The 72,089-nt window shown below is 36.0% G+C and overlaps 1 protein-coding gene across 3 annotated transcripts; it reads left to right on the top strand.

Moving 5' to 3' along the window:
• The first annotated feature begins 17,436 nt into the window (after nucleotides 1–17,436).
• MDFIC (MyoD family inhibitor domain containing) lies at nucleotides 17,437–67,331 on the top strand. 3 transcript variants are annotated; one of them, XM_035334306.1, is made up of 5 exons: nucleotides 17,464–17,569; nucleotides 19,612–19,767; nucleotides 30,642–30,773; nucleotides 52,974–53,249; nucleotides 63,780–67,331. In XM_035334306.1, exons 2-5 carry the CDS (start codon nucleotides 19,677–19,679, stop codon nucleotides 64,025–64,027), a joined length of 747 nt encoding a protein of 248 aa, XP_035190197.1. In that variant the 5' UTR covers nucleotides 17,464–17,569; nucleotides 19,612–19,676; the 3' UTR covers nucleotides 64,028–67,331. The 3 variants fall into 3 exon arrangements, with proteins under 3 accessions (XP_035190217.1, XP_035190197.1, XP_035190208.1); XM_035334317.1 differs by lacking the exon at nucleotides 17,464–17,569 and adding an exon at nucleotides 19,042–19,195; XM_035334326.1 differs by lacking the exon at nucleotides 30,642–30,773 and having other exon boundaries at nucleotides 17,437–17,569.
• Nucleotides 67,332–72,089: the final 4,758 nt, after the last annotated feature.

Below are 72,089 nucleotides of genomic sequence, written 5' to 3'. Positions count from 1 at the left end.
ACAACAACAAAAAATCTCTGCCTCAACAACATCCTTTCTTCAAGGATCTCAAAGTACTTCATATACACTGGTGAAGCAGGTTTTTACTACTGTATTTTACAGACATGAAAAATGAGTCTTGGAAGGACTGATGGTTAGATCAACATATCTAGGTGCCTAACTACATTTCTTGTTTGAAAGCCCTCTCTGGTCAAAGGCTCATGTATGAAGGACGTGGCAATAGTTATCCTCCTATGTGGGACAAGCCTGACTTGTCCCCACTGCCACTGCAATAGTGGAGATAGGCATGACAACTGCTCATGTTGGTGTCGCCTCTCAAGACTTTTTGTCATTAAACCATTCCCTCCTCTGCCATCAAATCAGGGTGGTACATATATTATTTTTAATAGGAATTTCCACAATCTAAGTTACCTAGTCACCTATGACTGCTTTCAAATATGTCCAGACATGCTCAGGTCTCAATATTGCTGACCTCATGGACACATGTTTGCTGCAGTATCACAATTGATGAGGTATATTCAAGCACAATGTTAATATAGAACTGATGCAAAATGTACTTTTAAGCTTGCACAGCATCTTATGTCATAACCGAGAAAATGCAGAACTCTCGAAGCCAGTACTAAAACTTGAGAACTGTTTTTCTTCATATTTTGTTGCTGATGTCTTTTAGGAACTCAAAGACTATTTTCATTTTGGAGCTATGAAGCCTATATGAAATGCTGCTTATTCAGTGCTGTGTGAATATCAGTGATTACCTTTTAACATAAGTGCGACTTAAAAGATTATTACACTCTGATTAGTGCTTGCTGTTATTGTTTGTTTCTCTGCTCCCATTTTTCTGCAGCCCCTCATCTGATGCCTACAGAGAATGCTGGAAAGCATATGAAATAGAAATGAGCTTTAAGTGACATTCACACCTCCTAATCTGAGCTATTTGCAATTATTTTATAATCTTACAAGAGAAGCATTAACAGCTGATTGAGACTACAAATGCTCCAGGTAACAGCCACAATGATAAGCCACTGAGAGCCTGCTGTTGCAGGTCTGGCTGGGATCCTTCAAACTCTAAGCCAAATGTTAAACACACTTTACATGACTGACTAAATTCTGGACTGTTCTTTGGCAGCTCTCCTAAATATGGAGTGACTTTGCAGCACTGAGTAAAGCTATCACAAACTTCTGTGTCCAAACTCTGTCTTATTAAATGAAAACGATTTATCATTAAGTCATCTACTGACCATACTGTAGCATCGCTTTCTTTTCTTTAACTATCCTGGAAATGGTGGTGTCACCGTCCATGGGGGTGTACAAGGAAAAGTTGGACCTGGGGCTTAGGGACATGGTTTAGTGGGTGGTATTGCTGGTAGGGTGATGGTTGGACCAGATGATCTTGAATGTCTCTTCCAACCTTAATGATTCTATGATTCTGTGATTCTATGTATAAAAATCAGTTGCCATCTCTGTCCATTTCAAATGTCATTTTTGACAGTCTTATCCAAATTTTATCTTTCTGTCTACTGTTGCCTGTTGTGTTTGATTTATTTATTTTTTCTTTTTTCCCTTCAGGTAGTCTAGTGCCACATCTGTGGGGCTCAGAGGCCCTGTACAGAATGTTCTAGGTTGGAGGATCCTCTTGACATCTGGTCTGCAGGTTGGCTGCCATCAGTTGCTCATGAAAAGCCTGATATAAAAGCTTTGGCCCGAACCTGTTGCCCTGTTTCTCTTTTTAATTACCATCTCTTCTGCACCAGGGTCCAGGGTCCATCACCTCAGCAAGCAGCTCTGTACAAGGGCTTTTCCTACCACAGCCCTTCACCACCACGCAATGGGACTACACAATAACCTCACTGGTCATACTGCAGCAAGACAATACAAATCAGAGGAAGGTTTCAAAAAGAAGGAATCTCTGGGCAAGAGGTGAATGTGTAGCCATGTGAGGTAGTATCCCAGTGCTTGCTGTGGGACCAGTCATCTGTTCTGTCTGGGCCTAAGGACGTCAAACTGGTGCTGACAGTGGTCTTCAGACTAGAAATAGGCATGGAACAGGGTCCAGCTTCTGCAGGTTGCAGCCGTTGTGTAGCTGGGTCATAATGGTTTTTGGCTACTGTAATTGTCTAGCTATGGGATGACCAAGAAAAACATTTAATTCCAGATTGCTATCCTTATGCTCTGTACTGTGCACTTTTCTACAGACATCAAGAGTTCATTTCATTTCCCCTGCATTAATATAAAAGGTCTTAATGTAAAATTTATTGCAGGAAGAGCTATACCAGGCTTTAATTTTTTAATTTTGGTTTGCAATCCATATAGGAAGCTTAGCATCATCATCATATATTTAATTTAAAAATAATTGTCAGAAAAACAAAGCCCAAAATCCCATTAATTTTGAAAACTGAACTACAGCAGAATGAAGAAACTCCTTAAAGAAAAAAAAAAAAAAACTGCAAAGGACAGCCAAAAGGGGAAAACATGAAACACGAATTAATGAAAAACTTTCAAAAGGCAGAAAGAGATTTTTTTTTTTTTTTTTTTTTTTCCCACCCAAACACACAAACCGCAAGAAGTTTGCAAGAAGGAAACAAGAGTTTGTAGAGACAGATAATCAATGCATGCATAAAACTTTTAGGGAAGATGAAGTGTCAGGGGAAACTACAAGCATTTTTCTGTACCAGTATTTACTGTGGAGAAACTTGGGTCCATTTCCCAAGGGGTTCTGACATCTGTTTCAACATAATAATAATAAAAAAAAAGTTACAAAATTTATGAAATCAAGAACTTTAGAGTACCTTATGTATGAGGAAGTCCGATAATTTACTATAGCATGTACATCTTTTGCTTTAAACTGTTTTTATACTTCAGGAATGGAAGGTGCATATGTGATGCTGATTTAAAAAAATAATAATAATCCAAGGAGGATCAAAGAAAGTACCTGTTCCCATGTGAACTGGGCAAATACAAACAGAATAGAACATAATTAGCAGACATGTAAATATATGTTTTATAAGGGAAAGCAATGTGTTTTTTTGTAAGAAGTCACACACAAAAAATTTAGAATGGATGAAGTGTGAGCATTCAGATAGGCAAGAGTAACCTAGCTGCCAAAGCAGTTCCAAAAGGCTTTCTACAATATACCTTATTAAGGGCCTATAAAACAGAAGATAGTGCCACTGAGTAAGAGGGAAGATCTTTAAATGGATGAATTATTGCTCAAAACAAAAAGAAAAAATGTAAGCTCATACAGTCTTTTTATTATTATTATTATTATTATTGTTGTTATTTTTTCTCTCAGTTGAGGGAGGCTACTTGCAGAGACTTACAAAAGCATGTGCTAAACCTGTCCTCCTCAACATAGTAAAAAATGAGGTGGAAAGGTGGGTCAAGACAACAACATTTTTTGGTATTATAAGGTTATTCAGGACAGGAGAGATGAGGACCAGCTGGGAAGAGTTGTAGAACATAAAATTTGGTAATAAAAAAAAAAAAAAAAAAAAAGTGAAAAGAAATGTAAATAAATGTGATGTCTGGGGGGGAAAAAATAACCTCAATGTTAATTATATATAAATCCTAACTTAACATACATAGCCTGTCACCCAGGAATGAGGTCTTCAAATTATAAATAGTGGATAACTGTAGAGAAATAGCTCTATGAAAATGTCAACTCAAAATGGAAAATATCATTATACCTCTCTGTAATTTCACAGTGTGCCCACATCTTGAACACTAAATACTTCTGGTCACTTCACCCTCACTCTCTCCCCTAGATGAAAAGATACAGAGAAGGTCACAAGACTGATCAAAAGTATGAAATAGTTTCAATACAATGTTTAATTAAAAATCTTAAGAATCTTAAGAGTAGAAAAAAGACAAGGAAAGAGGGATGTAACAGCAGTTCATAAAATCATCGAGCTTATGGAGGAGTTAAACAGGGACTGACTGTGCACTGTCTTTTCTAGACAGAGCAAGCAGCTATCAGATGAAATTAGAATGTGGCAATTTCAAAACAAAATAGAAATGAGTTTTTATGCAATTAAGTTACTACAGAACATTTGTGGGGCTAAAAGTTGATTCTTGAAAAAGAATTGGAAGGAAAAACCCATGAACTATTCAAAAAGGATGTTGAATAGGAAGAATTATCTAGTTCAGTTAGTTCTGAGCTGCAAGATTTTGTGGCCTGGCAGAATAGACTCAGGAAATAATTTTTATTTTTATTTTTTTGCATAGGCATTTGCTGCTGGCTAATGTGAGAGACAGGATAACAAGCTAGTTTGAACTTCATCTTACCTGTTACAGAGATGAGTGGTCTATTTTATTCTCTACTTGTATTTGTCTTCTATTAGGCAAACATTCTTATATATAATTCAATGATATGACATTCTAATATCCCTATAAACAGAATTAACAACTGTTTAATTATGCCTCATGTAGTATTGGATATAGTTTTCTTTGTAGTCAAGTTTATTTAAGTTATTAATACATGCAAATGTACCTCGATTTTCACAATACTGATGGAGCTACTGTACCCAAATAATAGCAACATTTTGGTTTTTGAGTGGTGTGTTGTAAAAGTATTATATTATTAATAATTAGCTTTTGCTGTGCTAAGCTATAGCTTAAGACTGTTCAGGTTTGAGGAGGCGGGACATTTCTAAGCCTTTCTTTGATTTAAGGATTGCACCAGCCCCACAAGTAAGAATTCAGTAATCAAGTGGAACATGATATATGGGTTATATTCGTGTAGCCAAGCTGATCACCCTGTTTTGCTTGCTCCAACCTCAGCTGAAAGTACTTTTGGCCAAGAAGCCTAGGCATGAATGAGAAAAGTTTATGTAAGGCTTAGCACCTGACCTGCAGTAAGGACATGGAAGCAGTCTGCACCAGCTTTGCTGAGGGTTGCAGAGCACTTTCCACTGTGGATTTGAAAGACAAGTCAGTCCCTGAGACCCCTTATTTTCTATGCTTATATCTCCTCTGAGTGTCAGAGCAAAGATTTTAAAGTCAACAGAACCAACCAGGCACTTTCTTCTGGATGGTTTGCTAACAGCACCGTAACTGCCCTTTGCACTTCCAGCACTGAGATCTGTTTCCCAGCACATATCATATTTCACATGACACATGAATTAATCTTCACCGTGTTCCTATGAAGTAGGTAAACACTGCCCTTAAATAAATAATAATAATAAAAAAGACAACACCCAGTTTATGAGAAGCCAGAAGGCAGGCAATGGCAGGAAGGCTTTTGAAAGCAGGCTGCAGCTGGGGTCAGAATTCAGGAATTCTTTTCATTCCTGGTATTGCATTGAGGTCATCTCACTCTTTGATGTAGCCTAGAAAATGAAATGAGCTATTAAAATCTGGATATGTTTCCACATTAAATTAGAAACATTTACAAGTCCAGCATTGCACATAAAACTTAGCATTTATCATGATAAAAGAGTAAGTAGATTTTGTTTCTGGTATATTTTGGATTGCATGACTTATGGTCTCCCTTTCTCCGTTTGTCTTGCACTTTACTTCGTTACATAATTGTTACATCTACTTAAAGGTCAGCCAAAGTAAAATTATATTTTGTTGGAGGTGAGATGTAAACAAATGTTTGATCTTGCCCTGCCATTTTTCTCAGGCCTTCTGAAGAGCTGGGTTACAATGTGCTAAAAGGAGATTATATTTTTGAATCTGTATTATTCATAAATATTTCAAGGTACCTGCAAACCAAGGTTAATAGCTATCATGACTCAGGAAACTAAAAAGCCAGCTCTTGTGCACTCACTGAGATCTGTACAGTAAAACCATATTTCTGTGCAACTGGACACATGAATATGTTCTATATTTATTTACAATGCCCACTTTCTTCACTGCTTCTCCATCCTAGCTTGAAAATAATTAAAGTAAGGTAAGCAAACAAGGAATTCTTGCAAACATTGTTTCACTGGATCTAAATTCTAAAAAAATATAAATTACTGAACGCTTTGTTTTAAGAACTTAAGCATTTTTTCATTGAATTTTTACTTGAAACACATGCTGTGCATATAGATGTAGCTTTTTTGCATTTACATAAGGGTGATATTATTAAGAATATCCACATGAGAGAAGGTTACAAGGATGATCCCTGCAAGAGGTTGAATGAGCATATATTGTAATACAGAGTACTTTTTGCTGTAGCTGACTGACACATTTAGAAAAGCTGATACTTTGATGAGAAGATCAACAGCACAATATTTTCCCAGCATCTTCTCTAGAGTCTCAGTGCAAACTAACATAGGGATGCAACGTATGTGTCAAGATAAATAAACACATTTAACCAGATGTTCATTTTCCTCAGACTAAGCTCTGAAACCATATGCAATAAAATACTGGGAAAATGTAGAAATGCCAACTTTATAGTAACAGTCACATTTCAGCTAAAGAAAAGCTTTTATATGAAGTTGTATCCACAGTACCTAGCATAAAATATTAATAGTTCCAGCTATATCACTTTATAAATTGGAAGAAAGTGTTAGAAGGGAATCATTTGATTAAAAAAATCCTGCTGTTCAACAAATATATACTATTTGTAATTAAAAATGTTTATCTGTCAGCTGCTACATAAAAATATTTGTGCAATATGTTTGATGATTTTCTTCAGGTGTATGATTGGAGCTTAATACAAAGGAGTCCCATATAAAATTGCAAAGGATTATTGTTGAGATTGTATACGGAGGGATTAAATGACCATATTTTTAATAACTTAATTAACCTAACATAGTCAACATAGTCTTTTTTTTTTTTTTTTTTTTTTTTTTTTCCCAGTGTAAGGAGAACTCTAGTTAAATGTTGTATTCATTTGTCCTCTTTTCTTAAAATAGCCTGGGAGGAACTGAGCAGCATTGTACTTCCCCTCTATACATGCTGGAGGTCAGGCATTTTTGTTTCACACAAGGCACCTCTGCTTTACATCGCATCTCTCCTGTACAAGGTCCATAAGAGGCAGCAGGCTGCTTTTGACAATGTGAATCTTGCTGTCTTCAGTGTGAAAAGGGACCTGGTTGTGGTCAGACGTGGGCAGCAAGCTGGCGTTTAGAAAATAGTTCCCAACTAATGGATAAAGTATTTTTAAGCATGCTGGAATGGTTCCACAGCCAAGCTGTTATAAATGAATAGGTCTTTTGTTGGGAGCCTTGATCTCTTCCCTCCTTCCTCCCTTCCTCCCTCCCCTTCCCCTTTGTCAGGATGAGTCAATATCTTTCTAATTGGGTGTCCTTTCTGGACTTTTTTCCAGGTTTTAGGCATTAAGAAAGTTCAAATCCTTAAACACATAGCCTTGGTGCCCAGAAACCATTTTTCCTTTAACAGATTTATTGCTTCAAGAGGTATTCATTTCAGAAGGCTCAACAGTATTGTTATGGGTTTTTTTGCTGTGCACAGAAAATGTAAAAGGCACTCAGTTGTACTTTAGTGAAACGGCATTATCATTCCAAGAATGAACAAACTGATTTGTTATGTCCTTAACAAGAAGCCAGTCAACTTCTAAATAGTGATGTCAGATTATTCTGAAACTATGGCCCAGTATGCTTTCACAGATAAATATCCTGCTGTTGCAGTGGCAGCTTTTATTTTGTCATCACATCTTTTCTAATTCTTTGAGAAAAGTGAAAGTGGGTAAAGTGATCTCTGTCAATAATGCTGCAGGTGAGACAGGCCAAAATTGAACACCAGAAGTCAGAAAAAAAAATGAAAATCCAGCAATGGTGCCTCATAGAATCATGAATCGTAGAATGGTTTGGGTTGGAAGGGACCTTAAAGACCACCCAGTTCCACCTCCCTGCCATGGGCTGGGACACCTCCCACCAGACCAGGTTGCTCAAAGCCCCATCCTCAAAGCTTTAAACAATTCCAGGGATGGGGCATCCCCAATTTCTTTAGGCAAATCACCTTGTGGAAGATGGCTGCCAGGTATATTTGCTAATTTCCTAGATTCTCATCTTAAGATTTTTAACAAATAGTTACTGATTGGAATTAATTGGTACCTTCCAACCAAAGATCTCAGGTGAAAAGCATAAATACAGCCTTTGTGGGAAGTAAATCCTGACATTCTTACTTCATAGACAACAAAAAGAAGGCATGCAAAGATTGTTTTGCTTGACAAAACAGTGAAAGTTTGTGGTAGATTTTAGAGGTTTTGGTAGATTTTAGACTTAGACTTTTTAGATTTTAGACTTAGAGGTGTGGTAGATTTTAGAGGATTTAGATTTTTGAGGTTTCCTGCACTAGAAACAAACGAAAAAAAAAAGCAATGGTAGATTCAGGATAAATTGTCTTTAAAGAAACGCAGCTGGGACTCAGAATTTAGGTGCACCGAGACCATATTCATTCTGAGGCTTGAGCAATTTCTATAGAATAAATGAAATTCCTCATCACATTAGAGTGAGGTTTTATACATTTGCTTGTGAAGATCAGAATGTAATGCTTGAACTGTATAAACTACTTATGTGTTGGGACGATCTCTTGAATAAAGTCTGATATCTGGGGGTAAAGGAAAAGCAGCCCATTGCAAATTAGTGTAAGAACTCACTGTGTGTAGCTGTGAAGGAATTATTCCACACTTTTATCACTGACTTCTACTTTTGACTGAGAGCAGACTAAGAGAGCAGACTGCTCTAGGAGAGTCTCTGGAGTGACTCAACATAGCAATTCCTCGCTCCTGCCCTCTAACTGCAAGGGAAGTTACAGAACATCTGTAGGCAAAGGTGAGTGAAAAGTAACTTTGTGTTCCTCTGCTTCTCTGCCTATTTCCTCTTGCCTTCCTGAAATTGCCTATGGAGAAAAAAAATTAGGCATCTACTAGCTATAAATAAAAATACTCATGTATTTTACTTTGTGGTTGTAGTCCTCCTCCAGTTTTTCCCAGGATGCTGTTAAAAAGTACCTGTTAGGTATGTTCAGCAGTTTAGATTTCCTCCTTTTTATCCACACACATCATTGCTAGTTTATTTAAAATGAGAAAGACAGAAAACTGAAGGCAAAAAAAAAAAAAGGGCAAATGAGGTCTTTTCTTTTTCTGCCTAATGGTCAGTGAGAAGTACCAATATTTTATATTTCTTTTCTGACTAGCAGTTAAGGAAATGCTATTTTATCCCTGGAAGAAATGTTACCTGTTTTCTCTGTAGTCTACTTGGAGAGACCCTCCAAACCTGCCTGCCTGACTCTCCAGCATCTTCCTTCCACTTTTTTATTCATTTCCACTAGGGGTAAATGAATTTCCATCTTTTTATTCATTTCAAAGGGGGTTGAATTTTATGTTGCTTTAAACAGAGGTGTATAAGGTCAGAAGAACAGAAAAAGGAAAATCTTGAGCAGAAGTGTCACTATGAGCATACAGATTGGTACCACAGTTCTGGAAGCCAACATATTACAGTTTTAGTAGTTCAGCTGCAGAAGACCTGTTTTTATTACAAGGGTACAAGTGACACCTTTTTTTTTGTTGTTGTTAAAAAAAAAAAAAAAAAAAGAAATAACCAAATATGGCTGTTTTATGGATAGCAGACTACTGTATGGGCTCTGTGAATGATTTTAGTCTTTTGGTATTCACTGTTTAAATAAATATGGATTGGTATCCCTGCATTGGCCTTTTACTTGTGACTCACAGCATTAACTAACAAAATTAAAAAAATTAAAAAGTTAAAAAATCCCCCAAGCCCTCAACTCCAACTTCCTCTCCAAGCTCTTATGAAGGTTTTCCAGCAGAACCTCCCTTCTCCTAATTCCACAGTGGCCTCTTCCTATGGCGTCATTCCTTACTTCATTCATATTTTTGGAGGTATAACCAAAACAGGCTCTTTCCCAGGAGACTGGAGAATTGCAGCCGCTTTGGACGTGCTTCCAACATGTGCTAACAGGCTGGTTTGGCAGATGATAATTGTTACTCATTTACAGTAGCAATTTGAAAATGAATCATAAATCCTGATTCAAATCACATATATTCTCACTTCAGTCTCAGCCCTCAATTTCTACACAGGTAACTCCCTCATACAATTATTTGCCTTTAACCCTGCTCTTAGAGAGATAATCATATTTCTTCTGAATCCTATACATACTTTACCTATACTGTGTCCTTCATGGGACACGTGGGGGCTTTCAACTGCAGTTGCATCACAGCATTTCAAAGTTTCATTTGCCCAGCAAAATCTGTCTTTTTAATGTTGTTTGTTGAATGTCCTTCTCTTACTGACTGATGGGAAAAGTGGCTGGAATATTCTAGCAATAAATAGCTCCTGTGATTATCAGATGCCTTGGCTCCTTTTCAGCATTTAATCATCCTCAAAAGCCATAAATTGCCTCATATACTCCTCCACTATGAACATTGTCTCTTAATCAAACTGGATTAATAAGTTTAAGAGATATTACCCATTTATAGGTGAATTTTGATGGGTCATGAGAATAATGAACCAGATGTACAGGAGATGTAAAGAGCAATATAAGTTGCAAGACCATAATTTAGATCTTACACAACATGCACAGAGCAGAAATGTATGATATTAGCAGAAAATGCTACCAAGAGGTTCATGCTTATTTACATTAGACATGATGATATATTTATTTACATTCTGCATTAAAGTGTTTACATTATTTCTTGTCCCTAATGGTGTCAAGAACAAGTTTAGTCCTGTTGAAAGGGCTATTTTTCAATACTGTCTGATACTCAGTAGTACCAAGATTTTTACTTGGAATGGATTTTGTATTCCAAAACTGAACTGAATGTTCTTGAAATCCTTCATGTATTCATTCTATAGTACTGTGAAGGAGATTGTTTAAATGAATGCTTTGTTGACTATTTTTGCAGTTTAATTTTATGTTTCAATTACCATATGTATGTAATTTAACCATATTTAAAGAAAATAACCCAAATACTAAGTGCTGTAAGCATTCTTGCTGATAGCTATCCATAAAAGTCTACTGTACGTGCCTTACAAACTGTATTAGAAATTAAAGTTTTTAACTGCTCACCTATCCTAAAATTCAACTATGTGGACTAACACAAAGTACAATATAAGCAAACCATGTCTGCGTGAGGCAGCACAAAGTGCATGTGTGTTTGTGTTTTGAATCATAAACTTGTAAAGAAATTACTTTTTGGTAGGATCCTCTCAGTCGCTGTTCAAGTCCCAAATACTGCCTGTGATAATCTGAATATAATACTGACTTGGTTAGCAATTGTAAATAAAAATCTGGGGTTTGCTAGATGATTGAAGGTGTAGCTGGTGCTTTGTGAAAATAAGTGAGATATCATAAACTGAATGAGTTAAAATCTTTCCTGATTTTGCAGAGAGTAGAGCACAGGTGACAATAGTACAACTTTTCCAATCTTAATAGAGCTATATCCCCTTTAATTGATTGAGTTACATTCCCAATCTGCCAAATTGCACATGGCATGAAGAAAGCCGATTCTCTCCCAACAGTGATATTTTATGAGATTGGCTGTGGATTTATAAACAGAGTGTTTTAAGATGAAGGCAAAGTCTGAAGACTGAAAGGACAAGTTAAGTAGAAAGAACCTAGTCATAAAGTAATGAGACTAAATATTCTTCATACATTAAAAAATAAATTGTAGTATTGATTAATGCAGTGAGCAGCCCAATTCCATCCCATTGCTACTGTATTATTGTCACTTCAACCTGAACTCGCAATTTTCACAAGTTTCAGCATTTATCTTTGGAACTGTCACCTGTCATGCTTAATGAAACTAAGTGACAATTATATTTCTTTTAGTACATTAATATAATTAGGGTTTTTTGAAACCCACTTCAGGGTTAAAATAAATCACAGAACTTCATTAACTACTGCAAGATAAGAAATCCAGCTTTCTGCTTTTTTTCTTAAGTACTGTAGGTTTGCCTTACAGTTACTTTGTCTCCTTTAATAAATATTGATTAGGATTAAATACTTTATAATGTATCTTTTTCCATTCATGTGTTCTAGGCATCCACCTTCACAAATGAGGATAAATGTATAATCTCATGGTCTACTGTAGCATATCCTTTACGCATGCACAGTGTGAGTGTAGTTAACTACGGGTGTCTAGACAGATACTTAGACAAACATTAATGTGTATGTTTCAAATTCTGTTGCGTATTTCTAAAAGCTTCACCTTCTTTTACCAAATTGCTGAACAGTATATTTCTTGGCAAAGCAAGTTAATACACTATTTTGCAGATTGCTGTAGCCATGGGCCAAGATTCTGGTTTCTTTTGCATCAGAGTGAGGCCAGAGTCACTGCACTGTTCTAAAGTTCTCTCATTTATGTTAAGTAGACAAGACCAAATGTCTTCTGCTTTATTTTAAAAAGTATTTTTTTGTCACAGGATCTGGTCAGTATTATTCACCACTTCTCATTCCATAGCTAATCTCATATAAGAGAAGAATTTAAAGTGTGACCAGATATTAGAAGCTGTGGTTATCATGCAAGAAGGGCGCTTTTTTTTTTTTTTTTTTTTTTTTTTGATATTATAAAGGAAAAAAATACATACCTCCGTGTTTTTCCTTACTCTTTCCAGCTTCCGTTTTATAAAAAGAAAATTGATCGCTGATAACTAAGATACTTCTGAAGATTTAGTTTTTCTGTACTAATTCCTCATATAAGTAGACTTAAGTACTACACTAATGACTTGCAATAATTAGTGTATGTTCTCACAAATTATTTAAAATGTAGAGGGTATTTTATTATTACATATATATAATTCTTAGTATATTTGATTCCATTATAGTGGCTGGCTGAAGGAGGTACTTATTGAATATAGGACTTGACACATTTCTGGGTTGAAGTGACTTTCTTTGCTACCTAGTGACATCCTTTGCTACCTTTCTTTGCTACCATTTTAGTCAATGACTAAACAAGGGCTTTGGGAAAGAAAACATCAGGCATTCATTTCTAACCTAGGAGTATGTTTTGGAACTCCTAGCTGCTGACAACGAGGAGAGATCCTATTGGTTTGAGTATTCCATTACAGAAATTTCCAGATGTAAATTGAATTTTTCCCTGAAGAAAATGACACCTTGGTGAGGCTAGGGTGTTTTGAGAGAGCACTTCAAAACCCTCTTTCTAAATTTTGCATGGCTCTTTTTCAGAATTATCTAAAAATGGTAATATGAGGAGGCAAAACAATTCTGCTCAGCAGCAGTTTTTGTTTTGGAGTGAGTGTGCAGGCTGACCATAGGATGAGCGCTCCCATTCACAGCCCCAGAGCAGACTGATGCTGTTGTAGGGGGAAAATGGAGTGGGCTGCAAAACTTTATATTCCCTCCTCAAGTGACAAAGACAATAGCTGAGAAAAAAATGGCAGTAACATTTGTGAAAAAAATATATCTCCCTTGAATTACTCCTTAATTATATTTACAGTGTAAATTAATTAAAATTATATTAAGTATATATATTATAGTATATCTTTTAGACTGCAAAATAGGTGTCAAATCTTCTTCAAGCCCACAATAAATGTGTGCTTGAAAGTTTAAATATTATGTGAAAATGATTGGATCTAGCTCAGTATAGGCCTAGTAATACTGAATTTTAAAATATTTTTTTAAATTGTTTTCTTTTTCTTATTTTACTAAAACAACAAAACTGGGCAAAAATTAGGGTACTAATCTGAGTTCCAGGACTGGAACACCAGTGGTCATTCAGTGAATTGTGCCATGTTATCATTGCTTAAATTTTACTTGACGATAGAGCACAGTTATCAGAACTTTACTTTTATTAACAATGCTTGTTGATGATCATGGTAATTTGCAAACTGCTGGCATTTGTATCTTGAAACATTCTCTAATACAGAGCAGCTAGCATGTTAGAATTATAAAATAACTTAGTACATCTTTTATTTACAGTCATAAAAGAAAAAAACAGCTCAGACCTCAAGATATCTGCTTGTATAAGTTTACAACAGCCTGTTTATAGCTTTTAAATGTAAAAAAATGTTAAATAAAATTATACTTTAACATTATGACTTTTATAGCATTTTCATTAATACTTTAAAACAGTTGAAATAAAACGGGAAAAGAAAAAGAGAAATGAAGGAATTTGTACACCGTAATAGCCTCCCTCGCTAAACTAAAATGTAACCATTTATTTTAAAGGAAAACACTAAAATTCCACTGATTTTTTGTACACACACCCTTACACACTCTCTGATGTGTGACAGATATTGCAGATTACAATGGGAAATGTAATCATGCCCATCATTCACTGGACAGGACTGCATCCCCATAAATGTGATCCAAAAGTACCAGTCATATGGGGGACTCTTTGAATCTAATCTGTGTTTTCTGATTTTATTAATATTTTAGCTGAGGTGTTATTATATTCATCTGCAGGTGCATAAATATTTTGTTCTTGTACGGTTGGCAGTTTATACTTGCCATTAATTGCCAAAATGCTTATCTGAACACTTTCTGGAGCTAATGTCTCTGCAGTAATATCAAACCTATAAAATACCTCTCAGTACTACTTATTAAAGTAATATAACTGTATTTAAAAACTATTATTCGTCAGTATGGTCACAGTGAAGTCCTTGAAATGATGTAGATATTTTCCTCTTGAGTCTTTCTGGTTATTCCACCTAGTCTGTAGGAAGATGAAAGGAATTAGGCAAAAGCCAAGTCTTCCCTATCTTTTCTTTTGCTTTCTGGGCACCCCCAACCCCCACCCCATGAGCACAGGAACAGAATTATATTAGACCTGGACTCAAGGTTTGCAGTACTTTCATTTAGATAAGGAAGAGAGCAAGAAACTGAGGCAGAAGGCTTTTACTTTACTTCCCTGTTTTAGGCAATTAAGAGTGCCTTTTTCCATCTTTACTTTCATGGGTTGTTGGGATGTTCATCTATCAATGTAGGGGAAAAAAAGTAAAAGTTATTTTAGGCAAAATACGCAAACACACACAAATCAGGATAGTTAAAAACACCACTGGAACAGACTGAGGTTTATTATTATATATATATATATATTTTCCTGTGAACACTGTGTTACACTTACTATCCAAATAAGCATTTGACTTATTTGGATAAGCACCTTATTTGCTTATTAGACTTATTTGGATAAGCAGCAAATGGACCTTAGTCCGGTCACTTATATGGATGCCAAAATGAAAAATCAGGAGCATATATTTAGGCAGTTAAAATAATAATAATAACAATAAATAAATCTTCATTTTAATTAGCACATACAACAAGGAGTGGAAAAGGCCTTGTGAAATATCTTCCTTTAAGAAAGACATAACTCACAGAATTGTGGTAGTACTGGATTTTTTTATTATTTATTTTCCTTTTCAAGTTGTAAAGACCTGGGTGAGAAATAACTGCAAGATGGCACAGCTGTGAGTGAGAAGCATAAGTAACTTCTTGCAAGTAGAGCAACTACTTTGATCAAAGATTCGATTGTGCTTTCAGTATTATGGACTCATAATATGCAAATGCATTCTGCTGTTAATCCACATTCACAGCATACATACTAGAGGTTCCAAAGGAGCTGTTATAGGATATGCTCTGAATATGTATTAGGAATAATACACAATATGTAACTAAGAGCATTCTATACTAAGAAACTATAACACAAAATGAGCAGTATTTTTAATGCCCATTCATAGTGTACTGACAACTCAAAAGCAGAACCTGTACTGTGCATTATGAGCTCATACTGAAGATAAACAAATTTAACAAAATTTATATAGAAATCTGGATGTGATTCCATGATATCACATAGCAAAATATCATACAGTATTCTGTTCCACTGCATTATTTATTCTATGTATAAAATATGATTGGTTTAATGTTTTTAACTTTATTTGGGTGTGATTGAGTAGATATTCATTTTATATAGAAACATTTTTATGGAATTCTAGACATAGTTTTTTTGCAAACTTCATTTGATATTGGCAATTAGTTTGATACTGCTAAGAAAAGGTAATGTCAATTTCACAAATACCCACAACTGTTAAGAATGTGCATAAAGTACCAATGTAGAATGTCAGATCCAGATACTACTTTGGTTGCAGAAGCCAAAGGAGCCTTGCTAACTCCAATAACCAAAAGCAACAGAAATATTTGCCTTGATTTTCTTTGAAATACAGCCTCTGGTATTATTATGACTGTGGTTCAGGCAAGATAATGAACTTTATTCTAAATTTAAAATAAATTTACTGGGTCTCTATATGTTTCATGTTGCAATATTTTGTATTTAGCTAGCCATAATTGTTAATCAATATTCACTTAAACTTCCTGTTCCATTAACACAAGAGATGATGATGTCCATTTCTTCTCTTTGCTGAGATGATCTTTAATGTCAAAAGAAATTCCGAATAATCTTGAATGCACTAAAATGTCTGAAAAACCTTTGAAGTGTTTAAAACACTCTCTTCTGCTGAATTTCAAGTTTATTCTGAAGACTTAAATAAGTTTTTTTATTAAGGTGTAAGATTAAATGCAGACTGAAAAGCTGAGTAACTGAAAAAAAAACGCAAATAAATTGACTTAATAATAACAATTCAGCACACTTACTTGTATATTGAATATTTCTTCCTGAGTTATTTGTAGGAATGTAATGAATTATTAGTTGACATTTTGTTGTGATGAAATGTCATTTTGCATGCCTCAATATATGATCTGTTACTTTTTCAGGTGAGATCTATTACCTGCCTGAGTGAGCTACTTGCTTGAGCTTGCTAAGCAATAGCTGAAACTGCCATAAACTATGCCATGTAATGTGTTTCGCCCTAAGTAGGATAAAGCTTGTTGAACTGAACTCATCTTTCATATGACTCCTTTGGCTTCATTGGAGTTACATCAGAAATAATTCTTCTTAGAATATTTTACATTGTTTCACTTTATAATTTATCAGTTTTAATGGAAACTTCACTGTCTTAAAATATTTCACTATAAACAGAAAACTAAAACAGAAAAAATAACGTTTCATATTTTAAATTCAGATTTACATTAGGTTTAATACTCAAATGCCAATTTGAGCTAGTGCAAAGCAGCCATTAAGCCTCATATTCCCTCTCCACTGCAGAGTTCATCCCATGGCAGAAAAACACCAGACTTGGACAAGAATCATTTACAGTATACAGACTTTTTTTTTTTTTTTTTTTTTAAATACTAGATTCCCTTATCTTGTTTTATCTGATCTTGCCTGGGGTTATCTCACACTATCATCAATTGCAATATGGCAACATCAGCTGAAGTTTCTCTTCCATTGATTTAGTTGTTTTAAACTGTATGTAGGCATCTACATAGTTGAACCTTGGCAGGCTGAGCTCATCCCATCATCTTTTTGAAGAAGATAAACTAAACACCATGAAGTTTACCATGTGTGTTTCATAGATAAGGTTCAAAAAACAACCCCCTAAAAAAAAAAAAAAAAAGAAAGATGGTATCTGTTCAATATGTATTATCCAATGAAAGGTTTTGAAGGCAGGGTGTGGTTGGCTAACTTATTGCTCCTCCCACTCTTCTGTACTGTGCTTCCAATTTCAGAGGGAAAAACACAAGCTTGTCCGTTGGGTATGAGTCATAACCTCTCTTCTGCTAGTGACTCACTTGGGAGTTTGAGGTAAGTCCTTCTACCTTATGTCTCAATTGCTCTGCCCCCTGGGCATTGAGGAGAGAAGGAGCTGTGGAAAGTTATGCAATGTTTTCTTAGATGAGAAGCGTAGGTATTGATATCCATATTATTATTATGCAATACACTAACAAGTTTGTGTACCCCAAATGAAAGTTTTACTTGGCTTCTTCCAGATATAGCACATATTTTTTCCATTTTATCATTAAAAGGTTTAAAGCAATATTATGTTGTACCAAAGAATATCTCAGATTACTGAAATACTTTAAAATGATTGTATTTCTCAGAGGAAAATACATAACATGTCTTATTAGTTGCATCATACTTATCTTTCACACTAGTGGAAACCAATAATAAAGCTATACAGTGATGGTTTTTGAAATCAGTGGATGCCCCAGTGTGTGGTGTCATCTATGAAATGGCTTCTACTCAGGTATTTACACTATACACTGGTTGTTTTGCAAGCAGTACAGGGAATTATTAAACTTTAAGAAATGAAGTTTTGCTTTTAATACCTGAGCACACTGCTTATGATATCAAAATTAATATCCATCAGTTCTTTTCTTTATGTTAGGAAGTAGATAGTTTATAACTTGTTTGTTTCTAACTCCTAGTTTTAGCTTCCCAAAAGATAACTGTTTGCACACCATGATGGGACATACCAGTAGAGCACATTTAGAAACCAAATTTTTATTATGGTTGAGTAAGTCTTAAGGAAATTACAGATTAAATATGAACACACTTTATTAGAGAGGTGTGCAAAGCAGAGGTAGCATGAGCAAGGTCAAGCACTTAACATATGGACACTAGCGTGCACATGAGCAGTAATGACAATGCTGCATGGTGTGGGCAAGAACAGAGCACAAGGCTGACAATCACATCAATTCCTGTAATGGGAAAGAAATGTATTTCTTATCTATAGAAAGCACAGGTAGGTCAGGCCACTTGGCAGGTGCCGGTGGAGGAAGTGGTTTGCTCTCTAGGGTATTACTTTTGAAAAACACTTCTACCCTTCACTTTCGTTTGAATAATTTTGTACACACACTTTAGAGTCCTTTTAATGTACACATCCGTATGTTGCCAAGGGAGGTAAACCACGGCATTGGGTCGGGCTGGGACTAGCGTCTGAGAGGGGTGGAAAGCACAGGCAAGAGGCCTGCAGCATTTCACGTACCTGGCTACCCGGCTTCCGAGGTGCAACTGGTTGAAGGCAAAACAACCACCACAGCGGCCCAATTAATTCCGCGCCAGCTGTTGCCCCACGAGCAGTGCCTCTGCCAAACGTTACAGCTGCAAACCCTGTCCAGGCATGAAAACCTCCCTTTCAAGGGTGGTGTGTTTTTATTTTTATTTTTTTTCCCCTTTTTCCCTCGTTCTGCCTGACGGGTTTCGGCCTCCTCGGGGACTTTCCGTGGCCGGAGGCCCGGTTGGGGGCGGGGGGCGGCAATGCTCTCCCGCAGCCCCAGCCCAGCCCAGCCCAGCCCAGCCCGCGGGCCCGGCGCTGGCGGGCGGCAGGACCTGCACCACCGCCGCCAGCCGCAGCGGGATGTTTCATCGTCCGGAAATGATGGAAAAGGACTGACTGCGACCGCGGGGGGACAGCGGGGGCGAGTGCGGGTGTGTGCGAGCACGCCTCCGCCCCGGGGGCTGCGGGGGGCCGGGGGGACGTGTTGGGGGGAAGGCGGACCCCCGGCTGCGGGCCGGGAGAGGGGAGCCGAGGAGCCTGCGGGCGACCGGGGCGCTGAGGAGAGGGCCGGGCACCGCGGAGGAGCGGGAGAAGAGGCGGAGGGAGGGAGCCCAGAGCCGCTGGGGGGCTCCGCACCCGCTGCCCCGCCCCCCCCCCCGGGCCGTCCCCGGCCTCCCGGTGGTCGCCGAGAAGTCGCCAACGCTTGGATTTGCTGTCCCTCCTTCTCCTCCTCCTCCTGCTCGGTACCTCGCCCCCGAGCCGCGAGTTTTTTTTTTGTTTTTTTTTTTTTTTCCGCGTGAAACAGATTAACGAATTAACGAGTGCCTTCATTCGCTTGTTCCTTCAGGGTCGCGTGTTAGTTTTGTTGGAGGGGGGCGCAGGCTCTGCGTGACTCGGTGAGAGAGCTGGCAGATGTCCCAAGTGGGAGAACCTCTTCCTCCAGGGCCTGAAGGGCCAGAGCAAGCTCCGACTGAAAGCAGCGCTTTGATCTCTCCCCCTCGAGGTAAGTTGCTTTAAAGTTTCTCTGTAATTGTTGCGCCTTTTTATTTGAATGATACATTTGCTGATTTGTTTTGTGGGTTTTAACCCCTTTCTTCTTTCCCTTCCCCCCCCCCCCCCGGCCTCCCCTCGTTGGTATAACTCTGTAACGCTTTAGCTTCCACGCCTTTATTGATTTAACCAGAAATTCCTATGTAGAAAAGGTATAAAGAAAGAAGAAGAAGAAAAAAAAAAAAGATGCACCAATGTCAGCACCGCATTTCACTATTTGAAAAACTGCAGTCATACAGAGAGGTAGATGCTGCTCCTTAAAAACTGCCTTCTTGTCCCTCAGCCTTGGTGTATGTGTTTAGGAGCTCTTCTCTGCAAAGCTTCTCTCTTTCCATGTCTTGCAGTACACTGAGAAAGGTAGATCCTGGAGCAGGAGTGTTGTTCAGGTTGGAGGTCACTTCCCTCTTTTTCTTAGGCCACTCATTGATGTTGCACGTAAAACCTGTTTCTGAGAGTGTTAACTTGTTTTATATTTGCTGTTCTAATGATTTTTAAAAGTACATTCATTCATCATAGCAAGAAATTCTTTAAATGATGTGCAATTACGTGCAATTTGCAGTTACAAAAAATAGCTTTATATTTTGATCACCTTCATGTAGAGAAGTTTGACAAGGTGTATTGTAGGCTACTCCCCAAAAGGGCAGTATGTTTGCCTACTGAGTTCTGGTCTGTGAAGATGAGACTTTTTTAACATTATTTTTTTTTTTTTTTTGCATTTAGAGCTACAGCTTTGTTTTTCACAATTCTGACAGCAGTTTTAAAAGTCCCTGAAGAACAGACAAATAAGGTTGTTCAAAGACTAACTTTGTATCTATGTGGCTAACTGTTAGGAGATACTGAGAGCAAAGTTGTGCAACTGTGGATTAAAGATGCAGTCTCTGCTTTTGTAACTTGGAAAATCAATAACTATGTGAAATCAAAGTTGAAGACTTGTTTGAGAAACCAGAAAGTATCTGTAGCAAAGTTTAAAAAAAAAAAAAAAATGGCAAGGAGACATATTAAATTGGCTTATACTTGTCTTATTGTTTTTTTTTTGAAGTTCTGAGAATGACTCAGAACTTCTAAACAGTAAAACAAAATAAGAAAAAGATTAGATACAGAAGATCAAGCATGCAGAACTGAGCTGTTAAAATCATGTTTTTACCAGAAAAATCAGTATCTGTGATACATGTTTTTTTTCAATCTGTTGCTTTTGTCTGTCATGTGATCAAGTGGCCACACTGGTTAAATTTTATGTGTAGGCCATACATCAAAGTTATGGAAGATGTACGCCAGTAAGCTAACTAGCCTAGAAAGCAGTCTTATTCTTACAGTTCCACTTTGAATTATGTTTTTACTATGAAATAAAGTCATATGTAAGATTTTTCAATACCTGCCTTTCTTTTTTATGAAAAGTAAGGAAGGGAACACTGGTCTTCTCACAGACAAGCGCTGTGCAGAAAGTCTGAATGACACAGTTACAGCTCACAGCTGTCAAGGTGAAAGATTATAGTTACTTTTTCAGGGATCATTAAGGTACAAACAAGTATAATATGTTGATTCAAGGTTGCTCACTTGCCACACCTTTCAAGGCACATGATCAACTTTAAAGCATATGTATAGTTCGCAGAAAGACAAGGCCTTTTTTAATTCTAGTGAACTTAGATTTAAGGATAACTGTGGATATTTGATGCTTTTTTCTAGCATAAGTGTGTTGGGGAAATGGGGGTGGAAAGAGGAAGAGGTGAGTTCATAACATTTCCAGTCTATATTCCAGCATTTCTGTTGTCAGCTTTGCAGTGTGTGGTTACAGGGTAAGGTAGTCCAAATATTCCAGGGCTAAGATAATATATCTGGGACTTTCAAAACCCTCCAACCTTCTCTATACCATCCCACAGGACATCCAAAAGCATACCAACTTCTGTAGAATTTGGAGATAATTATAACAGCTGTGATTGAAATTCACATTATCTCTGGAAGTAGGTTAGAAGTATTTGAAAAAATCTATAGTATGTTGAAATAACTATTAATTTACTTAGACTCATCTTTTAATATATAATTGATGACTCTCTGTCTTTACAATAGATACTTTAAATCTCTGTCCACCTAGGAATAAAGATCCCTCAGTAAAAAAAGGTTTATGTATAGCAAAGTATTAAATACATTCTGGTGAGAAATAATTTTTGATTGTTAATGGCATATTTTAATATGCTTTCCATACTTAATAACTGATACAGATACCTTACATTATGAGAACAATCTTTTGTTCTCTCCTGTTGTTCTTTGAGGTATCATCAAAAAATCCAGATCTTCAAAGTGCTCCTGTTGCTTGCATCATAAACATTCAGATGATGAAGCCTAATTGTTTCTCTTGCATAAAAGGGAAAGTAAATTCAATCGAATTGTGAATATTCAACTAATAGCTATCCAACAATCTAAGGAAAACAAACAAACAAACAAAAACAAAACAGAAGAAATAAAACTTTAAGCAGATTGGAGGGATTTACATAAATTGTGGAGATGGTGAAACTGGGTTGAGAAGTACTTTGGCCTAAAGATGTGTCATGCTCTGGCTTTTGCAACTCAGAAGAATTTTTTTACATTGGTTTAACCAATGTTCTCTCAACATCCCTGCTCTCACTGTGCTTCTTTGCTTGTTCATTTTTGAATTAATGCATAAATAACTATTTGACAGATTATTGGACTTTGCTCCTCCACAATTAGTGTGCTGAGAGTGATTTGATTTAATCAGTGTCTTCTTTTGTAGCAACTCATTTCAGTCTTTATTATCTGTGCAGAGTCTGCTGCTGAGAGAGGAAGAAAGATTTAACCTAATTTCTGCAAACATCTAGTTCATTTTTTTTGCCACATCCTTCCAAAAGCATAAGCCTAGTTGTGCACTGCTGTTTGAGATCCTGCTCATACTATCTCTGTTTTCCTGAGCTCCATAGCCCTTGGAATCAAATTATGACTACTTCTACCTGTGTGCCATGCAATATAATCAGAGTGAAGAGTGTCATGTCTATACCACTGTAATTTGGCCGTGGTCAAGTATTTTCTGCAGTGGCAGGTACCAAAATAATTCAATGTCCCTAAACAAGGAATGTGACAATTTGTGACCATCAGCCTCTCTGCTTTAAGGAAAATATTTTGCAAGTTAGAGGTCATGTCAGGATTATTGCTTAGGCAATAATCCCAAGCAATATGGGTAGACTTTTTCCATGAAATCCTCTGCATTTGAATAAACCAAAGAATGCAAGAGAGAAGTTCAACAAACATGGAACTATATTTAGAGAATCGGACAACATTTTAGAAAATGTTGGACTGCCGTCTATAAATATATTTTTGGGGGAGTGGATAGTGAAGTCTAGTATAAATATTAGGGGTCAAATTCTGTAAGTGACCACTCTTTCCCGTGCAAATCATGTCGCTATTGCTGGATGGAGATACAATTCTGGTTTGGTGTCTGAAGAAACCATACACATTAGTTCATTCAGAACTTCCATTCATAAAAGCACTCAGCACATGTGCTCCTCTTTGACAGCATGTTTCAAAGCCCTTAATATTTTGTGTGCTTTACTGTTTTCATGACCAGGAGTGCTACAGCGCTAGATGAGACAGGGATGACAGAAGACGTACAGTGGGAATGTCTGGAAATTCTTGAGGCAACAGCTATTACTATCACCATAATTGTTGCACTTTGCTCGCAGTGCCTCAGTGTTATGAGTAATGGATTTTTATTTTAACGGTTAACCAATACACTCAAATTGCTCGAACATATCAAATACTTGCTCTATTTGTGCTTCCGCTTTCAATCTGACGAGAGTTTAGTGTTAATTTGTTTTATAGTTTTCTGTCAGCACTAAATTGAACGTTACTGACTAAAATGCCTGAAACTTTCACAAGTGTCTAACTCTAGCTAGTCATAATAATAGACTTCTGCTTTCAGTTTCATGTGCATACAGTTCCAGTAAAGTGATTCATGTCCACATGGGTGTGATAGACTTGTATTTCACAGAGGTGACTGTAAAGGTCTTGCATCAAATTTGAAATATTTTCGTTCCATCTCATAGGCTAGTTTTATATCACAATCATTCTTCTCAAATTCCATTCCAGACCTTCAGAAGTTAGATTTCTCTTTGCTTTAAACACTTGGTTCACTTGGTTATCATTTTTTTTCCCAATAAGCAATTCCAGCAATTGAGTATGTCTATGGCAGTATTTTCATTTGGATCAGCAATGAAGTTTTGAAATGAACCTCCTGTTCACCCCTGCTTTATTTTACTTTCCGGAGTGATTCTGGGGAGTGAACTGGACTGGATTCATTTTTAACAAAATAATCTGGAAGATGCACTGCAGGAATGTGCTGGATGCACTCCAGCCAGAAAAGAGCCCTCAGTCTTTGAGACTGGAGAGTTAGTCCAAAGTAGAAAGTCCCTGGAACATGGATAATATGGAATAAGTGTCCTTAAAATCATCTCTTTCACTGTACAGGTCCACCTTTACTGTTCTGTGCTACTTGATAAAGACAGCCGCTGTGCTCAGTATCACTCAGCATTTACCTGAAACTTAAGTTTTGTACATGTGAAACATCATCGGATGAATTACATAAATTAGTAACCGACCACATGACAAGTAGTATGATTATTTATGAAAATAAGTTTTCACTTATGGATTTTGAACTTTGTATTTTTAATAGTGCAGGGTATCTATTTGCATGTTCATATTTACTTTAATTTATCATGACAGAACATTGGCAAGGGCTGTCAAACTTGCAGTATATCCATAATTGTTCCATAGTTTGTACCTGGAAAATTCTGTGAAAGAACTTTCCAAGTTCAGTTGAATTGCTTTAATTTTAAAAGATTGATTCTTCAATAGTATTTTTGGGGCCAATGAAAGCTGCAATGAGACATTTAAGTGAAAGTCACTGAAATGAAATAAAAGCAAATTAGTTACTTTATTTATTTATTTATTTTTAAATGAAACATCTAAATGGAGGCATCCAGCTCCATTGGAGGACTTTTAACTTGATAATTTGTGGATTATCAATATTAATGTTGCGCTTAGATTGTAGAACCAGTCATTAATGAGATGAGATGATTTCGGGCAAATCATGAACTGGAATAGGCTTTCTGTTCCACAAATAGCACAGTTGAACTTTTTATGAGAAATGCAGCTCATGGTCTTAGGCAGCTCATGAAGTAACTAGTGGGGGTTATTGCTAATAGTTGCATTATGCAACCTGGTATTATCACTGTTCCATTGTATTACTGTTGTGAAAGGCAGGGAATAGTATCCTCAGTGGTTTCTTGCCAGCTAGGATATTAATGAACAAAGAAGTGTTAAAATACAGCGTCTGCTGTATGCTCTTCAATCTCTTTCAATGGCTGTAGGCTTGAGACAAAAAAATGTTTTGTTAATGTTCCTTCTGGAAACATTCTGAAACTTTTTTTTTTTCCTCAGAGATCTTTCTCTCTCTCTCTCTCTAAATAAATAAATAAATAAATAAATCTCTTTGCTTTGAAAGACAAAATTCCATTTAGGATGGCTTGTGATCTTTGCAAAATGTGTCTCTAAATCTACATCTTCTTGTTCAGAGATAACTAAGGCCTTTGGAGGATTCATGTTTACATCCCAGCAGCTGTGTCAAATTTAGGTGCCTAAGTAAGCTTTGCCCCATGCTTTCATCATTCCTCTGTCCTTAAATAGTGAAAGAGTTGAACTGTTCTGGTCTACATTTTTTTTTGTGGAGGTCAGCCGTGCCAGTCCATTTTGCTGGTTTCTGTCTCCTTGATGAGAATGATGCACTCAGGTTTCCAGAAGGCTTTCCCAGCAGCTGCTTTTGCTTTACTTACTACTTGGTGCTGTATACCACATTGTTGGTGAACAGAAAATGAATGTCATAGCAACAAAGCCTGTTGCAGTCATAGGATTTTTAACCCTTGTTACATTCACAGTGCCAATATGCAAACTCTGAAGTCTAGTTTGTCATGTTGCTGGTCTAGCAGTTTCATCATTCAAATTCTTGGAAGAGGTAGCTGAGTCATATATGTTTTTATGTGTCATCCAATGAATAGAAATCAGCTGCCCTTGACAGTATGATGATGTCCAACCCACTTAATATATAGGTACTTGTTCTCATTTTTTTGCATGTTGATGGGTCAGATATTACACAGTTCTTGATGCAGTAAAGTATGATTCCATATTTGATATCTTGGTCTTGCAGTAGCCATTGAGACCAATTTCTTAGTAAACTCAAGAGACATAACAGAGTGTGTGGGGAGAGCTAAAGTGTGAATGTACAAATGGACAAGGACTTGAAGAAGTAAAAAGATGGTTTTTTGTCAAAGACTTGAGTTATCTGAGATGTGTCCTCCAAATGTACATCCTTGACCTATCTTTTTTATATTTTCTATCAGTTTTGCATTTTAATTAAAACAAAGCAGGAGTTAACAATATTACAGTAGTTTTCAACTGTGAAAACAAGGATTTATTCTATGAAATACATGTACTGCAGTTTAATTTCAAAAATAAATACAAAAAGATTGTGGTATAATGAATTAATGTAATATAAAAGTGATGTACACATACTTCAATAATTCCAAGTAACAAAAAAGTAGGAGTTCATTTTTTCCACTTAGTTCATTAAATGGTCATTCTGAGATGTGAATAAAGTTTTTAATTTTTAACTTAACAGTTGTCTGTAATATAGATATGATTTAGGTTATTAACCATCTCAATTCTATACTTTGCCTGCATGTTATATCTCTTCCTTATTTACACCTTAAATTTGTATTATTCTCTACATAAGTAGAATTTGTGCCCATTCTTACTTTCAGGATAAATCACAGTGTGATCTGTGTATCACTGCCACAGGGCTTTTGGCTAGAAGCTTATCAGCCTAGGGACTGCCATTCCTGATCTGGGCCCTGAGTAGTATCAAGTATACAAGTAAGAAGACTACGTTGCTTTTGTGACATGACCTGGAGTAACTTCCAATGGTTTTGAAGAGAGATTGGGTTTCTGCCTCAATACAGCCAGACTCAGAACATAATGATTCTTTTCCTTCCATTATTTGATCTGCTAGGCAGAGCATCTGGTTTTCTTCTTGGCTTTTGGTTTTGGAGGTTAGTCACTTGAGAGTGGAAGAGTGTACTGGAGGCAGCAGCGGCTAACATACCAAACAAATATCACAGAAAATTTCCTAATGCTAAGCCTAATTAAAGCAGAGAAGTGTTACTAATTTATTTGAAAACACAGTGGAAAAATGGCATGCTTGGTTATGGCCAGATACAGCCATCAGTATTTGTAGTTGCTGTAGGTTTTATTAACCCTGTTCTGCCACAGGCATACCACTTCAGAGAAGGTTAAGGTCATTGTGTGGATTTTTATTGGTTTCATGAATGCATTACCTTTTGTAAAGTAAATTCATAACTATTTTTATGCACTAAAAATAATGGCATCAACAAAATACAGACTTGAGTGTTCTTGAGGCTGTTTTCATGTGTGATCAGTTGTTGGTATGTTGTCACCACACTTCTATAATAATAATAAAAAAGAGAACCTATGATCCCATCATAAGCTTCTTTTTGGTAAGGGAATGATTAAGAAATTTCTTTGTACTAAAACTGTGAGCTCATACACAGTCAAGAGAAATAATAAATAATTAATCAGGACTCCAGTGTTTGTTTATTTTCAGTGCTCTGCTGTATAATTTTTTTTGTAGTATGGCTATAAAAAATAATCTTAAATATCATAACTGAATACTTTTTCTAAAGGTCCATTATGCTAAGTCTGTCTAGGATGGAGTTGATGGAGTTAGTTTTCTTCATAGAAGCCTCTGTGGTCCTGTTTTTTGGATTTATCACTAAAACTACATTGATAGCAAACCATGTTCAGCTATTGCTGAACAGTGCTTACACAGCATGTCACAGTCCCCACAGGGAGAAGGTTGGGGGTGGGTAAGAGGCTGGGAGAGGACACCTGAGCTGAACTGACCAAAGCATATTCCATTCCATGTAACCTCATGCTCAACAGCAGAAACTGAGGGGAGAGTATTTTTAGGAAGGTATCCACTACTTGGAGACTGTATGACCATCGTCCTGCTTGTGGAAGGTGGTGAGCAATTGCCTTTGCATCACTTATTTCTGACTTTTTTTTTTTCTTCTTCTTTTCTTCACATATTAAAAGTGTATTTTGACCCATGAGTTTCCTCAGTTTTGCTCTTTCTATTCTCTCCTCCCTGCCCCACTGGGGAGAGAAGGAGTGGCTGGGGAGAGAAGGTGATTGCCTCTGGTCAGGGTCAACACACCACACTGCTATAGTAGCATATGCTGGGAGAAAAATTTCTCTGGTGTGTGATTAAGAAGTACAAAGCAAGATATCAAATACATGCTTAATGTCACTTGTGCAAGTTTCTGTTATGAACATTCTTGGGGAAAACTTTATATGAATTCAATAAAGCAAAGATACTCAATTCATATCAATTGCTGCAAATTTCCTATCAAAATTGGTATTTAATTGCAACACTACCATTGCTTCTTAATAGCACCTTTTACTTCTTTCTTGTTAACTGTTAATATTGTTTATGTGGTTTTGACTGGCTGTTCATTATATCCAGCTAGAACAATAAAAGGAAACATAAAAAATGCACATGCAAGCTGTAAAGAATATATATATACCAAACAGAAAACAAGCAGAGGAATGAAAACTGAATTTCTATGAATGATGATTTCATTGCATTCAGCACTTCTTCAAATTTATTAGATAAAGATGTAATTTAGAGTGCCAAGGGCCCTGTAATATTAATACTAATCTTTCCTTACAGTTCATTTGTTGTTTACAACATCAAATAGTAGTGCTCTGCAAAGTTATATCATATACAAGAAAATTGTATACAACAACTCTCCAGTTTTGTACTACCACTGCAGGGTAGATATTGTTGTAATCTTAGTGTTGTTACTGCAGTAAAGACATTTAAGAGCAAAATCTCTTAAAATAACTCATTTGAGCTTACTCTGTATGAAAAGCGGATTGTACAGTGCTTGCAGTTCTTTTACACTAGCTCTCTCCAGGACACTACTTATTTTCATTCAGCCGATTTGAGGGCACTTTTCAAACACTTTTGAGACACATTTGAGCCTAATGCCTAACTGCAGAGACAAAATCATCATACTTCAATACAGTCATATTTGTGTCTGATAGATATTTGGGATAAATAACTTGTGACTTGTGACTGTCAAAGAGCTTGGGAAAAAAAAAATATCCACCTGCATTTCATTTGTTTGCTGTTTTTTGGTTATAGACAGGATGAGAATCTAGGTGAGATTAAGTCATACAGGGCAAGATGCAAAATTCATTGAAGTCAATGACTATCTTTCCAATTACTTAAGTAACTCTACATCATCAATCCCATTGAAACTGTTCATCTCAGGATGAGCTTGAAGAAATATTGACAAGTTGTTGAGGAAATAGGGATGTGAGGGAGTACTGAGAAATAAGTACCATATATGTAGCTGGGTCAGATGTTTCAGAGGTGGAAATTAATAGAAGGGGACCAGCAGTGCTTGAAGGCACGTGCTACTATACATACAATATGGCATATATTATTTTGAGTGATGTTCAATGGCTCAGTTTAATAGGGTGGATAACAAAGGCAGAAAGTTAGGATTTAAATTCAAACTGCTGTTGGTTACATAAAGAAACTAACCTTTAAAATGTCACTGTAGCAGTAAGCAATTTTTCTGTGTCCCGTGACTGGAACCGATGCTTTACTTAAGGATATGAAATCACTATATTGTGATAAGTAGTTTATAAACATGTTATAGGTTGAAAAAAAAAAAAAAAAGAGAGAGAGCTAACAGACTTCTCAGGGGTTGCTCATTTAATTTAGTTTTACTGTAAATATTACACATTATAAATACCCTTAAAATGCTCCAAACTGAAAACATTTAGTGTTCTTTACATCCCTCAAGTAAATGATACAAGCTAATAATCTATTACTATGAATAATGAACAAAGTAGTTTGGAAATGTTTCCTTGAATGCCAGTAAAAATAAACAAACAAACTTAGAACATTAACAACAGTGAAAATAAAGGCTGTCACTTACTTTGGTTTGAGAAAATACAGGTCTGCATGTATTTACTGGAGAAATCATCAAAACAAGATCTGCTATCTTGTAAAATAAGGTTAAGAATCCGTCAAAACGCCTTACCATGGAAACTTCCCTGCAACTTGTATATACTTGGAGAGAGAAAATCATTTTTCCTTTCATCATAGGCAAAAAGTTGACTCCACGAATGGCTTTTAGAAGTGTAGTTGTTTAATGAAGACAAGAAAATTGTGCTATGCTGAAATCTTTTTACTAATCAGTGTTGACGTTATAACGATATTTGTCTTTAATCATACGTTGAATTGTAAATAATGGAAAACAGACTTTTGTGGAATTTCTGTGGCTTTTATATGCCAGAGGCACATGCTTATGGACAAAATATGTTTTCTGTGTGACAGATTCAAATTTTTATCTGAAAACATCATGGAAAGTAACTAAATATAAACAAATTCAATTGTAAGTTGTTCTTACGAAAGGTGCTGAGTATTTCTTTGTATGACTAAAAGAACAATAACTAAGACTAAAGACTTTTTTAAATAGAGAACATTTTCATCTACAAAGGAAAACAAACTGAAAATTGACTTTATTAGGAATGATTTTTAGGGACAATATATGAGACGCTAATAAGAGTTATATTTTATGTTCTCTTGTTTTTAACTTTCAAACATGAGATTTGCTCATGTAGAGGAAAAATACCAAAGAAACTAATACCCTCAAATTTCTTTTGACTTAGAAAAAACTGACCAACAAAGTACTGCAGCAGGAGATAAAGACATAAAACAGCCTTCCAGTAACCAAAGTATACAGCCAGAGATACAAGAGCAGTCTGTCTGGGGAAATCGCACTGATGGTGACCTCATCAGAAGTAAGTATTTCCAGAACAAATTGCTGCCATTTAGGCTTGCTTTAGTAGTGTAAGGGGATACTGCCTGTTGACTCCCTTAAATGTGTGTCAAATGCAATTGTGTTGCAACTATAATGCGTGTCTTGGAATTTATTTCCCGGAATGACTTCTGTCAGCATCTATAAATAACAATTTGAAATAAAGGTGTGATTTGAGCAGTGTGGTATATTGTAGAGCTCTACATTTTAACCCTTAATGTTATATTGTTATTATTCATAATGTGATCTGTGCATTTAGTAGGCACATGAGCTGCATTGTGCAACTGTGCACAATGTCATCACCTTAGATTTCTCAGGTTATATGTTTCAGTGGTAAACTATGCTGAGAGATGGTTCTACTAGATATGCTAAGGACTGTTCAGATATAATTTTATACAGAGCTTTGAATCTGAAAGTAGTTAGTCCTCTCAAAAGTAGAAGAATGCTCTAAGACAAAGTTTTAGACCTAAAGTGCTATGGACTTTTTTTTTTTAAGTTGAATTTTTACAAACCCACATTCCTAGTGTATGTCTTAGATGCTTTAAAACATTAAAAAGTGTGTAGGATTATTCCCAGTTTTCTCACTTGAGGATCACATGCTGTCCAAAAGATCATCCAAAAGATCATCCACAATTACACTCTCCTGAGGCAAAAATGTTTCTGTTAACTGCCAGAGCTAATGCTAATTTAAAATTCTGTGAATACTTGAACACTAGATGTTCAAGGGAGGGGCAGCAGAAGAAACTCTTCCCTAATCATAGGGTGCATTCAAAAGGCAAATAGACTCAATGCTGAGTTGTACTCCAGCTCTCAGGCTGGATATTCTTGATCAGCTTCTCCTGAACTTTCTGTAAAGATTTGCAAAGAAACTCAAATGTTAGCTAATCCTTTTTTTCCTTTTTTTTTTTTTTTTTTCTTCCGACCCTAAATAACGAATATAAATAATTAATCCTGGTGAATACATGTATCTTTAATGTAGTGAATATTTTTCACGATCCTTAATAGGAAAACTTGAATTTAGCATGTCAGATTTTTATCTGAAAATTTAAAAATAATTCTTCATGGGCTATAAAGGAGAATAATTTTCTTCCATGATCTGAGAGTCGTCTTAACCCCCAAAGATTATTACTTTAGACCTAGTAGACAAGCAATTGGTTTGTACTTCTGTTGAGGACGTGGGAAGGTGGGTACAGAGTCAGCTGCTTTTGGAGTGGTCTTGTTCTAATTGCCCCCTCCTAGAGGGTTCCTTATTCCCAAACCTCTGGGAAACCAGATTTATTTGGTAGCAACTTAGTAGCATGCCCTAATTATGGAAGAAACAGCCAAGGATGGTTGGTGCTGTGCTTCCTCCAAGCTCTTCACTGCAAGAACATATTGTAGCCCTTGGACTGGGGAAGTAGGAGAGGAAAAGGCAAATCTTTCAACATATGGTAGAAATTGCAGCAGATTTTGCAAGTCCCTGACAGTGAAGGAAGCGTAAAATGACTTGGCAGTTATATGCAGTTATGTGTCTCTGTGTCAGGAAGGTTCTCTGTCTATAAATTTTTTTTTAAAAATAACAGGAGAAAGGGTAGAGATATGCTGAAATTCAGAGGTTGAATGTTAGGCCATCCTGTGCATAAATGTGCTCTTCCTGGAGTCAGTAGCAGTTTGCCTTTATTGAAAGCAAGCTTAGGTAAAAGCTGGAAGTCTCTAAAACTCCTAGCCTTGATAATTTTGATAATTGAATTTTGTATGCTAGTAGCTTTATTATGATACAATAGAGTAGTTATTATTATGCACTTCTTTCTCTGTTTCAAATTTATGTTTTTTTGTTTAACCACCAAAAAAATGGCCAAACAAAACCTTCTAGCTTGCCTTTTTGTTGTTGTTTTTTTTTTTTGGTATAGCTATGAGTAGGGAAGTCAAAATAGTCAAAATTAAAGAAGAGTGTTTGGCTCACTGTCAAGTACCTCTTGTAGTATTTGTAAGTTCTACAAATTGATCTACGTAGTTACTAAAATTTGAATAATAGAAGAAGTGGAACAAAGAAGTTTATCACAAACATTGTTTAGGCAGTTCATTTTAAGTAACTGGTATTGTAGATCAGAACGACTGTGATTCAGCCAAATCTATTACCCTGCTAGACTAAATTTTGTGGAATATCGCATATTGAAAGAAGCTTGAGGTTGGAAATAAATAATGTTTTGACTATTCAGAACTATTTTAAAACCGTTTCTTTAAATTGTTTTAGACAGGACACACATTAATTTTCTAAGTATTAACAACTATTCACCACTACTCTAGTGATCCAGTTTCTTTTTTTTCCCATACAGATTGTTTTCCAGCCCCACAGCTGATACATAATCCATTTGTGTTAGTTAGTTTTCACTGTATAAATGTTTCCAGCGTTTAATTTCCAAGGTTCTTCTTGTTTGCAGCTGTTTTACCCTGCTGTTATATGGAAGTAGATTAATCAGTCAGTTTTACTGGCACACCAACAACGAAGTCCAGTGTTAGAGACTCTGTAATGACTTCACTATGTATGATTTCTTATTTGCACTTATAAACTCATTTTACCAGGCAACATCAATAAACTAAAATGCTGCACCCATTTTCCACACTAAGACACTTCCAGTTCACCTTTATCTTGCAGTCCCTTTCTCAAGCCACTTTTAAAACCCTTTCTAGATTATGAGATTTCCCCCAAGTTACCTATTCCCCAACCTCCTTTGGAGCACCCGAGCCCCCCCCCCCCCCCCCGCCCCCCTTATGAAAACTTTCATAATATCCTGGGTAAATGGCTTGGGAAAGATTTAAGGATTTAATTAACCAGGGAATTAGTTTTGAAAATATCTTGTGAATTGTGATAGATGAATATTAACTTCCAGTGCAACCCTGTGCTTCAAAAGGCTACTATATACTGACATGTAAACAAGGGAGAGCTAAATAAGAAGGAAATGTTTATGTTGAGTTTCTGTATTGATTGTTAATGCTTTTCATAACTGTTACTGGAATACTGTGTTCTGTTGGAGAAGGGTCAGTGGAGAACCACAAATATCTCAGGAATGATTAGAGTAGTTGAAAACATGCCTTATTGTGGAAAAACTCCTGGAGTTCAATCTGTTCAGTGTTAGTAAGGAGTGTAAGGAATGGCTTGCTTAGTCCCTAAGAAGCATGATGCCACAAAGAAGTGAAATCTGGTAAGTTCTCCATCTGTAGCACACAGAGGAAGAACTAGATCTAATGTCTGGAAGTTCAATTAAACTGGAAATAAGGTGTGTGTGTATATATATATATATATTTAATAGAGTATTTGAGAACAGGTAGAGCTGCTAAATGATTTTTAGGTGCATTAATTTGATTTTACTCTTGAGAAGGTGACCATTACTATCCAGATCCTTCAATTTTACAGCTGCAGTAAGGGTGAGTCTCCTTTCCATTGTAGTTCCCCAAACTGGAATAATTTTAGATTTTTAATCTGAGGTATTCTTCAAGGCAGTGCTAAGATCTATTCCTTACCCTTCACAGAAGCACACGTAGCTTGCATTTTATTTAAGGATGTAGAGGTTCTGCTTTTAAAAAGAGTTTAACGTTAATAGCTCCATCTGTTTTTCCTTCATCTTCAGCAATGCATTTTAAATATCTGCAAACACCTTCTGCTTATTTTCATTGTGTGATCTGGTGGCTTTTAATGGAGACATTCTGCTTCTGGTATCACTCACCTTTGGCAAATGAGAAAAAGTGAATGTTAAACCATACAGCAGAATAATCTGTGGCCATAGAAATGAAGCCATCATAGTTTTTGCTGCTCTGCGTTACCACAGTGCCCTGCTTTGTTATTTGGGAAAGCTTATATTTTCCTTTATTAGAAAATCAAACAAACAAGCAACTACCCCTTCCCCAACTCTAAAGTCAGATTTCAGAATATGTAAGCAAAAGTTCTACAGAGAGTACTAGGTAATTGTCAATATGCCCTGATGTGTGGGGGAAGGAATGTTTAGGAGGGAAGAAAATGCCAGCGTCAACACTATTTGCTTGTGAAGATTTAATCTCCTTTCTGGTTCTCAAGCTGGACCTTAGCTATGTGATATTTAAGAAAACAAAAAACATCTACCATAGACTCAAATTGTCATGAATAATTGATTAATAATAATCCAATTCTCAAGATTAAATACCTAAAATATGCCCATGTTTTACAGATAGAAAGGTCATTGCTATCCATCATTTCGTAGCTCCAATTGCCTCTTTCTCCTCCATGAAACAGCCTCCTGATAAAAGTGGGTCTTCAGAGAAAGAGATGCTTCATTCAGCTCTGCAGAGATTAAATAATTTTGCCTGTTCTTCTGCTCACTGTTTTATTTAGCACATTCTTCCTTTTTTAATTGAAATTTAAAACTAGATTTTTTATTTTTATTCGTTTTATATACTTATGTTGACATTTTTACCTTACATGGCTATTTATTTAACTATAATGTGTGGAGATTCCCTTTTCCTGATGGCTAAGTGGCTGTTTTGCACACTTTAAATTATACAAGGCTGGCTTTGGAACTGCTTTTGCAAACAAGATCATTTGTCATTAGAGCTGTTCTTTCTATATGATAATCTTCCAAAGTACCTTTTCTTGGATAATTTATAGTGCATAGTCATGTTACAGTTACTGTGATTTCAGACGATTGTGTTCATTTTGTCTAGAAAATAGTGCCAGTTCTTGAGATAACTTAAATGGTTCTTTTAAAAGTTAGAAAGTATGACATGTACAGTCATCTTTCAGTGTAACTGAGTGTGTGAATATAGAAATTTTGTAAAATAGATTAATGGAAATTATTCAGAATATCTTGCTGAGTCTGAAGGGTTTGCATAATGTTTCCAGTATATCCAGGTATTCATTCCATCTGGTTGTGAAAAATGTGGGGGTCTATGGAAGAACCAAACTTTAATCAGTTCCATACTTAAACACTGAAATACAGGAATGCAGTCATATCAAATAATCAATATCAAATAATTTGATATTTAGATCCTTCTTTAAAAAAGACAAGTCTTTGAGAAATCTGGCCCATAAAAGGAATGGCAGTGTGAAGCACCTCTCTACAAGCTCCTTTCCCGGAGTGATGCTCTAATCCTTTCTCCAGCAGACAACTATCCTGTGTCACTTCTCTTTCTCCCCCCTGGCCTGGCAGATCTCTTACTAATTCAGTTCCAAAATTCCTCAAAAAATTCCACTCACACATATGGATTATCCTGATGTGTTTTTTAACTTCTTCCCAAACTGTTGTAAAATGGCAAACAAAACATGCATTTTAGAAAACAAAAACAAAAACAAACAAACAAAAAAAACAAACAACAAAACAAAACAAAACAAACAAACAAACAAACAAAAAAAAAAAACAAAAAACTTTAAGTAAAATGCTTTGCATCAACTGTTATCTTTAGTACACACAGAAGGTACAATGTGATTTCTCATAATAGTTTTTAGCCACAATATAGTGAAATACAACTTTGATTATATAAACTGGAAGAAAGCTACCTACTAAGTTGTACGGCATACATGGGATACTCATGCCAGTCAAGATAAAGCATCTCATGAAGGTAATAGTGAAAATTACACTCTTTAACAAACCTCTGGATTTTAGTCCATTGTGTCATGCAGCAGAAGTAAGACAGCCTGTGCAGGACACTTAGATTTACTTTACTTTAAAGATATAGCTGTTGTGGCTAAGCAGGAGAATAAGTATTACTGCTCTTGCAATAGACTGAGAAATGCAAATAAGAAATCCTAAGCACCTACTGTTAGAATATCAAGAGACCAACAACTTTCAGCATTCCAAATAAATCACGGTTTGCAGGTGGTACACACACATGCAGCTGGATCTTATGATCAGTACTGTTCACTTGAAACTTGATGATTCTACTGGGGTTCTTTAGATTACCCTGAGACTTTTTTAACAAATAAAAATGACGTCCTCTTCCCTGTCTCTACCTGAACTTTTCTTGCTGAAGGTTTATCCATTTTCTTGCTGTTTTGGTTTCCACTAAGAATTTCTGGAATGATGTCTCAACTGAGAAAATTTTGCTTCCAGGAAATTTGAGACCTCATTGTTGCACAACCGTAGCATTTTTGTTTAATTTTCATTTAATCCTGTCCTGATCAGAGAGACATTTTCACAGATAGCTGTATCCTCACAATTACAGTCTTCAGAATTTAAGACCGGGCCTTCAGTGTGTTCCTAAGTCATCTATGGAATGACCTGAGTGTTGCTGATGCTTTAGTAGCCCCTTATAAAGAAACGGTGCTGTGGGATGCAAATGTTTTCTGTGTAGCTTCTGCCCTGCAGCTCTAGGTTGAATGTTTTGAAACAAGGCAGTTAGTGACGAACTGTGATAAGTAAGGAATTTGTATACTCTGTGGTGACTCCATGTGGAGAAATAAACTTATTTTTGTTGATCCATTTGCAGAACAGTAGTTAAACTTCACTGAGAACTTTAAACTGTGCCAGATGACCATGCGATAGATGCATGTGTTCTGCATATCACTAGTAGCCAGAATTACCTGGAGCTTTTCGTTTTCTTTTTTACCTTACTTCTGACTCTCAGAACATCATCTGAATATATGGTCTGAGGCTTGGATGGCAGTAATCATCAGTACCAGACAAAGGTGAAATTCTTCAAGTAATGTAAAGATTACTGTGCTTGCTGTGTTTGAGCCTGCAGTAAATTGTATCTTAATTTCAGAATATTTTGCTTTGTTATATTGGTACTGTCTCAGAATTAATGTGCTGTTATGCCAGATGGGAAAGAATACATATTCTTTTCCTGATTAGTTCCTCATATAGGGAAAAAGTACAATATATTTGTAGTGGTTCCTTAAAGAGGAAGAGTAATAAAACTCTGAGTGGGTTCTGCATGAAATATTATACTACAAAAAGAATGAGTCAGTGTGGTTTCAGTCTGTTATTTTCAGTAATAACAGTGTTCAGCTAGCCAGTTTTAGCAAAGAAAACACCAAATTACAAAGTGCATGAAAGTATTGTCATACAAGTTGTACTTTTAGGAACCTGTTTGCTGGCAAAAAAAAAAAAAAAAAAAAAAAAAATTAGAGCTCTAAACTAATTTTTAATCTTTTGCATTTTGTATTTACTGATATAAAAGGGAAAGATGAAGAGGGGCTTATGGCCACATCAGAAGGCTTAGAAGTAATTATGGTTAAATATTTTTCTTTTTTATCCAGAGGAAAGAAAGGTCTGAATATTACTTACTTATTCTGCATTCTGGTAATATCTGCAGTGCAAAAGTACCCACAAATACCCTTTCTCTGAAGGTATTTTTCTAAAGGATAAGGAAAAACAAGGGCTTATGGCCTATTTGTGTGCGGAGGTGGTGGTGGTGTTCTGTTTCCCTTGCCCTTTAATTTTTTAACAAAAAAGAAACTATGACCCAGACCCAAAGGATCTCTTTGAAAAACGTTCAAATGTCAAACAGCTGTGGTCACTCAGTCTTTTTCTAATATCGGTTTTGTTAACTCATTATACCGGTGAGGTAGGCTTCCAGAAATATTGAGACTTGATTTAAGAGAACGATGAAATACTTGCCACCTGAACCTTAACAATTCTTAAATGAGCTGTAGAGTAGGAAATATGGTTTTGTACGGAGACAACTCTTGACATTTGTGACCATAGAATACCAAACAACAGCATTCTAACATAAGAATTTTCAAATGTGAAGCTATTTGTCTGGGCCCATGAAAATGAGACACAAGTTTTACTTTAAAACCTGCCTTCCTCAAATTCTGTGCAGAATCTTGATTATCACATTTTTACTTTAATCTAAAGCTATAAATATTATGACACTTGTTTAGAGATAATTGTAAGATTTAGCAATGCTAATATTAATTAGAACAGAATTTCAAATAATAAACTATTTCCTGGTGCAGAGGTTCCTCAAGTTTAAGTGAATATTATTGATTTATGTTTCAGACTTACAGTTGTATAATGTTTGCATAAAATGTTATGAAGTTTGCTTTTGAGACAAGTCAAGTAGAGCAAACTGTTAGGCAAACCTGTAAAATATGTGTCCTGTGAGTCAGTTTTGACCTTCAGGGCAAGTTTTTGCCCCAGGGAGACAGTACATGCTGTTCACTCATTCCTTAACGGAGCAGGAGTAAAACTGTCTTCAAGTCTGGGTAGCTACAAAATACATCTTAAAGAGTGAAATCTCTAATCTCTAAGTTAGATGACATGTACCTTTTCCCATCTCCCATCTCTTTATTAGGAGAGATGCTTATTTTAATTGCTATTCTGTAAGATTAAAATTAAAATAAAATGCACATTTTAACAGAAAAGCAATGAAGGCATTGTATATTGACCAGAATTGACCATCGAGATCTGGAGATCAAGGAATGCCGTTTAGGTCTCTATAGATCAGTGAATAATACTTATTTTGCGTGAATTTCAAAGCAAAGGAAAATGTTAAGCAAAGGAAAATGTTAAGTTTTGGTGAGAAGAGTTGGGATCAGCCTGGCTGGGAATGTTTGTCTGAGTGATCAAATTGAGTTTTTCCATAAGGGTGATATAAAAAAGCTTTTGGATGGTAAGGCAGGATATAGAGCTAAGTTTGTATAATGCTAGTGTAGTTTTTATATATGCAATTTTATTGAATTATACCAGCTCATTTAACAATTTAGTATTTTTCTAGCTATTTGTTTTGTAACTTTGACCTTATATATATTTTACTACCTAAATATATATTATTTTTAGTATATGCTAACTTTTTAATGATAATAGTTACTACTGCATTTACATCGTTAAATCAAGTATAGATAAATATTTTTATATGTTAACAGACCTTTCAATGGACTATGTACTAGTCCCTCTAGAAAGTGTCTCTCAGTGTACCTCTGTGCATCTGAAGTAGTCATAATAATCTTCCCCGTGTAAGAGTTTTCATCATAGCCGCTTTGTAAACTGTTTTGTTCTGAATTAAGACTTGGAAACTTGAATCCAGTGTGAGCTTAACATTTACAACAAACAAGACACTGTTTAACTTTTAAAAGATACGGAAGGGAAAAAAACAACACACAACACAGACTTAAAGGAGAAATCTTATTAGCAGTCACTTATTTTTTTTTCTCCCTTCACCTGTTCCTTTCTTTTGACTGTTATTTCAGCTACTTTTGTATCCATCCACTTGATTTTCTGATTCCCATCTGTAGGGTAATGTTCTGCCTGAGGAATCTTTTCCCTATAATTTAATTGATAAATTCAATATCAATTTTAAATAAAACACAGTTTGTTTTGCACCATTTCTGTAGGCATCTGCTCCTACACCTTTGTGAGAAAAACATTGTAATGGAGAAACCTCCTGCTGTGTTATGCTCACTTCTTGAACAACAGCAAAAAAACTGGCAAAAGCTTTTTATTGTTAACATGGCTACATCCACACCGGGGATTCTGCTGAGGTAGCTGGAATAGGGCAAGAACTTTAGCCCACATTATCAATATTTTGTCAGATATTAGTGGAACAAGTCCTTACGGAAAAGGAAAGATGGCTTGTTTGTTTAGCCCTTGTACAAGCAAAGATCCATTCTGCTCTCAAAACTTAAATGTGGAATTAAAAATCTACTTCTCCGTGACTATAAAGGAAAGACAATTCAAGGTTTTGGTCATAAAAATCCTTTCTTTAGAAATTATGGTATTTTTGGAAGAAAGTAAAGGATATGGATTCTTGATATAGTAGAAACAGATGTGGAAGCTATCATGGTGGAGACAAAGTTGGAGGAGTATTGAAGGCTTGTTTGCATTCTGAATAAACTGTGCTAAGTGCCCTCTTTTCCATGTTAATTTTATCAGTTAAAAAGATAAAGACCTACCCATTCCTACTGTATTTATTGTCTCTAGGGCATTTTTCTCTTTTATGTTTGCATCACTTTCTCTAGCCCTCCACACCTTTTATTTTAATTTTTTAACAGTCCTTTTTCATGTTTCCTTACTTCTTTCTCTCTTGCAATAACATGATGGTAAGCAGTGTCAGGAGGGTTGTGGTTAGAGGGTGGCTGGAATTTTTTTTGAAGTACTTTGATATAAAGGCCAGTTCACTTCAACTTTAGGGTGTTAACATCAACATTTACCTATTTCATAAGTAGCAATGAACCTTCTTGTTAGAATCAGTATTTTGACTATTGAACAGTGAACAGTAGATTAAAATTTGTGAAAAGGTATGGTGCATTCAGGAAAAAAGACCAGTTGTTAAATATAACGACAGGCTATGAAAAACTCAGCTTCTGGAGTCATGTTATTACATGAGATTTAAATTTTCATAAAATAAACAAATAAACCCAGCCAGAGTCTTTGCAGTTTCTGACAAAAGCTGAAAGTTAAAGACTCAAAGTTAAGAATGCCAATAGCAAGGACATATTTAAAATGAAATGATTACTAGTTTTTGTGTAATTTAGGTTAGCAGTACTGCACTGAAAATAAAACCAGGAATTCTGTCTAAATAAGCAGGACACTAATTAAGTGTAAGGTGGTAAGGAGATGTTCTTACTGTGTGTTAATTCCCTCAACCTAAGAATAGGTACAATAAAATGTAACTAGTTATGCTGAAGGCACAATAAAGAAGGGTACTGGAATTAATTCCAAGTGGCAGAGCTGTGGCAGCAGTGCAAATAAAGTGGCAGATGGCACAAAATTTTGGAAGAGTGGGTAAAAATGTGTCAAAATCTCTGCAGTTGTGTCCTTTTGGCAGTTACTTGAATGGTTTCCTAAGAGCTTTCCTGCTAGGGGCCAAGAAATGCAAGAAGGAAGGCTGGGATGTTTCCTCAGTACAAAACAGATGCACGGCAAAAAGGGAGAGGCAGCAGTCTGGTTTGCTGATCGCTAGCCTGCTTGAGCTGCTGTTGCTGATGATGACATGAATGCTTTTGTGGGGCTGAAGGCTTTTATAAGCAGCAAAGGAAGGTTGTTTGCATATGATGTAGTTGCTGTCTTTGCTGCGAGATGAGGGTTGCCTCTGTACTTCTGATCTTTGGGGACTAGAGAGGGTTCCTGCTTCAGCTGTGACTTACTAAAGCTCTTGAATTGTGAAAGGACAAAAAATATGTGCATGGATGTAAATTGTTATGCTTTTATTTAACACACTGTTTCTTTCCTATTAAATGCTTCAGTTTATTTACAAAACCTTATAACCAGGAGTTTTTTTTAATGTAAAAGAAATTATTCTTCAGTATAGTGAGTAATATTGATATAGCACAGCCTTCACTGCTGTATCTGTACTCCATTTAAAAAATAATAATTGTGGTTAGTCTACTGAAGATTTTTTTTCCCCAAAAAATATAGGAAAATATGTCTTCTAAATAAGAGACAAAACAAAAGTGTTTTGTTGTTGTTGTTGTTTTGTTTTTCAAATTTAAATGATATAGGAGTGGGTAAACAGTAGATAAACTAAATAAACTTCAGGGGGTCAAATTATGTAGTTTTATAAATTGAAAGAAGAAGTATTATTAATGTTTTTAAAAGAGAATGAAAATTAGTCCACATATATGCTGAATGGTTTGGAACACATTAAAATAAGAAAACTCCCTTTCTCTATGTTAGAGATAAAAAGCAATATTCTACTTAGCAATATTCTAATTGCTATCCAGTCAATTTTGCAGTAGAAGGACTTGCAACTGCTACTGGCCTCTACTATATTGAAATGGTTTGAGCATAATAATTTCATAAAGATTTATATCTGTTTTCCTGAAAGGAGAGGAGAATCAGAATTTTAGAATGTGAAAGAAAAAAGTTGTATGGGTAATTTCACCCCATTCAGACAATTTACCTATTCCTTCAAATGATCTGGTACTTTCTCCTTTGCCCTAACGCAATTGTTTCTTGTATTTTTGGTGCTTGTTACTGTTGGTCACTGATATGACACTATATTTATCTAGCAGCGCAGATTTATAACTGTGTGGCTCAGATATCAGAGTTTTCTTGTGAATTGTTTGAGCAATTTATGCTTTGCTTCCTTTCAGGAAACTATGCACACCGTTTTTACAGGAAGTTCACTCTTCACCAGACACAGTCAGCAGTCTGACTCTTGCACTTCAGTAAGGGATGTGAGCATGAGCAGAAGGCAAAAATGCGTGTAGCTTTTTTTTTTTTTTTTTTTTTTCCTTGAATTCATATAATTGATATCATAAATAAAAGCTTGGCCAGGATGAGTGGGTATTGTCTAGCTGAGTCAGAAAGAGGACTTCCTAGAATGTTTTGGTAGAATATAATTAATAAGGAGTAAATAAAATAATAAATAAATAAAACGTTTTCCTTTGTGCTAAGTATTTGTGACAATGATTACACGGTAAGCACATTCAACGTTGAACTGAACACAAAAATCTCTCAGATTATAAATTTTTACATTGCCTTTTCTGCCAGCATATGAAACTGCTGTTTTAGCTGTGTCGGTGTAAAATAAAGTCAGGTTGCCTGTGGGGCACAGGAGGGCTGCAGAAATGGAAGGCTGCCTCTGTGCCATGGCCCTGCCAATCCCACCCATGGGCACAGCAGCCAGGTGGGATGGGTTAAGGGGTCCTGTACCTATCTCATAGGCCCTGCTCACTCAACGGGAATGCCCATAGTCAGAGGATGTCCGTAGCAGAAGAGACCCCTCTCAGTGTCTTTAATGTCTGTGTAGATACCTATTGCTTCTCCATCTACTCTCTTATTTATTTATTTACTTATTTTGGTAGGTGGATACCTGCTGCACTCTTTGCTATGTTTCTTCTTTTTTCTCCCACTGACAGTTATTGTATTAATCACCCACTCTGTAGTAATCTCCAGTAATTACAAACTAGGCATTGTTGTGGACCTCATTTCTAATCCCTGCTTTCTGACACAATTCCATTGTTGCTGAATGTGGCTGACTTTTGGCCTGGGCACCTCTAGTCTCTCTGACTTTGAGAAGAAGGGAAGCTGTTGCTTCAACTCTAGATTACTGTGCAAATACAACATGTTTATCTTCATTTAATTTCATTGCTTATCAATGAGTGGTTTATCACTTAATTATTTCCTTACTTGTAAAATTTGTAGCAAATGCTTCAGCTGTAGTGGATTTTACTTATGATTTTTTTTTCCTTCCCTATTCCTTTTCTGCCCTTGTAAACTGAAGTGGCTTAGCTTACTGTATATTTTTCCCTTCTTTATCTCCTTCCCCTCCAGTCATCTTGTCATCTTGTGGGTGATTGCTATCTGCTCTTTTTTCTTGTGATGTTTTTGCCCTACTATTGTTTTAATAATGTAAAAACTCAAGTTTTAGCTTGTTCCTTGTGGTTAGTACCCATTTGCTTCTCCTATTCCATTTTTCTTGCAGCTGTTCTTTACCCTTTTCTTCCTTTGGTTTTCTGGTACTTGATAGCTGATGCCAAACCTAGCATCAACTCTAGATTGCTAGAAAGAGTAGCACAGAGGAAATGAATGAAGCAAAGGTTCAGAAACTCAGGTATCAATTTATGTATTTCTATTTTTGTACCAATTTTCTTTTTTTTTTTTTTATTTTTTTCCCACTGCCTTTTTATACACTCCATTCTTTGTTGCTGTCCTTCTGTTTTTACTCCTATTTCTTTCTTCCTGCATGTTGTTGGTTTTGTTAACAGCAGCATTGTGTAATGCTTAGAATTATAAGGATGATGAAAGACAAAGCGATAAGAGCAGGCGGGGGATGGTGGGGGGCAGACTGATATATGAGGTGGAATACTTTGGAATCTTCAGAAAATCTGTCTGCAGGAATTCAGAAATGTGGAGGATTTGAAACCAAGGGAACAGTGAATGTTAAGGGAATAAATTTCAAGCATTTGCCTTTATGCCCTTTTTAGAAACAAACAAACAAAAAACAAGTACAGCTATTTTATGTATGTATTTGTTTGAGTTTAAAAGAATACTGAAACCTCATCATCTGAGAACCCTGTATCAGTGGTGAATAAAACCAACCCTTGGCTGTTTTCTGTTTTTGGCTGTTTGTGAGTGGTGAATGAGCTAAGCTGAGAAGCCAGGACTGCTATTTTCCTCACCATTTCATGAGTTTTGCTACAGTGCAACAGTGACTAGCCCATGGTTGTTGGGCTTTTGAGGAAGGGAGCAGAAGATGCTGGAGCCAAGAGGACCTGTTTGTGCACTTGCACAGGTTGTGGCTGTTAATGACACTGAGGTTATCTCTCCTGGCCGGTATATCCTGTTGTGTTGCTTATGAGGCAATACCCAGCAAGAGATATCCTGTTATTTGTAGCTTCTCTTTGAAGTTTATTTGATTTGGGAACAAGTAACACAATGCTGAGAGACATTGAAAATCTTCCAAATGATTGACTTAATGTATTAATTTCATGGGACTCCAGTGTGTCTTTATGCAGTGGTATAACCATATGTTGTAATATGTACTAATTGCACAAGTGCTGTAATTGTCATGCCAACAGCTTGGATTACTTTTTTGTGTGTACTGGTTAATTACCCTTCCTTTTAAAATTAGAGCTTCAGAAGCAAGCCATGCTGTTCCTCAGTGAGATGGGATTGTGTTGGTTTTGTACCCCTTCATATACTTTACAGTTCTGGGGACTGTCTCCACATCTATTAAATGACCAGTTATTAATGGTCTAGGAATAGATCACTTTCACCACTTCAGAAATTAACAAACCTAATTCTCTGATTCTTAATTTGTGCATTATTTTGTTTTCATATCCAATATCCACAAGTCACTGTGCATTATAAAGCAAAATTTAACAAGAACTAAAAAAAAAAAAAAAATCAAGTAGGTCACTATTTCTCTTAATAAGTATGCTATGTGGAAAACATAGGAAGAAATAACTAAGCATTTCACCTTAAATACATTATAAAAAAAAAAAAAAAAAAAAAAAACACCTTCAGAAGTCTGATTAATGTGTAAATGACCAACAACATGCACGTGGAATTCTGGAATGTTGATCATTAATTAATCTGGCATTACGTGTCTGTGCAATGACAGTTGCTCCTGTAAGCATTTCTACAGTTGTTTGTTCTCAAGAAGTGAAAAACTGTATTCTGTGTTAAGAACTGTATTCCACTTTATGTAAACGTAGCTTATCAACCACCATATTATGTGAATCGTTTTTATTTCTATGTTGTGTTCTAGAAAGAATTTACATATCATTTGCGAAGTTTATCATAGATGCCAATATTTTCAGTCTCACAAAACTACGGCTAATGATGGTAAGAATTGTGTATGATAAAGAAGGAGAACTTTCTAATGGTAATTAGAAGACAAAAACATATTTGTATTTTGAGATAACTGTTAAAAGACAGGTAGCTGAAAAAAGTTAATGCCTCACTCAATCCAGCAATGATAAAAAATTTGCCGTTGCTGTTATTTTAAAAAACAACAAAACAAACAAACAAGAAAAAACAGTCATTTAGTCATTTATTTTTTTAAAAAAGAAAAACCAAAAACACGTCAGGGAAGAGGATTTATGAATACAGAAATTCACTCCACATGTTCAGTGGGAATGCCTATCAGCTTTGTAAACCTCTGGCTACCAGCCTTTTTCATGCTTTCCTGTGGTAAAAGCTGCTTTTGGGGTATGTCAAAGACATCTTTAAACAATTTCTGCAATCCTTCAAACAATGTGTAAGGTCCCGCAGAGCTTCCAGAGGAAGGCACTGCAGGTGTCTTTGCACAGATTTAAGAGTACTCTTGGCACCTTCTTGTGCACTTGTGTCGCCTTCTCAACCCATAAACACACATGCACACACGTATTTGCCATTCTTGTCAGCCCTTTATGGACTGAGAGCTGACAAGCTAAAACATCTTTTCCCTTTGTCCCCCTCCAGCCCCGTTGCTGTTATACCTAGTCCTCTCTGGATGTGTTCTGAGACATATTTTAACAAAGTGTTCTCAGTGTGGGTCTTGTAAAACTCAGCAATTTTACTACAGTATTTTCTTTACAAAGAACATCCTATTTCATAACAATTTATTGTATTCATTTGAAGATGTCCCTATGTCTTACAAGAAGCAATTCTTAAAAGGTAGTTGATGCTGTTAGTTGGAACTTTGTTTTCCTTGTAAAGTCAGCATGGTATAAAAAATTCAGTGTAAAAAATTGATTTTAAAAGATAGATTGTACCTTGATGGTACCTTGTTATTTAGTTAATGTATGCTTTCTATGATATAGAAGCTGCAGTATATGCTATTTATGTCCTAGAAAATATTCAAAAATAATTGCTGACAAAAGCCACTTCACAGGTTGACTTAGAGGTACATCTTGTAATCTGATTGTTAATATTCTGGATAGCTAGGCAGAGGAAACTATTGATGTAGTTTGAAGATCTGCATAGAGACTAGTCAGGATTTTAGTTAAAATGTGGTGAGGAAGAGAGATTGAGATATTTGAGTTCCTCCAGCTTCACTGAAATTTTATGCTTATTGAGCATATAAATGCATACAATTTGTAATATTTTTGAAAAGGTAAGATTTTTTTGCTAGTCAGTTTGAACTGTTGCTTTTTATATCTTAGGAATTTATGTCTTTTCCAGAAGCAATGTGGAATCACCTTAATTTTACTCTAGAATACAAGTAGCTCCTAGTTTTACTGTAAAATCCATGACTATCTGTCATTTGCTTTATTTTTCCCCTCAAGCCTGGGTTTGCGTTATGAAGTACTGATAAGAAACAGAGGCCTGATTCTTACCTTCCTTGCATGTGGTCTCTTCAGTGTGATCCATGCAGAGCAAGTAGAAGCAGCTACCGCTGAGATCAAACAATTTCCCAAGCTCAAATTAGCATGTAGATCTTGGCTTTCAACATTAACGGGCCAAAGCAGGACCTCTCTATTTCCTAAAAAAAAAAAAAAAAAAAAAAAAAAGTTCATCTGCTTATTGTTGTTGCAACTTTTTTTGGGAGGCAGAGAATTGTCAAGCATATTCTGAACTGAAATCTATTCCGTATTTTCTCAATATTTGAAAATACCAAAGGTTATATTTTTTTTACACCCACCAGTTTTGTGTTTTTATTCCACCCTAGTCCACCTGCAAAAATATTGTTTCTATGGCCTGATCTGATGTCATGAACTAACGTGTCATAAACTAAGAAAAACAGTGCTCTTAGCTCTCCAGGTATGTAGTCAGATGATCCAGGCTGTCAGTGTAGATTTTTTTTTTTTTTTTTTTTTTTGTCATCAGTGACATTGGCCAGCCTATCAAACTCCATAGGCATCTGTATTAGGTGCCTTGGAATTGCTTTTGATGTGATTAGGGTACTAATTCGCTGTCTCAATTTTTCTCTCCCTCCTGATGTTTTCTTTTGATTCACTTTGACTCTGAGGAGCCTGTACTCTGTGATGTTTGTTTTTGTGTTGTGTCTAAAATCCCTAATGATAGCTTAAACTGTCTTCTTTTTGTTGAGTATTTCCCTGTGTTTACATACATTTTTCTGTTAAATGCATACATCAGGACTTTTCTCATAAGAATAGCTGTTATTTTATAGAGGTGTAAACCATGTATTGTCAGTGTGAATATGTATGTGCTATGGATTTTACAGTCTAAATGAAAATGTGCATAGTTTCTTCATCGAAAACCATCAGAATCATAGCAAGTGTTTAGTACCTGAATATTTATTCACCAGATAGTAACATTACAATTAAATTATTATGTAAAGCCAGTTAAATAACAGCAGAAGTTATTGTATTAAGGCCCACTTTGCAAGGAAACCAATGACAAGGAAGCACTGAAACATGCTAATAGATTATATGCTATAGCAATATATTGCCTTTTTATTGCTTTTCCACAAGCAGCAGATTCATGTATAGTTATTACTAGCTATATTATCTGCTAGTTTTCTATCAAAAAAAGATTCAATCTATTGAATCATTAATCCAATATTTATCATTCTTATTGAAAATCCACTAGTGTTAGTACTATATAAAATATTGACTTAAATGTACTGGTTTTGCTAAAGATTAAAAACATATTAAAATAAAAAGCACAGTATTTCTTAGGACATTTGAAACTATTCATTCTGGATGTTTAAACTGACAATATTTCTGTGTTGTGTGAGGAATGATTTTTTATTTCTTTAAAAATCTTTGACATACAGTAAGTGACCAATGCCATACTGATTTGAAGATGCTGAATGTTCATACAACTCATATTTGAAATTTTGATGTGTATTGCATTAGTTACTGAATATCAAGAATAAAATTTTTGCTCATACATAGAGTGCAAAATGGGATCTTTTGTAGCAGCACACGGCCTGTTTAGAATGATATAACAGGCGCTGAATGTTCACATATCAAACAAAATGCCATCTTTCTGTAGAAAAGAGGTGTCAAAAAGTTTCTTTGTACCTTTAACGCATGTGATTATGTAGTACAAAATGCAGAGTTTGTAAAATTTCTTGAATATACAGGCAAAAAATGAATAATTCAAAACAACTCATAAGTTCTACATTCTATTGTATCTTTTATAACGCAGGCAGAAGATAGCATTGTGTTCCCAGTAGAGCTGAATTTGCACAAGTTACACCTCTGAAAATGCCAGATGGTCTATGGTCTACTTTTGAGAGCTGTCACATATGTAAAGATTTGAAAAAAGAAAGACAGCTGAATGAGAGCAGTGGATCATTAAAGAGAGAGTGAGAGTCCCTGGGTATCACTATGTTTTAAGAAGCATTGTGTCATTCCCCATATTACACTTTTTTTTTTTTTTTTTTTTTTTTAAGATATACACAACCTATAAAAAATAAGGTAAAAATATTTCTGTTTTAAACTGAGTGGTTGTAGCTTAATCTTGGAACTGTCAATTGCTTTTGTTCTTTATTCTAGAATGTGGTCATATGGCTCCTAATTGGTTTCAAGTGTGTTTTAACCATAAGATTCAAGTCTCCCTAGTGCAAAATTATCAATAAAGTTAAAATAAATTTAAATTGAGATAACTAATCCATTTGGGGTTTTATTCCATTTTGATTTGACCTGCGTATCACATGTGAATACTGTAAAGCCAGTCAGCTAAAAAGTTGTATGGTAATGCTGAAAGATTGAAGTAAGAGTATAAGAGTACTTTGGGAACAGGATTATTTTTATTTATTATTTTTTTTAACCCCCCCCCCCCCCCCGAAATAAACAAACAAAAACCCCACTACCACTCACTACCATAGTAAAAATACTAATAAAAGCAAAAAACAGTAATTGTTTAGATTCATGAAGACTTACCATTCACCCACAATTTGACAGAAAAACTCAAAAAGCTTGTAATTTTGTAGATTGAATTTTGGATAGTTTCTTATAGAATAGAATCATAGAATATCCTAAGTTGGAAGGGACCTGGAAGGATCACTGAGTCCAACTCCCAGATGCCCAAAAGGACCACCTAAAAATCAATGGGTGACAACATGTCCGAGAGCATTGTCCAAATGATTCTTGAACTCCAGCAGGCTCAATGCCCTAGGGAGCCTGTCTTAGTGCCTGACCACTGGTTCTCTGAGTTCTCTGAGTACAGAACCTTTTCCTAACACCCAGCCTGACCCTCCACTGTCCCAGCTCCACGCCGTTCCCCCGGGTCCTGTCGCTGTCCCCAGAGAGCAGAGCTCAGCGCCTGCCCCTACGCTCCCCTCGTGAGGGAGCTGGAGGGCACTATGAGGCCTCCTCTCATTCTCCTCTGCTCTGGGCTGAATAAAACAAGTGATTCCAGCTGCTCCTCATACTTCTTCCCCTCATAACCCTTCACCATCTTTATAGCCCACCTTTGGACACTCTCTATTGGTTTTATGCCGTTGAAAGCACCAGAAATACCCAAACAATTGCAAGATGCTACCACCAATTTGTCTGTCTTGAAAAAGATCATAACTGTCAGTTTAGAAACTTTAGAAACTTATGCTGGTAATGAGTCTGCTCCTGTTTTAGGTAAGAGAAAACTAAAAAACTTGTTTTGGGGCTCCCATGATAGTCTGGAAATGTAAACAGCAAATATGTGCTGGAATTTAATTCCAGAGGCAAGAAAGTATCTTAAGAAAGTACACTAATGCAAAACTGAAAGGAACAGCAGCTTCGCTATTGCCACTATTGCCACTAAAAACATTTTTAGGCAAGTTAGTTCAACTGTCAGGATACCTTTGTACCCCTCTAGTACAGGCTCTGTTGGCCTGGAAGCTCCCAGGCAGTTACTGTTGATAATGGAAGGGAATCATCTTAGTCACTGCTGCATGTCTGGAGAGGCTAATAGCATAAATGTTCCTCTAGCCCGTCCTTTCTTACCTGCAACGGAAACTTTTCACTTTTGTAAAGTAGGTTTACAGTTGGTGTCACTTTGGCCTAGACTGATCAGTGTAGGTAGGGTATCTTCTCTAAATCTTATTTGCTCTGACTAAAAATGTCAAATGGAATATAAAAACAAGCAAACACCCCCCACCCTTTTTTTTTTTTTTTTTCCTTTTTCAATATTGAAACCAAGATTTAGTTTAAGATTAATCTAAAGTTTAATCTTTTCAATAAAGTAAATGATAGTTGGAGGAAACAATGTGTGAATGATACCAGTGTCCTTGCTAAAAGGGAAGTGTTGAGGCTTTATTAGGCAAATTCAGAACTGAGAGTCCTTTTAGAGACCATACTGGTCTGTGTGTCCTTATGGAATCCCAGAATGGTTTGGGTTGGAAGGGACCTTAAAGATCACCCAGTTCCAACCCCCTTGTTATGGGCAGGGACACCCACTAGATCGGGTTGCTCAGGGCCTCATCTAACCTGGTCTTGAACACCTCCAGGGCATCTGCAACCTGTTCCAGTGCCTTTCCACCCTCATAGTAAAGAATTTCTTCCTTATATCTAATATAAATCCACCTTCTTTCAGTTTAAAACCATTACCCCTTATCCTATCACTACACCCCCTGACAAAGAGTCCCACCCCAGCTTTACTGCAGGCCCCCTTTAGGTACTGGAAGGCTGCTCTAAGGTCTCCCCGGAGCCTTCTCTTCTCTAGGTTGAACAACCGCAATGACCTCAGCCTGTCTTGTAGGGGCTCCAGCCCCTTGATCATCTTTGTGGCTATTGGTAGTATTTTAGTATTTGTCCAAAAGTTTAATAACGTGTACCTGAAGTGAACAGTGTTGCTGTTTCCTTTAAATGAAACTAAAATTATCTACACTTTAAAAATATTTTTTGTATGTAATATAATATACTACATATATGTAATATATATACAAAGCTATACTGTGAAATCATCAGAAAATTTATGTGAATTGTTTAAAAAGAGAATGAACTGCAGTTCTGAACAGTGTTTGCCTTTACTACTGGTGCTGTCTAATCTCTCTCAGAGTTCAGTGAAAATCTTAAAAATGGGGGGGCTTTTTTTCTTGACATTAAATTTATAGTCAAAGATAGGCCTTCTTGAAAACCTCTTCATGTCCAAGCAAGATAACAGTATTTTGATTAGGAGATGTGATTGGTTTGATGCTTTATGATTATGAAATCTTGTTGTGTTACTATCTTTATGGTTTAATTATTTTCAGAACTTAGGGTTTTTGTTTTGTTTTGTTTTTTTAAGCTTCTTGAAGATTTTAACTGTTTTTGTTCTTCCTAGCAATCCATGAGTTTAAGTTCAATCTGGTGTTAGTTACCAGAATACTCCTATTCATATCTAATATACTGGCCACTGGTAGCTGCCTTTCAGGCCTACCTTGTCACTCTGATTATTTTCTGAAGACTGGCAGGCTGGCTAACTGGTAGTTTCACTTCTCTTTCTGCAGTCTCTATCTTATTTTCCGTACATTTCCATACTTATTTCTCCTTTTTGATTGTGTTTTCTCCCATTCTTCATCTGGCTTTCTTTGACCCAACTTTACCTCGGTTTTAATACTTTTTTTTTGCTCCCATTCCTCACTTTTTACTTCTTCCCATTGCTTATCTTGTTCTCTCGGCCTCGTTCAGAGACCTACAAAACAGTGCAGTGCTGAATAAGGATTCTAGGTCTCATCTAGACACGAAGCATATATTTTTTAAATTACATAATAATAATTTAATAATGTTTAAATGTAATAATTTAATTGTAATCATTTTTAATTTAGAGATATTTTTTGCTTTCTTGTTTTTGATGGGGGATGTTAACTTTTCAGTCTGTTCTCTGATCAGTAAGTAAGAACAAAGAATGTTACCTTCCCAGTCTTGCCTGAAGTGTTTAGTTGTCAATTTACAGTTTTAATTAATGCTTTCTTTCCCTTTCATTTTAAGCACAACCTCAACGTTTGCCTCAGCCAAATACTTCTGCACTGGAAAGGGGTGAGGAAGAAAGTGGCAAAGTACAAAATGGCCATGTGGGCCTGAGTAATGGAAGTGGAATTCACAATGGGGTCAAGCATGTATCTGCAGACAACAGAAAACTTTCAGCTCCTGTTTCAGAAAAAATGCACAGAAAAATTCAGTCCACCTTGTCTGTCAACAGTGACGGCAGCAAGAAGAGTAAAATAAGCTCTGCATTTTCTCAAAAGCCAGGTACTTCACCTGAAGGTAAGCAGAATTTTTGATTAAAAAAACAAACTGAATAAAGGCTAGCCAAACCCCATTCTCACTAATAATTACACAATCAACTGAAAGTAATTGAAGAGCATGACTCATGCTCCAGAAGCAAATAGAAATCATTATGATAAAACATAAGTTACTTCCCCAAAGGAAAATATTAAGTATTTGAAGGAAATTGAAGCAATGGGAGATTTCTTGCTCTCAAACATTTGGCCAACGTAGTCTGGTGATGTTTAATTCTTTGTAGTTAGTATCCTGAACTGATAGAAACTCCTGTCAACATCGTCACCGGTACACCAGAAAAATGTTAAAGCACTTTTTCAAAACATACTAAGTACTTAATTGTGTACTTAATTGTATGCTGAAATACATAGTAAATACTACATTGTTAATACTTAACAATGGCAGGTTCCATGAGGGTAGAGTTTGTTTTTAAAAATGTTCTGAAGATATTCTGACTAGCTGTGGGGCCTGAACACTAAATAATAAAATTTGGAAATGTGCTTTGATGATGAATGTGTCTTATGCTATATTTAGGCTGTAAATAAATTAATGAAAAAGCTTCATATTCCCTATGCATTGCTTAAATAAACAAAAGTAAATAATTTTGCCTTATTTTTTTTTAATTTCTGTGTGTGTTTTCACTGCTCGCAATTACTCTAATGGTCCCAGAGTTCCTGAGCCTCTACTCAATCCATTGCCTTCCCATTAGCACTAATATACTCAGAGAGCTTTGCTCCTGCCCATTACAGGAAGGGTGCGGAAGCTCTATAAATTTTATTGGTTTGAGGCAGGCTTTCTTTCAGAATGCAGGTCAGATCCATAGGTGCATCTAGTGAAAAAAAAAAAAAAAAGAAAAAGAAAAATCTTGGGGGGTAAGAAATGACAGAGATTCTCAGAAAAATGGGAGACTGTATTGTTCAGTGAAGTGGGGAGGATTCTCAGCCTGGATGAAAGCAAAAGGGATCAGAAAGACTGTATGTATGTAGTGGCTTGGGTGAAACCCGCTCATTTCAGTGGACTGGCTTCTACTACTTCAGTCAAACCTACTGAGTGCATCTATGTAATAATATCAAGTAGAGCTTCTTGTACTGGGCCATGGGCTGGTCTTCCTTGCTGTGGTTTATTTTCATGTAGATCTTTATGAACCTAATGTTATTTTTCACTTGTGCTTTCAATTGTAAAATTTCTTTCCAAAATTAAGATTTCATACTTGCTATATTCCCCTTATCTTTTCCTGTTATGTGAAAACCAGTTCATGCTCCAGCCTCGCATTTTTCTTATATATTGTTCATTCATGCATAGATATCAAAAAACTGGAAGTCAAGAGAACTAGAACTGTTCACATAGCTGACACAAAGTTGCGGTTGCTGAATTTAAGATATTCAAACTCTGAAAAAGAAATTCTAGCATTCTAAAGAGATAACGTCTGCCCCGTCCATGCCCTTACATGCCTATTTATGGTTAACACTTCGTTTTTCTTCTAAAATTGCAGTTTAATTGCATTTAAACCAATAATACATTCACTTGATGAATATGTCTAACTATGCAAAACCAGAAGAGTATACTGACAAGTTCTGTGACCGAGGGTTTCAAAGACTCTTTCAAAATGGTATAAACAAAATAATTTGAACATAAGTTCTACAACTTCTTCATATTCTGAATCTTCCTTCTCAGGCAGAGATATTTTTGTTAGCAGCTCTGTCTTCTGATCTAATGACATTTCTCTAGAAACTATTGAAAAGATTCACAGACAGATGGAAAAGATAGAATGCTATTTGAAATTATTTTCCCTCCCTTCCCTTTCCCTCCTCTTCTCTTCCCATCTGCATTTTTATCTGAAGATCTAGACTATGGAGTCAAGTCAGCATTCCAAGATATGCTGTTTAGAAACACTTCATGTCCTGTGAGGCTTAGGAGGGTGTAAGTGCATTCACTAACTCTGCTCTTCCTCTGCATCTATTATCCCTATCCATATCATCTCTGAAGAAATCTTACTTAGCTCCGTGACTTACTACAAAAACAAAAATAAAAAAAAAATAATAATAAAAAAAAAAACACAAAGGAATTATGAAGGAATTTGAGTTTCTCTTTTAAAAAATAGTTTTTAAAACACTATTTCAGTTCTAAGGATTTTTCAAAGGGACTGGATAGGTTTCACTGCATGTTGTGAAAAAATTCTTATTTTAAATTCACAATAATATTAATAATATTTAAAATTATTTGTGTCAGAAGTGTCACAGTTCTTCCAAAACTGTGGTCTGTAGACCACTGGCAAAGTGAATTGTCACTTTGCACCTATGATATGTAGCACAGAGCAACCCTGGAAACCTGAAACATAAATTGAAAATGAGTGAAAAAAATTAGTTGCTGCTTTTGAAAGCTTTTTTTTTTTTTTAAACTACAGACAAGGGTTTAAGAAAGCTGGAACAGTCCAAAGCAACTTAAAGAGGGAAGGAAATATAAGGAGACAGCAATGAGGCAGCTTAACAGTAAATCTAGCTGTTAGGAAATGAAGAGAGAGAGATAACTGAGTGCATACACATAATATAATAATGACATATGCAGGGCTGGAGGAGGAAAGGTAAAAAGAAACTGGGCAGTGGGAAGGATGGAAGAGGAATTTAGTTAATGGAACAGGTGAAGAGGAGGAGCAAAATGAAATAAACACTAATTATTTTGTAAAGTACACGCCAAGATTTTCTACCAAAAACTTATGAAGCTTGATGATAAACATTTATTTATTTATTTATTAATAATGCAGTTGTTTAAAAGAAGTAAATGGTGGAGAGAGGAAATACAGGTTTTCAAATGGAGCTCTCACTCGTGGTCAAGTTGCTGTGACCTCACAGATTACTGTTTGTTAGGGTAGCAACCAAAATTCTGACAACCTGTCATTATCTGAGTTTAAGGTGGCAGTTCACATATTTGAAAGTTTGAGAGCATGCAACTAGTGTGTTCATCTGGACAGGGTAGCTTGTTAAGCTACTGTAAACGGATCATGAGCCAAACTCCTTTACGTGTGGCAGATCTTTACTTCATTCCTTCCCAGGCTCCCTAAACCAGAGATGAAGGACAAGGCATCTTCTTTTCAAGGACTTTTTTTTTTTTTTTTTTTTTTTAAATAGGTCATAGGGAGTGTAATAAGGCTAGATGCAGGAGAAAGGTAGATAAAGAAAGCCTGCAGCATGTGTGTGCATGTGTGTATGTGCATATACACAGAAAGAGCTTCTTCCCTTTCTCTTCTTCCCCTTCTCCTTTTCCCTTTCTTCCACTCTCTTCTCTGTTTTTGCTTTCTTATTTCTTGTCTCTCCTCTCTCTCCTTTCTCTTTCTTTCCCCCCTCTTTCTCCGACTTTTTCTTTATTTCTCAAACTTTCTTTCCTTCTTTTGTCCTTTCTTTCTCTCCTTTTCTCTCCTTTTCTCATTTTCTTTTTCTCTCCTGCTTTCTCCCTCCTTTTTCTCTCTCTTTTTTTTTTTTTTTTTATTTGTTATATACACTTCTGAAATCGTTCCTATCAGCCCTTAGACAGCTACTTAATTAATATCCTGAAAATCTCTTTATTTGTGCCAAAATTTCCATTGTTATCTTTTGGAATTTGCTTTAAACTGGAGTTCAGTCTGAGCAAGAAGTACTTTAGTACTTTAAACAGTTTTTTGTTAGAAAAGGTTGTGTCAGAAGGCAGTTGTCAATCAGGCAACTAACATTACGATATGGTCAAAACTATCATTTTTAAGAAAATATTTTGAAAAGCGGTGTGTTTTAAGCATGGTTTGTACTTTTGCTTCCATAGAAATCTTGGCAGATGTTTTACACATTGTGTTAAATGAACGAGTGGAACACAGGGCCTGTAATGAAGAAAGATCTTTCCACAGCATCCATTTTAAAAGGTCACAGTCCAGCTGGCATCTAACTAGTGTCGGTATTCGCCTTGATGAACAATGGGAATGAAAGCTGCAGATTTGAAAGAAGTCTTAGGTATTGTAAATTGGCACATTTCATAGTATTTCTGTATGTTTAACATACTGAACCTGGATCATTTTTCTTCTGGGGTTACGTCTGCATTAAGAGTTTAGAATATAGACTTTGATGAAAGTTTCTGTTGATTTTGCAGTGTTCTGTTCATTTTGCCTGTTCAGGCAATATTTTAATTTTCTTGATCAAGAGAGATGATCATTTTCTATTTTAAAATACTGAAATATCACCTTTCATGATTTGTAAATTTATTGATCCCCATTTAAATAAATGGAGCTCTGTTCTCCAAGGATAGCTATACTCCCATCTGACGTGTCAGTTTGTTCTGTCTGGATTTCTTGTTTTTATTTCAGAATTTTAGTGGACATGATGAATTTTCTAAAAGAGGATGGGTAGCAGAAGCTGCACAGGAACTCCACATATTATGAGCATGGCGTTGTGTTAGTGCGCGTGCAGCTGCTCTGCAAGCTGACATCCCACCTCTGGGTAACACACACCTTTTAGAAATGTGGGCTGGGGCGGTTTCTCCATGGCTCACCTCCTGTTTATAGCTGAGTGCTGTGCTGCTCTGGCCAGAGCTATTATTCCTGGCTGTAGTTTATCCCTGGCTGCGCCGGTGGCAGGAAGCCTACAGCGCCTGCTGGGGCTTCTGTTCAGGGCGCTGCGGGGGCCCAGCACAAACACCCGCTGAGGACCTCAACCGGCACTTTGATTGTGAGTTTGCCCTTTTTTGATTCTTGCTGTGAGACAGCAGAGTGCCTGGAGATTTGTTTTGAGTTGTCTGAACTCGGTGGATATAGTTAGTAAAAAGCTGACCAAGGTCAGTATGCTGTAAGTGAGCTTATTTACCATTACAGACAGGGAAACCTTTTATCATATGTGACCTGCCTGCATGGTATGAAAGCTTATTGGGTCAGTTTGTGAGAGGTTAGTGTCAAACATTACAAAAGCAGCACAGATCAGCTTGTCTGTGTGTTTCTCTGAACACTTTTTTTTTTTTTTTCAGTTTAACTTCTGCAGATCTTGTACAGTTTAGATGATAGTTCTCTTAAAATCTTTTTCTTAAGCAAAGCTGCACCTTTTCATAAAAATGAAAAGGAGGGGATAAAAGGGAAGTTGAAATAAAAGAAACATATGTATCAGTATTTAAAAGAAATTAGATATCAGAACAATGTGTGTATGCAAAGGTTTTAGAAATAAAAAGTAATGTGCAAATGTTTGAAGACATGTACATAGACAAAAATTAGTTATTTCATTGTTAATATTATTTATTTTCCTTAACTGAACATAGCTATTATAACTGTGATAAGATATAATGTGGGGCTCCCTGGGCTTTGAGTATCAGTGGATAAACAGTTTTAAGAGATTTTAAGCTACTAGTCTGGATATTGTCTGAGATAACATTTATAGCCCAGTTAAAGTAAGTGCTATTTGTAACATATACGCTATGGCTACATCAGCGCAAGGTAGCTGGAATTACATGTATGATCTAAGCAACAAAAACTTGGACAAGTTTGCTGAGCTTCTATTTGCCTTGGCATTGTTTTAAGTTTTCATTAAGTTCCCTAGCAAATCTGTGACTTTTGGGGATGCGCCAAAGGTCTAAGGAAACAGCTTTAAACAGCTTTACTTACGCTGGTATTTAAAAATGCTGCATGAGATGACCCTTTTAACTTCAGGTCGAACTTTCATCCCAGGATAATAATGAAAGGATAATTGTGGATGAGCTTGTGTGTCTGAAAGTGAATCTGTTTTTTTCCACTAACAGTGGGTTGGTCTGATAAGATATACTCTCACTGCCTATCATAAGCCTATCATAACTTATGTCATCCAGCATAGTTTCTGGGAGCTTGAGTCCTACTCAACAAATGTGATACAATGTTTTGACTGGCATGGTGTAGTTTGGAAGTCTGAAGGAAAGTCTTCATTAATGGTGGTCTTATGTAATGAGAAATAGACTGATTTATTCTCTTGCTGTGAAAGTATTTAAGTGAAAACTTAAATTGCAAGAAACTTGGAAGTTAACTATTTATCAACAGTGCTGCATCATGAACAGCAAGGAAGATGCAGTTTGGTCCTCAGTAAAAGGGCACTCCTAACTCTTATTTTCATGACTATCTCTAATGGAAAAAAATAATTAAAAAAACTTTTATCCAAAATAAAATAAAATAAAAATATCACTTATATCGCATTAAGCTAGCTTCTCTTTAAGGTAACATAGGTGTTGTGTCACAGCTTATATTGCAGTATCATTTCATTATCAGAACAGGCTAAAATATGTTCAAAGTTTCTGGAAAACATGTTATCAGGTCTTAAGATAATGAAATTTACTTTTTACATTTTTTCCCAAATACATAAATTATGTTTAATTCCAATTGGAATAATTTGTTCCACTATTCACTCATCTGCAAAAACTATTAGGATTTTGATGTAGTAAGTTCAAAGAGTGGAAATTAAGCATAGTCTTAACATGTTAAATTAGTTGGTATTGGAACCAGGGAAGAATTATCAGGGAGTGCAAACAGTAAAATATACATTAGTGGTCTCCAACATGGTACTGATGAACCTGGTATTCTCTCTTTGGGAGTATAGTATCTTCTTCACACATGGCTTTCTCTGACCATGGCATCCTACAACAGCAACCAAAGGAAGTGTTTTTAACTCCATAAATTTTTCTTTGAAACTGGCAGGTTGGGGTATGAATATGGGTACTAGTCAAGAATGTGAGACTTTTGTATAGTGTATACATATAGAAGCATAGAATATCCTGACTTGGAAGGGACCTACAGTGATCATCAAGTCCACAACTCCGAGGTCCACCCAAAAATCAGACCCAAAAATCTGAGAGCATTGTCCAAACACTTCTTGAGCTCTGGCGGGCTCAGTGCCATGACCGCTTCCCTGAGGAGTCTGCCCCAGTGCCTGACCACCCTCTCAATGAAGAACCTTTTCCTAACATCCAGCCTGAACCTTGGACCCTAGAGATATGTTATGAGACATTAAGGTCTAATGTCACTGCTGTTACAAAAAACACTGTGACTGCATCTTTTCCTCTTATTTATAATTGATAAGTAGATAAGAAGCTAAGAAGTAGGAGTCATACATGGAAGTAATTCTTCCAGCAATCCATCTAGGAAAAAGGTATTGCTGATGTTTAGAGTCATAATTCTGAATTCAGCTGATCAGGCAGAGCTAGGTAACAGCATGCTTTGTCAAATGTTGAATACACAAGGAAATTAAAATAAACAACAACAACAACATTCTTTTAGTGTTTCAGTCAGTGAAGAAGAGATGGAAAGACCCTCACAGAGTTTGTGCCATAGCACTAAAGGCAAAGGCAAAAAAAAAAAAAAAATTTTTTTTTGTTATCTTGGGCCATATTTGGTAGCTGTTACCTTGCAAATATCATCATTTAAACCACTATGGCCTCTACTTTTAAGTATCAATTTAGTGTAAAGGGAAAAGGTTTTTGTTTGTTTGTTTGTTTGTTTGTTTTTTGTGCGTTCAGAATGTGCAGTCCCTTTTGGTTTAATTTATGAATTGTGTCTCTTGTCCATCAATAAATATGTATGTTATAATTTATGTAAATGTTTTTACCCTTCATTTTTACATATCTCTGTATGAAGCATGCGAGATTTGTTTGAACATCTCATTTTCAATACCGATGCTCATGAAGTTTTATTAAGGTGTTTTGTTTAAAAAGATATTTGTAGAACAAAATTTGTTATGGTACTCTCTTCTTGCAGTTGTATTTTTAAGATGTAAAATACTAAAAATCTCAGTTCCTCCAATATGAAGGCTTCTTAGATACAACTCTTGGCTTCTTTATCTTTTTCCTTTGCATTAAAAGAAAATCTGAAAGGAGATTGTACCTGAACAAATTTAACACCATCTCCATGACAACCAGCTAATTAATCGCTATTGGTATGGCTTTGGTCCTCTTCAGTGAACTGATACTCCCCAGCTTTATTTCACATATCTTCTGTGTTTTCTATGAAGGTCATTTATTTAGTGACAGCATTTCCTAGGAAAAAAAAGCCTTTATAGTACAGGCAACAACTGTCTTTAAAAATAGCTCAATCTTACCATCATTTTTCTTTTTGCTTTTTTTGCTTTTTCATTTTTTTTTTTTCTCTTGGGTATATATGCTCATTTATGTATATTGTGACCATGATGACATTGCAGTACAGGTGTTCCCAAGATAAGTGTGGATCTAACGTCCATCTGCAGCATTGTGGCGGTAGTGTGGACTAAGGATTCAGGTAGTTACTTTCATTCTTGGGAAAGATTTTGCAAATGGTGTTGAACTGTGAGCTGCATTGCTGTGTGTATTGGGCTTGCTAGTGTAAAGTCAGCTCTACGCTATCCTTCAGTCAGTTTCTGCAAGTTAGAGATACTTTAAATCAATCAAGGTGCTTGCTGGGGTTGCTCCATCATTTTAGATATTATAAATATGCTTTAGAGTCTTGGTAATTGTATTACTATTGCAAGTAATTGCAAGCTTTACACCAAAATAACAGCCTCCAATTTGTGATTTCTATGAAGATTCGGTACTTGCTCAGAGCAAATGTCTGTGTAGTTCAATATCCTGTGAGAGGCTAATGGCTTCTCATAGCAGATACCTGTGAGGAACTGTAGGAACAGAAAGGATGAGATGGTGCAGGAAATTTTCCCCAGAACAACTTCCCAGTCTTCAAATATCTGTGGTTAAAGGAGTTAAAGGCTTGCAAACTGTAAGAAGAAGAATGAAAGTTGTTTAGGAAAGAACAATATTCTCCAGCCTGGCCATTTTGTGTATTTTAGAGCTTTCACTTTCTTCCTGGACTGGCTGTTCACTGCCTCCTACAAATTAAACACTCTTCATAGATATTATAGGCTTACTATTGCCTGGATGGTTGCACTCAAAGATTTTCAGTAAACACTCTGATGTCTGGGTGGAGACCAGTGACAAGTGGTGTCCCTCAGGGGTCTTTACTGGAACAGGTAGTGAACATCTTTGTCAGTGACATGGGCAGTGGGACCGAGTGCACCCTCACCAAGTTTGTAGATGACACCAAGCTGTGTGGTGTGGTTGACATGCTGTAGGGAAGGGATGCCATCCAGAGGGACCTTGACAGGCTCCAGAGGTGGGTCTGTGTGAACTGTATGCAGTTAAACAAGGTCAAGTGCAAGACCCTGTACCTGGGCTGGAACAATCCCAACTATGAATACAGGCTGAGCAATGAGTGAATTAACAGCAGTCCCGTGGAGAAGGAACTGAGAGGTATCGATGGATGAAAAGCTCAGTACGAGCCAGCATTGTATGCTTGCAGCCCAGAAAGCTGTCGTATCCTGGGTTGCATCAAAAGAATGGCCAGCAAGTTGAGAGAGATGATTCTCCTTCTCTACTCTGCTCTTCTAAGACCCTACCTGAATAGCTGCGTCCAGCTCTGGGGCCCTCCGCACAAAGAGCATGGATTTGTTATAGTGGGTCCAGAGGAGGGCGACAAGGATGATCAGAGTGCTGGAGCACCTCTCCAGCACTCCGGACACATACACACACAAAGACAGGCTGAGAGAGTTGGGGTTGTTCAGCCTGGAGAAGAGAAGGCTCAAGGAAAACCTTATAGTCGCCTTCCAGTAGTTAAAGAGGGCAGGACAAAGGGTAATGATTTTAAACTGAAAGAGGGAAGATTTAGATTAGATATAAGGAAGAATTTCTTTACTCTGAGGGTGGGGAGGCACTGGAACAGGTTGCTCAGAGAAGCTGTGGATGCCCCTTCCCTGGAAATGTTCAATGCCAGGCTGGATGGGGCTTTGAGTAATGGGACGTGTGGGAGACACCTGCCTATGGCAGGGGGCTTGGAACTGGGAAATCTTTAAGGTCCTTGCCAGCTCAAACCGTTTGTGCTTATATGGAAGTGAAAGCAAATCCCCCACTCTTCAGTTTCAATTTCATTGGCACGCGTTTAATTCCAGTGTTTGTGTTTTTCTGTTTTCTGTCATGTCTCATGGATGTATCAAATGTTTGAAGTTATTTCATAGTTGAATAAATTCCATGAAGTTAATTCTTTTGGTGCCTTTTGCCTTTTTTTTTTTTTTTTTTTTTTTGACAGTGAGATACCTTTCCAGTTACCTTATGTAATTTAATAGTACTTGAGAGAGATGCATATTGACATTCATGGATATGTGTGAACTCTTCTGAAACAAAGTAATTGGGACTTAGGATCACAGCTATGGATATTTTACATAATAGATGACTGGAGACATGAATTTAAGTGGACATTTAGTACTTGGAATTTTCATGAAATGAATTGGAGAAAGGAAACTTACACCAAAACTGATAATTGGATTGGAGATGTTACGCTGTGCAAGTGACCTTGAAGATAGGAAACATGTTTTTTTATGGAGTTAGATTATGTCTGTTGTGAATCATTGTCTTTCAACAACTTACCTGACATTGTGATGCATTTTTTCTTTTTCTCTCTCTCTCTCTCTTTTTTTTTTTTTTTTTTTTTTTTTTTTTTTTAATATGTGACATTCTACTGAACTGGTACATCTGAAGATTGCTGTGTTCACTGTATCCTGGCTTGCTTGTTCTGTGAATTTCTCACTCTCTGTAACATTGTTCTGGGACAAGCATCCTGTGGCATCTGCACATCGGAGGCCTGCTGCTGTTGCTGTGGGGACGAGATGGGAGATGACTGTAACTGCCCTTGTGACATGGACTGTGGCATAATGGACGCATGTTGTGAATCTTCAGATTGCTTGGAGATCTGCATGGAATGCTGTGGGATCTGCTTCCCATCCTGAAATAGTTATCCCTTTCTAATCTCTTAAAAACTGGAGAGCTTTTATTTAAATACATTTGAAGAAAGACAAGGTAAGATTTTCACACAACTAACTGGTATTGCACTGTTCATTCCCTATATATAAATATTTTTTGTAAGCAATCCTCAAATCTGTATTCTAACACAAGTTGTATAGTTTTTTATGTGAAACTCAAACTACATTCCAGCTTCCTTTTGGCTTTGCAAATGGAAGATTTTACTGAAACTGAATTATAGGCCTGATACAGTGGGTGATATATGAGGGCAAAGTTGCCATTTGAATTTAGTGACAGATTTTAGTTGGAGAAAAGACTACAGGGCAAAGCCTTAAGTATTTGCCTTTACCTACTTTAATGTTTAAATGCTCAAATGCCTATATAAATAACATTCCTTTACAGGAATTCTTAAAAGCAAAATGTCTTTGTTTCGGTCTCCTTGGGTTAAACTAACCTTGTTCTATAATCTTAAACTAATTCAATTCTCAACACCAGTAATCTACTGTTGGTTTTGCTACCTTGGTCACATTGACAATGATTCTTTTGTTTCGAATATCTCATTTGTTTGAGAGAGATTCCTCGTATTATGTTAATAATACATGTAGATTTGGCAAACTAGAGTCAATGTAAATTTTACTATCAATTAGAGTACCAAGATTTCATTGTTATCAATCAAGACAGAATAGAGAACTTCTGTTCTACTTCACTACTAATATTACTTGAAATGCTTCTTTTTAGAAACAGACTTTGGAAATCTGTTTAGACATGAAATATCCATAGCCTAATAAATTAACAAATCTTCAAAATTTGGATATTAAAAGGAAAATATCAAAAGTTAACTCAAGAATCTAAATCTGTACATTAGAGGCCCTGCCAGTTTTTGTGGCTTTACAGTTAGTATCATGTAATTTAATATTTATTTATTCATTGTGTGAGCATGATCCATATAAGATTGCACCATTTAAACTGGATATAAAGACCAAATTAAAACTGACTCAGTTAAGGAATTCTGTCATCATCTATGAGAATATTGCATTTGCTTTTTGCAGTTTTAAGTGATATTTTTTAAAAAGCTGTGTAAAAAAGGGATATTTTTAAAAAGTATACTCTTTTCATATTAAAGCAGTATGATTTGAAATGTTTGATAAATACACACTTAGGAATTGGTTGGTGATTTTTTCCCTATTATACCATTAAGATTTTCTGAGAAATATATGTCTTTGTCTTTGCAATTGTGAAATTAATTTAGCCCATCGCATAGAAAGGTTTACGGCATTCCCAGATTTAGGGAACAATGGTACCCATTTTCTTTCCCATTTGCTAGTTTCTCCCCTCCATGTCTGTAGCTCATTAACTTTTCTGCACAAAACCACCTGTACGTCTCGATCTCACATACTGAAACTTTCCTACCTACACTCCAGATTTCCTATTTGGAGTTTGTTGGATTTAGTAAATTTATACCTTGTTAAAGAGTCATCAATAGCCAATACCATATTTCTGTTAAGTGAATTGATCATAAATGTCTCTTTCCACTGGAGTGAATTCAGTTTATGCAAATGTGACAAACTAAACATCACAGGAATGGGAAGCTAAGTCACAAATTGCCTTATATTAACCCAAGCTTCTCCCTGTGAACACTGACTAGTAGTGCCTACTACTGCAAGTTATCACTGAAGGTAAAATAGCCAAATCCTCAACTATACTTGGGAGCTGGGAGGTGTTACCTTTTGCCTTAACATCTGCAATATTGTGGTATATTCTGATGCAATGCAGATTTACTCAGAGGGTGTCTTATCTGCTTTTTGATAGTTACTACAAGAAGTGATCCATATATGGTGGTTTTGTTTTGGTTTCCCCATATATTGGGCCAGATTCAGATCTGTGTTGCATAAACTGAGTACATTTCCATTAATGTCAGAATTTTCCATTGGTGTAGCTCCAGTTAGAGAGCACAAAGATATTATGGTAATAGGCAGGCTAATAAGCAATCATATAGCTAAATTGATAAATTCCCTGAGCTCAGAATCAGGCCCATGGGGCTCAATTATGACTCCTAAAAGTCTGAACCACATTGGGAAGGGGGAAGAGGTGCATTGGTTGAGTGGCAGTGCCTGGAGGCATTTTGCCTTTGTAAGGCATAATGCCTCTGGGGAAACTGGGGGCATCACAGTGAGCACTGGGACTTGATGCACCTTGGAAAAAGTGTAGACAGTGCTTCACCCATTGTAGGCACAGTGGTGGTGGGGCCATGCTCTCTGGGGCCAGTAGCACCACTAGCTGTCTGTTCTTCCTTGTGTCCTCACCACAGAGAGGTGAATTATGGTTGCTTCCTGTCTGATTTTGCTTCTGGGAGTGGGGAAAAGGACTTCCTGTCTCCTGTCCTGTTAGGACATCCCTGCCTAAGCAGTTCCAACTTTGTGTTTGGAAAACTGCACATTTGCATTTCAAGCTTTCAGTGAATACTGGATGTAAAAATTACTTTTACCATGGGATGATATAGTATAAAAAATGAAAATGTTAATCCAGGGAGTATCATCTGTGTAAAAGAATTTAAAAATTTACACAGCCCCTTGTTTCTACTTACAGGAACTCACATGTTGTTTTGATTGTTTAAAATTATGAAAATCTGAGGAATGTATTTACTATTAAGAACATATTTCCAGTACTGTACTGTCCAGTACAAATTCTAGATACAAGAGCTCTGTTCATGCCTCTGTGCATGTGTACACTCTCCTACACATGTGCACACACACACATAGATATATTTATTTTCCCATTTCATTTGTGAAATACAAGAAAGTGAAATTACTGTGTTTATTAACACAGTTATTAGAACTATCAAATTATTACAGTTCAAAAAAAAATTATGTGATTTGTTTGACATTTAAATGTAATCTGCTACTATTTGTCATAGAGATATTAGCACTTTTGTGAAATGTATCCTTGTAGCAGAGAATATTAGTATGTAGTTTAAGAACTTCCTTTTATATTTATATTATCAAATTCTGTTTTGTAATTTTCACTCTGTAGACAATCTTATATGCACCTTGTGTCATTGAAACAATTGTAATTAGAAGGAGACAAATGTGAAAATATAGTTTAAATAAACATCAGAACTTAAGTGTATTTTGTAAGAGTTCTTGTGAACTTGTACAGTGTTTCAGTATATATCTCTGCAAACTGTCCCATTTGAGAAAAAATGGTAACTTGCTATTTGTATTTTCTATTAACTGGATGTGCTATTCTCAAACACTATTTTGAAATAAAGATCTTTATTTTGAAACTTTTGTATATCTTCTAGTTTTGTCCTGTTACTGTTCTGAATAGTATTTTTTTTGTATTATTTGTGATTTTTCTGTTATAACGCTTCCTGAAGGCTTTGACCTTCGGGTGCTTTTGCATAAGCCACAGTAGGTGAGCTGTCTTGCAGGTGAATCTGTGCCATTTCAGGTGCCAGAAGCATGAATCTCCACCATGTAGACCAACAATGGAAAGTTCATCATTAAGGGGACAAATTCATGTCTGAGTGCAATTGTATTAATTAAGTGGAACTCTATTCATTATTAAATTTGATCAAAATGAGAATAATTTCAATGCATCTGTTGCAACAATCTGGTTTTCTAAAAGCAAGCTGAACACAGATTGTTCAGTTGGTTCATAGCACTGCAGTAGATAGATAAAGATGAAATGGCCTTTGTGGCCTATGAAATTGAAGGTGTATACACAGTACCACTATTTTAAATTAAGAAAAGTTTTAAAACTCTGTGTTTGTTTAAACACAGACAGAACATTTCATCTCTGATTTCTTCATGTGGCTTAAGCTGAATGAGAACAAGCTTATGCTCCTTTAAAAACATAGAAACTGTTGTCTTTTACACTAACTTTCCTACATCTAATTTAAAATTATTGAATGTATATACACATTACATACTGAATTATATGCATTGTACCTGGGCTCTTAGAGGGTCTAAAATAATTCTGTTTTGTCTCCTGTGGATGTTATACAGGTAGTATACTTAAACTGACAGAAGTTCTGTGCTCAAGTGTGTACCATGAGATCTTGCTGTTGAGACTGTGCCAAAATTCTCTTTGTAAAAATTCGATTGTGTAAGAACACTAATAAAAATATGGACAAATACTATTTGAGACTTACTACAGGTGTACTATGCAGTGTCCATAGTACCTAATGTTTCTAGAAAGAAAAAACTTATATGAAAAGGGATCGTGATCAGCATACGGGAACTTCTGAATTGAATAATGCATCTATTTGAAATACAGTACTTGTATTAAGAACTGCTTGTTGATTTTGCTGAATTGTTTGCTGAAGAAAAAGCATTTCTGAGCTCTTCACTTTTTTTTTTTTTTTTTAATCTTAATGGTTGCAATAATTGATGTACATTCTCGAAGCACGTTGCCATTTATATTGGTGCATTTTGACAGTAAAGCTCCTTTTATCATTAGCCCTGTAACATTGTAGAAGACACCATATATATCTGAAATCTTACTCTTAGCCCCAAAATTAAATTAAAATTTTAAGAAATGTGTTTATTATCTTCTTTCTGCCCATCTTTACCTCCTTATGTGGCTGTGTACACCATATGTTGGAAGACTTAAGGTTGTTGGTGAAAATAAAAGATTTGAATCCTACAGGCATTAATCTTACATTATTATTTTTTAATCTTCTAATCCTTCTGCCAGTTTTTTTCTCTTCCAAAGAGAGCAGGGGGACCTTGGCTCAATTTTAGCATCAGGGTCTTGAAAGAAGTTCAATAAAAATAATACCCTGCACCCACTTCCATGATGCACTTGTTCACTGTACTCAATATAATTGAATATGAATTGATTGCTTGTACAAAATTCAACCTCCTCATAAGCACATGCTTATGCTATTTACCAGTGATTCAGTGCTAGTGACATAAAAGGATAGCCTTTCTCTCCTTTACAAATCTGTGATATGATGGACTATTTCTATAGTAGATAGAAAGACAGGAATTTCTCTGAATTACCATTCTGCAAAACAGCAGATGTTGAATTTGATTAGGTGATCTTAATCTCTATATAGGTTTTAGTATATCAGCTCACCTCACTTGAAAATAATTTAATTAAACACCAGATACAATCCAGTTTGCCTTCTTTATGTGTATAATATATGTATATTATAGCAATTGTTAGTACATTACCATTCAGTACTCATAAAAATGCGATGTTAGATGAAATCTTGTATAATACCTTTTATACTTTTAGTATCATCTTACTAATTTTTATTCTGATATGCATATGCTATTTTAACTGACAAAATACTCCACTGTAATTGAGGCTCTTTATATCATCTCAGTAGGGTATATAATTGGTGCCCAAGCACTATACAATTCCTCTTCAATCAGTGGTGTAGGCTTCTGCAATTTGTCTCATCTCCAAGTTGCAGAGTGACCACACTGTGAATATGCTATACTCCAGTTTATATGCCTGTTACATTGCAATCTTTTTCCACTGTGACTAAATTTGTTTCTTTATTTTGATCACAGTGTATTGTTGTTGTTTGTTTGTTTGTTTTGTTTTTTAAATCTTTGTTCAAGGAAGAGAACAGAAGGGGCTTTTATTATGGGAAGATACCAAGATGTGTATTATGTTTTAAGTTACTTCTTCATCTTTTCTGTGTTCATTGGTCATTGCAAATCCTAATCAAAAAGGCTTGTGAAAGTGTATGTTTGGAACTTTGGAATACATATACTGTACAATACATGCTGTAACTCAAGAGTTTTACATTTGAATATATGAACTTCAAAATACAGTGATTCTGTCTTGCTCATTGAAATAAAGAACTGAAAGTTTTTTAGTTGAGATGTACTCTGCAGAATCCTGCAGACTGGCAGTCTTCGAATAGTTCTCTTCATATGATTAAGACCAGTACATTATTTTAATATTAATAGATTTTACAATGTCATACAAGTGCCAGCTTTTATACTCTGTGATATTTTCAGTTATTGAAGACTAATAGGAACAAGCTTGGATAAAGAAGTGTATTAAGCAACATGGGTTTGCTTTCCTCCCTAGGAAATGTAACGGCATTTGTCTATTTCTTCTGTGTTGAGGAGACACCTTGATTATATATTTAATGTAGCAATGGTGTAGAACGTACAATAACTTCAAGGTCATGTGAATCATAAAAGGCAACACCTTGCAAGGATTCTACTGCTGTTGTCAACTGCTGTCTCTGCAACAGTAATCTGCTTTGCAACTACCAAGATTTCATGGGGATAAGTATAAGAAAATTAAGGTAGCCATGACTGAATTTTTATACTCAGTCTTGTTTCTTCAGAAAGAATAATTAGAAATATTTACACAATTACATTTTAGTAAACTATTATGCCAGCTTAACAGTAACACATATCTGGTAAAAATATATTAAACAGCAATCCAAAAGCAATTTAGCTGCTGAAGACATTATTTGCTATTTATTCATAAATTAATGAATAAAATTAAATTCCAATCACTGAAAAAAATGAAGCAATGGTGAGAATCAGAACTACATATTAGTTAAAGCTATGCAATTCATAACAGAATTAAAGCTTTCTTTTATTCAAATTCAATGCTTAAAAAAGAACAAATCCATCATCTTGAAATTTGACTTGTAGCTTGACATTAAAAATAATATGAGTAGAATTTTCAGTGGGGTAAGCACAAAACTAGTTCAAGTAGTGTCACTCTCAATTAATGTACTCAGGTGGTGTGCCCATTAAAATTCCCACTTGTGGGTTCAGCTCTCTATGCAAATGGGGTCATTACCTGGAGAATTTAATTGGGTATGACACTGGGAGTAGGAATTTTCCTTTCAAAATAAACCTACTTGCACACATTTTCACTAGAAATTTGATTGTTACATATACTTCATATTGTTTGGCTCTATAAATATTTACCAAAATTGAGAATGTCTTCACTTATTTATTTTTTTACAGGTGATTCATAATGCATCAAAATGATTTTTAAATTGTTCCATGTATTGTGTATGCAAGTATTTCTACAAAGACCTGTGGTGAAAATTATTTTTTTACTGTTAAATTTATATTTTTATACATCCTTTTAAGGCTCATATTAATTTTTATAGCATCTGACACCAGAACTGTAATATTTTTTATAGTGTACATACATGTTAATGGAAACATAATACTGAACTTGTATCTCGCACATTGTTTGGAAAGGACAAAAATATATTGCCTTTCTGAGAAACACTAACTTCTAACTTTTGCTGCAAATTACTTTGCGGAATCATTTGTATAAAGAAAGCTAATACCACAAAGCATTCATTCCAAAATGCTCACACAAATATTGTGGAAATGCATAAGTATATGGCTGGGAAGAACTTCTAGAAAACTTCTAGTTCAGCAGCCTAAGCTGGAAGAGTGTCTATAAACATGATCTTGAAAACCTCCAAAGAGAGTTTTGGACACTGTAGAAATAATCGGCAGTAGCACTACAGTAGTCTTCAGAGAAAAAGTTTTTTGTTTTTTTTTTTTTTTTTTTTTTTTTTTTTTTTCTGAAGAACCCATTTAATCTTATTTTCATTTCTGCAAGACTGATGTATCGATGTTCTATTCCCGGTGGATGTGTAGAACAATCACCATTCTCTTGTCATAGCCTTTCATATATTAACCTTTCATATAGTTTGTGTACTCCTGCCTAATTTTCTCTTACCTAGTCCAAAGACATAGAGTCTCATTTCTTCAACCTTTCTTCTTCAGTACAACGTTCATTTAAAGTATTATCTACTATATGAGTTATGCTTCTTGTTTCAAAGTATTACAAGACTGAGGGAACACCTTGTGCATGGACTTTCTCTGGAAATGAGAAACATGTTGCATGCAGTGTTGAGGTAATAAATACATTCATGTCTCTAATGTATGCATTTTTATGGCAAAAGAGTTGACAGCATTTCATTTGCATTCTAGCTTATCTAAAGGATACAGTATAAACAATCAACCTGATCTTCTACATGCAACACATGAAAAATTTTAATGGGATTTGTAGTATCCTTTTTAAAATTTCAAGGAT

The sequence above is a fragment of the Oxyura jamaicensis genome, chromosome 1, assembly GCF_011077185.1.
Source record: "Oxyura jamaicensis isolate SHBP4307 breed ruddy duck chromosome 1, BPBGC_Ojam_1.0, whole genome shotgun sequence".
Lineage (NCBI taxonomy): Eukaryota > Metazoa > Chordata > Aves > Anseriformes > Anatidae > Oxyura > Oxyura jamaicensis.
This window is presented reverse-complemented; position numbering and strand designations above follow the sequence as displayed.

Excerpts from the sequence above, each read along its gene's own strand:
- MDFIC (XM_035334306.1), top strand. The coding sequence starts at position 19,677 with ATGTCCCAAGTGGGAGAACCTCTTCCTCCAGGGCCTGAAGGGCCAGAG. Across the intron at positions 19,768-30,641 it reads TTTGATCTCTCCCCCTCGAG|AAAAAACTGACCAACAAAGT; the intron begins GTAAGTTGCTTT and ends CTTTTGACTTAG. Across the intron at positions 30,774-52,973 it reads TGATGGTGACCTCATCAGAA|CACAACCTCAACGTTTGCCT; the intron begins GTAAGTATTTCC and ends TTTCATTTTAAG.